Source organism: Papaver somniferum, chromosome 10 (assembly GCF_003573695.1).
Source record: "Papaver somniferum cultivar HN1 chromosome 10, ASM357369v1, whole genome shotgun sequence".
NCBI classification, from domain to species: domain Eukaryota; kingdom Viridiplantae; phylum Streptophyta; class Magnoliopsida; order Ranunculales; family Papaveraceae; genus Papaver; species Papaver somniferum.
In genome coordinates this window covers 41,958,679-42,030,767 of record NC_039367.1, presented here as the reverse complement: position 1 = coordinate 42,030,767, position 72,089 = coordinate 41,958,679, and the positions used below count along the sequence as shown (strand labels likewise).

The 72,089-nt window shown below is 36.4% G+C and overlaps 1 protein-coding gene across 2 annotated transcripts; it reads right to left on the bottom strand.

Annotated features, from left to right (window-relative positions):
• Nucleotides 1–47,891: 47,891 nt before the first annotated feature.
• LOC113319525 (electron transfer flavoprotein subunit beta, mitochondrial-like) lies at nucleotides 47,892–51,011 on the bottom strand. 2 transcript variants are annotated; one of them, XM_026567778.1, is made up of 5 exons: nucleotides 50,866–51,011; nucleotides 50,499–50,795; nucleotides 50,331–50,411; nucleotides 49,112–49,206; nucleotides 47,892–48,428 (listed from the first exon to the last, which is right to left on the bottom strand). In XM_026567778.1, the coding sequence occupies exons 1-5, from the start codon at nucleotides 50,932–50,934 to the stop codon at nucleotides 48,203–48,205; spliced, it is 768 nt and encodes a 255-aa protein (XP_026423563.1). In that variant the 5' UTR covers nucleotides 50,935–51,011; the 3' UTR covers nucleotides 47,892–48,202. The 2 variants fall into 2 exon arrangements, with proteins under 2 accessions (XP_026423563.1, XP_026423564.1); XM_026567779.1 differs by having other exon boundaries at nucleotides 50,511–50,795.
• Between the last annotated feature and the right edge of the window lie 21,078 nt (nucleotides 51,012–72,089).

The window sequence follows — 72,089 nt, the reverse complement described above, 5'->3', positions numbered from 1 at the left end:
TTTCTTTTTTCAAAAGATTAATTTTTTCTTTTGAAGGAATTTTCAAAAGATTAATATACTATGGTCATAACCCTAATTTTTAAATTTGCAATGGACACATAAATAGAATGTTGATAAACTGGAATAAATCTCACACAAACACGTGAAAATATCAGTTTCTTGTTTGGATCATGAATTTTTAAAGAAAGCATGCTGATTACGGATGCGACCATTGACCAAACGGTGTAATGGTTCGCACCCCTTTAACCGAATACATTTTTAAACCCCAAAAGATGTGAAAATTCTAACAGGTGTGTTGTGTGGGGACACATATTGCATCCATTGGATGTGTATATAAGCTTTACTCCTATCTGCTAATCATTCAACAAAAACAAAATCCTAAATATTTCTACATTTAAAAAAAAAAGTATATCACCAGTAATAGTAATGGAAATATTACCGGATTTAACTCCCGAGAAACTACACCTCCTCCCAAGTACAGAAAGTATTTTGGCAAGCAAATATGTATGCAAAAAGTGGAATTCTGTCTTTGCAGACAAAAGAATTGGACTCCTTTTCGTTTTCACTAAAAAGTGAGAGAAGAAAATGTTACGCAACTCTTCTACAGAGAACAAATTGAGGAGGAAGATTACTACACGATGATGGGAGATTTCAATCAGATGTTATTTGAAAACAATGGTACCTGGAATATTATCCAATCCTATGATGAAAACATGTCACACCCAATCGTTGGATCTTGTAATGGTCTGGTATGTTTTTATGTTTCACACCACGGAATACAAGATCTTATTTATGTTATGAATCCATCAACGGGTGAGCACCTCCATTTGCCACAAATATGCGATCCAACACCAACGCCACAAATTAGTTGGGATCCACGATACGTCGTAGGGGGTTTCAGCTACTGTGAACATACCAGTGAATACAAAGTAGTTCGAATTCAAGTGGGCGTCAAAGTGGACGTACACACACTAGGAGACAACAGGGGATGAAGGAACATCGGGGAGTTTCCTTTTACTTTTCGGTATTCAGGTGTGTATGCACATGGTTGTATTTTTTGGATAAATCATTATATTTATAACAATGATCAGATAATATCTTTCAATTTGGACAATGAGACATTCCAGTCATATTCGCCACCCCCACATCATATTTATGAGAATGGTGGTTTCAGTATTCCAAGACTTGGAATGGTCTTGTCTGGAGTTCGCCTTTTATTTTACAACATTCACGATATTTATGATATCCGGGATGATTTTTGGGCACCCATTTCCGATAATCATAATCATGCACGGGCACCCGGTGTAGAATGGAATTGGGTACTTAAGAGGAGAATTGTCTTGGAAGATCCTTTGAATCCATGGTGGCCGCATTATATGCTGATAGCCTTGGGAAATAACTACGACATCCTATTGCAAAACAACCGCTGTTTAGCGCATTATAATGAACTCACCAGAACTTTGACAGAAATTGGGGAGACAGGGTGGCCGGTAAAGGTTAGAGTTATTCCTCACATGAGGAGCGCCGCCTCGTTGAGAAATTTTGGAGGACAATCGGAAACATGTACTGACGAAGTCCATGCCACAAACATATTCTGTGTGTAGTGTTTTTGTTTTGATCGGAGTAATATAGTTTGGTGTTTCATATATATATATATATTTAATAGTACTATTTCTCATCTTTGATTTTTTTTTTCTTATCTTGTCTGGACTAAAAGTTGTTTTTGAAATTTGAAGAATCGAACTTGGTCTTATTTTGGGTAATAATGGTTGGTGTTTTTATTTAATGGAGTTGATGCTCTTAAACATATTCCCGACGAGTTTAGAGGGGGACTTTCTTTTTATGGTGGTCAATTTGGTATAGAGGGAGGCATTTCTCTATTTTAGTTGTACTATGGTTATAAATTTTGCGAATCTACAGGGAGACACAAAAGTAAATCCGAGACAAGAAAAATGTAAAAAGAAGTGAGAATTTGAGATGCAAAAGGTATAACTGATTGATAGATAAATCAATGATGATATTCTTGAAAATGTAAACGAATGAAAAAAAAATTGTAACTGATGGGGATTTGATAAGTGGAAAAAAATGTTGATTACGTGACGGCATTATTTTGATAGACGAATTATAGATTTGAAACTGGTGTTTGACACCAAAACACAAAACCATAAATGGGCAAAACAAATTAGAGACATGTAACACATCATTTTAATTTCCAGAATTGTGTTATTACGTCTTTTTTATTAATAAATAACTAAGAAATACAAGAAATACCGATCAATAATAAACCTATTTTGGCAATCTAGTCTCTTTTTGAATCATGAACTTCAAAATGCCATGTCCTAGTAGTCGTTAATATCACGAAAAAATTGATCTTGAAGCCGATCAACTCGCTCTTGAAGTATATTCACCTGTTGTTGGAGACCAAAAAAATCACGATCAAAGGGACAACAACATCTACTCTCCCCATGCACCAATTCCACACAATGATCATCGACAACAAATGCATTAATCTCACGCAAACGCCAATAAGTTGCATGCTTCCTCATGCAGATTATGAACACCCCGAGTCTAGGCTAAAGAACTCGTACATCGTAGTTTGAGATGTTAAAATCGTCTTTTAGGGTTCTTCTTAATGAATTGTACTCAACAGTTTTAGGACCCATAGCAATAAATTGGTAGCAATATTTTGTGCAGTTCATTCTGATCGAAAAGGAAGAGCGATTCGCAGGAGAAGAAAAATTTCTTGTGTTGACAATTAGATATGGTGGCCGAATTTTTATTTATTTATTAAGTTATGTATGTTCAGAAACTACATCCGATTAAAAAGGAAATTAGATAAAGATCAAATATTCATTCTATATACATATCTCATTATCTATTTTCTACCATATTTATAGTGATATGGAAACTGAAATATTTGATGTACTTGTAAGGAGGTAAGGAATACCAAACACCTAATTTGCTTAACATAAAAATGTAGGGGCTAAAAGAGAGATACATAAATTAAGGTACCATTAGCCCGTATTTGTAGTGGTAAATACACTTTTGTATTTTAGGGATAGTTCCTGTTTTCTATTATCAATCAATGTCGTTGTATTAAGATGTTGTTGTGATGTGTATTCTAATTCCAGGAGGTAAGCATTACTGAATTGGTGCATAAGTAGTTGTAATGAGAATCGCAGCTAGTTTCTGCTATTATGCGTAATTTTTCAAAGTAGTCATTCGTATTCAAAACTTGTGCTTTCTATGTATCCAGTTCTTTACTCATAGATTGAGTTTGACAATGCAACCAACAGCTCCAAAACCATTCAATCATATACAAGAAAACAATCATTAAACAAGAAAATTAATCCTAAATCCGAAAGTCATTAAGCAAGTCCAACACCATTCAGTCATTAACATCAAAACATTCATTAACATTGAAAAAACTTGAAAATTAATCCTAAATCCGAAACGTAGATTCCAAAAAACAAAACAAGATTCAGTCGTCCACAATATCTTGTTAGACCCCTCTTAATTCCAATTTTTCCCTGTACTTTGCCGATACCTATTTCTTCAAAATACCAACTTGTGTAACCATTTGTACTCTGTACGTATCATCATTTCCATTAAAGCAACTTAACCCAAAAAATCCACCAGTTATAAGAAAATTGGAATTGATAGAGTCGACTCTTACCTGTTTCCGGCCATCACTCGGAGTCGTAATCCGACCTTTCCCTCTCCGATCCCATATCAGTTTCAGAATCAGTCACTATGTTGAGTATGACCTCATTTTCATGTGATGTTCGTGATAGGTACGCCTGATACTTATCCTCTACACTGACTTCATTCACAGAGTGGTCTGTATAATCCTTATATCTTCCAGCATAAATTGATGCTCTTCAAGCCCTAATCCTTCTCATTAAAAACACACCTTCTCTCCTTTCCCTTTTCTGCAACAACTGCAAAAATTCTTCTGGGTATTCATCATCTTTTACTTTCTCTATGCTTCTCTTCTTTGTCTCTTCATTTTCTTCCTCACATACTGATTTTGCATGATCAAACTCATTCCACAACAGTTCCATATCATCGTCTTGGTTATTGTTATGCAAACCTACTTCTTCCTCTTCTCTCATATTCCTCGCCTCTTCTTTCTTCTTCTTTTTATTCAATCTTATTGCTTTCGATATATGGTACTCTGCTTTCTCTAATTGCTCCAAATTCATTTCACATACTGCTAATTTGAACCTCATCATCACTTCCTTTCTCTTCAAGCACTCCTCCTTATCAACTTCTTCCGTTGTCATTGGGGTCTTTCCTATTGATGGTTTGGAACCACTCCCTTTTTCTGTGTTATTCGGAGCCATTGTTATCTCTGAACCTTTTTTCTTCTTCTCCTCTCTTGGCTTTTTTATCTCTCTGGAAAATAATGAATATAATTCCTAATTCCTCTCACATTTATTATCTTTTTTTTTTCTTCTGAGACCTATTCCCAAGAGACGCATGCAGCGGTTGAATTCAAAGACACCCTACTAAAATGTCATGTCTTTTCAGACCTGCTTCATGACGTAATGGTTATCCTTTAGATTTTGTTCCCTTTTAAATAAAAATACATTTATAGGTTTAAGCTATAACCGCTTATAATATAACGTGCAAATATGCGTTACTTTCCTGCTCATTAAGGACGCGACCATTCGAATAATGCCTGCTCATAAAGGATGCGATCATTCGCCAACAGGAGTATTGGATGTCTATATAAGCTTTACTCGTACCTGCTTGAAGCATTCTACAATATTAAGAAAATCCTAAAAGCTTGTAAAATTTTTTTTTGATAATCTTTCATGAGTATAATAGTGATGGATATGTTGCCGGAATTAACTACCAAGATACTACAGCACCTCCAAACTGCAGAAAGCATTTTAGCAAGCAAATGTGTTTCCAAAGAGTGGAATACTATCCTCGAGGACAAAAGAATTGGACTCCTTTTTGGTGTCACACCGAGAATAGAGAAAGAAGTTACTCAACTCTTTTATAGAGAGGAAGATTTCAGCCCGATCGCAACAGCCAACAATCACGACGCCCAGAATGATGGAACCCACGAAGATTTGACTAAGTTGCACCCAATAGTTGGATCTTGCAATGGTTGATAGGTGTCTAAAACATCTAAATTTATTATCTATTGTTTATGCTTTCTTTGCGAGTTTCTTGTAAATTATGTATCTTATGTGTGCTTTTGAGTTATTTAGGTACTTTGGAGTCATCTGGAGCAAAAGAAGGAGAAATCGTCCATTTGGAGCGTAAAAGTCAAAGGCGCCATTTCATATGCAGCTGTTATGTGAGAGTCTGAGCAAGATTAAGGCTGTATCTGAATGGGTTTGAGTTTGAGAACTGAAGTAAAGGCCAAGTCTGATGGAGTCGTGGCTGCAGTGGATAGGAACATGTGCTTGGCAGAATGAAGAATTGTGGATGTTACTGCAATGGTTGTGATGCAGTCTTGGTGCTGACTGGTGTACAAGAATGGAAGCTTGAGTTGTGTTAGATGAATGCTAGGGAAATAATGTGCAGTTCTGTGTTGGCTGTGAACTTGGCCTGAGAAATAGATTCTGCAACCAAAGCTGTAGAAAACAGTGCGAAAAGTGTGCGAGAATGGCGAGCTGGTGGTACTAGACAGGGATGCCGGATCTTGGAAGTTAAAGTATGGATCATAATATTTCAGTGAATCGTGAAGGGGTATGAGTCGAATGCAAGAGTTGGCGGCTGGATATATGAGTCGAATCCAAGAGTTGGTTTAGATGGTTCATTTGTGATGTATGGCTCTGAATTGTGAGTGTATGAACTGCAGAGAAGGATAGTGAGTTGCTGGGAGTTATGATAGTCGGATACAGGTTCAAGTGGTCGGAGATAGTTTCCCGGTTACGGTGACCGGAAACCGGCGATGACGTCAGCAATCCGCCGACCCAGTTTTGCACCCAGAATTTCCAGAGGAGGTGTTTTAACTCATGGGCTCGGTGGACCACGTGGAGATGGGTTTTGAGAAGACTTGACCTACTTTTGGAAAGAGTATCCTTTTGGGAATTGAAGAAACATATAAATAGAAAAATCTTTCTCTAAACCTGGAGATCTGGAGGAGGGAGACTTCTACTTGCTTTCTAGGGTTTCACATGATAGATTCTTCTAAACTCTTTGTGATGATTTCCAGAAACCCAAGTAGTTGATTTATTTTGTTATTGGTTAAAGATGTAGTTGGATTTTTCAACCAAGTTATGATTTTTATGAATTAGTTTTCTCTCAATATTATCGTTTGATTTCTACTGCATATAATAATTGCATGATTGATGTATTGCAATATGATTGAATGTTTGTTTGGTTGAGTCTAGAATTGATTGAAGTCACATCCATATCTATAGCTAATTTAGGGTTCATCATCGAGCGATAACCTTGAATACGAGTAGCATGATATGATTACGGTTTGTAGTGATACACTCTTGTAATCATATGTAGAAATTGACCTTTGTCCGAATTGTCATGCGCAATGTATGACAATTGCATTGATTAGCCTATTTCTTAAACTTAATGCTCCTAGGAATTGAACTTAATTAGCGCAAGGCGTTAGGTTATTCTTTAGGTAGAATTCACATACGCAGCTCTAATGTGTGTGTTGATGACTTAGGAAATTTACGGAGTATTCTTGCAATAAGGTATTCTTTGGCTTTTGATGATAACGAGATTAAATACGAATTCTGATCATACATTCAAAACTTGTTTCCCAATGAAGATGAAACCTTTATCCAATATTGTCTCATCCTTGATTTGCGTGCTTTATTGTTTTGTTTGCTTTTATTTTACTTTTAGTTTATATAAAAATCAGAAAACCCCCATTGTTTTATATAGGAAACCATAACATATTGAAAACCTAGTCCTCTCTGTGGGAACGATCCTTTCTTACCCTTGCTATATTATTTATTTTGAGTTGTGAGAAAGTAATTTATTTTTGACGCATACGACTGCGATCAAATTTTGGCGCCGCTGCCGGGGAGGCAGCGGTTGTCATTTGTTTTTGGTTTCTTATTTTTGTTTTTAGTCTTGTTTTGTATTTTGTTTTTGTTTTTATTTTCTGTTTTTCAACCTTGTTTTGAGAACTCTTGTTTCAGGTACCAATTACTATGGACGGAGCATATTGGAACAATGGGTACGGTTATCAACCTCAACAATATTATGACAACTATCAACCTTGCGGGGAATACAATCAAAATCAATCCTTTGGTTATGGTCAATATTCCACGTACCCTTTGAGTTATTCGCATACATACCAACCTTCTTACGATAGGTATGTAGTGAGCAACCACGAGGAGGGGAGACTAGTTGTACTCCTATTCATATTTCTTCGAGTTTGGTAGATGAGATGCAACAATTTATGGTCAACATGGAGTCAGTTTGTAGACAACCAAGCATGGAACCAGTTTCATCGACCAAATATGCTCATAGTATGTTTGGCCCAATTTCTGATCGTAGTTATGATGATTCACCCATTAAAAGGGAAGATAATTGTCCTAACAATACTGAAGTAAGTGATTCTACTTTTTCCTTGTCGAACAAGCTTTCCCAACAAGTGGAACACTATTTTCAAAATTTGGATGGATCACTCCAAGAGATTCAAAAAGGTGTTTCCATTTTAAGACAAGGCATTGAAGAATACAAAGAGGACATGCAAAATTCTGCGAAAGACCAATCTTTGGGAAGTGGTAGCGAATCCTATGTTAACTATGATAGTGATGATGACTATGAAAACACATTGCTTGAACCAATTTATGGTGACATTCCCCACAGGTGTACAACGAAATCTTTTTGGGATCAAGATGAAGACGAAGAGGATTATGATGACACTAGTATAACTTACTCAAGCCTTGATCTTTATAATGATCAAGAACCTATTCAAAAGGTAGAGCTTGAGGATGATGCAAGGAGTGTTCTAAAGAAATTCCTTATGGACAATATTGTATCCGCAAAAGAGTATGTGCCTTACAACAAAGAGGAGTGTGTTGAGAATGTGACCGTTATGACCAATATTATGGAAGACCCAATTGAGCTTGCAAAGGATTGTAATGAAGATGTTGATGTCGAGACTTTGGTTAAGGCAGAAACGGACGAAGAATGGTTGCAAGGTTTGATAGAGGACCATAATATAAAAGAGGTGAATAATTCACTTGAGTTTTTCAAGGGTGAAGAAGATTCTATAATACAAGAGATTGTGCAAGGTTTGTCTAACCCGTTGCCTATTGTTTCTTCTCATTTACCTCTTATTGGTTTGAATGTATGTGCTTCGAGAATATTGTTGAATGACTTTGTTTCTCGATTTCCGCCATTAGAGATACTTGATTCTCAAACTATGCAGGTTTTGGAACAAGAAACCATGGAAGTACCCGACTTCTATATTTTTTATACACTTCCAAGTGTGGACAAGAATAAGTGTGGGGGAAACTTTTATTGGTTGATAGCTTCACTTATGCTTTATATTACTAATATTTGTGTGAAGCTAGTGTTTGCAAAACAGGTGCTATGGGTGGATCCCCAACTTTTCCGGTTATTGGTGTATGGATAATTCGTCTTGCAAGTCGGGCTGACGACTTTAAACCAAGCGCTAAATGGGAGGCAACCCACTGGTTTTGTGTATCTATCTCTATCTTTTTATTTTTCGAGTCTTTTATCTTTATTTTCTTATTTTGGATATTTGCATATTAAAACTCCAACTTTTAGAGATTTTTGAACAATTTAGAATAAACACTAGCCTTTCTAAGTAGATGGAATTTTTTCTTGACGATGAGGTATATATATTGGCTGAGTTGAGATTAGATGCCAACTAAATAGCTTGTTTAGTGTTTATCCTCTATTGTTCAGAAATAGCTATGAGTTGGAGTACGAGTTTTTTTATCATGCATTTTATTTTCTTATTGTGTATTTATATCATGTTATGCATTTCCCCTTTACTTTCTTTGGACGATTCAATTTACATTGAAGACAATGTAAAGTTTAAGTGTGGGGGAGTGTTCTCATATAGAGTTTTTAGCCTTGTTAGTTTTGCCTTGTGTTTATAAAAAAAAAGTAGAAAAACTAAAAACAAAAGAAGAGAAAGTCTAGCAACTTGTGCCTTATACTAATGGAAACATCGTGGTTGTAGGAGTTGAGGAACCCATTAGTAGAGTCTATTCATATGAAAACGAACAAAATATAAAAATAAATAATATGTTAGTTGTCACCATATCTCGGAGTCGTCACCATATCACGTTCTATTTTTATTTTTCCATATTTATCTATTGTTTCTCTAGGTGAATTGGTGGGGCACGAACATCGAATTGTTATCACTACTAGGATGAAATAGAGTGATTGAGTTACTAAAAAAAAAAGAGAGACCGACCAATTGACCAAAAGGAATAAATATGACACTTGGATAAAGCAATATGTGTGTGTTCTCTCTGTCTCCGTCGCCTAACCAAGCGTGGAGTGCAGGATCCAAGGGAAGTATCATGTAATCTGCTGACAAGAAACATGCGCTTGGATCCACAAGATCCAATCATGATGTCAATGAAAAACAAAAAAAAATATTGAAAAAAGGAAAAGAAAAAAAAATTTATTGTGTTGAATAAAATCGATCATTGGTTCTCTTGTATATGCCAGTGAATTGATCTAGAATTAAGTTTGTCGACCGTTGGTTCCCTTGTATATGCCAGCTGTGTTGATATTAGTATTCGGACCAGTAGCTCAATCCAATAGGATTATTTTCGCAGTGACCTTCAGACAGATATGGGAAACACCATTCACCTTAGTCAACAGTTCGCCACCATCTACTTTCTATATCCATCTTCTTAATTTTTACATGTGATTGTGGTTGATTAGATTTCGAGTATTGTGGTTGTGTTCAACTTTCTGGTAAAGCTATATTACTAATTTATGAATGAATTGGATTCGAAAGTGGGTACTTCCTCTTGTAATCATTGATTGTATGCCATCGAATAAAAAATGTTTAGTGCCATAAATTTCTCATAGGTAGCTGGATTTTGGGAATAAAGGTTTTGTAGGTAGACCTCTTGTAAACCTTCACGAGACTATAACTCGTCCACTAGGGACACCTAGGGTTCAAAGGCCTGTTATTCATGCTACGAGTAATCGTATCCTCGACGAGATGGAGTTGTATATATGATTTGGAATTACTTTTGTTTGATTTGCTCGAGGACTAGCAAAGTATAAGTGTGGGGGAATCTGATAGGTGTCTAAAACATCTAAATTTATTATCTATTCTTTATGCTTTCTTTGCGAGTTTCTTGTAAATTATGTATCTTATGTGTGCTTTTGAGTTATTTAGGTACTTTAGAGTCATCTGGAGCAAAAGAAGGAGAAATCGTCCATTTGGAGCGTAATAGTCAAAGGCGCAATTTCATGTGCAGCTGTTATGTGAGAGTCTGAGCAAGATTAAGGCTGTAGTTGAATGGGTATGAGTTTGAGAACTGAAGTAAAGGCCAAGTCTGATGGAGTCGGGGCTGCAGTGGATAGGAACATGTGCTTGGCAGAATGAAGAATTGTGGATCTTACTGCAATGGTTGTGATGCAGTCTTGGTGTTGACTGGTGTGCAAGAATGGAAGCCTGAGTTGTGTTAGATGAATTTTAGGGAAATAATGTGCAATTATGTGTTGGATGTGAACTTGGCCTGAGAAATAGATTCTGCAACCAAAGCTGCAAAAAACAGTGCGAAAAGTGTGCGAGAATGGCGAGCTGGTGGTACTAGCCAGGGATGCCGGATCTTGGAAGTTAAAGTATGGATCACAATATTTCAGTGAATCGTGAAGGGGGTATAAGTCGAATGCAAGAGTTGGCGGCTGGATATATGAGTCGAATCCAAGAGTTGGTTTAGATGGTTCATTTGTGATGTATGGCTATGAATTGTGAGTGTATGAACTGCAGAGAAGGATAGTGAATTGCTGGGAGTTACGATAGTCGGATACATGTTCAAGTGGTCGGATATAGTTTCCCGGTGACGGTGACCCGAAACCGGCGATGACGTCAGCTATCCGGCGACGACGTCAGCAATCCGCCGACCGAGTTTTGCACCCAGAATTTCCAGAGGAGATGTTTTAACTCATGGGCTCGGTGGACCACGTGGAGATGGTTTTTGAGAAGACTTGACCTACTTTTGGAAAGAGTATCCTTTTGGGAATTGAAGAAACATATAAATAGAAAAATCTTTCTCTAAACCTGGAGATCTGGAGGAGAGAGACGTCTACTTGCTTTCTAGGGTTTCAGATGATAGATTCTTCTAAACTCTTTGTGATGATTTCCAAAAACCCAAGTAGTTGATTTATTTTGTTATTGGTTAAAGATGTAGTTGGATTTTGCAACCAAGTTATGATTTTTATGAATTAGTTTTCTCTCAATATTATCGTTTGATTTCTACTGCATATAATAATTGCATGATTGATGTATTACAATATGATTGAATGTTTGTTTGGTTGAGTCTAGAATTGATTGAACTCACATCCATATCTATAGCTAATTTAGGGTTCATCATCGAGCGATAACCTTGAATACGAGTAGCATGATATGATTACGGTTTGTAGTGATACACTCTTGTAATCATATGTAGAAATTGACCTTTGTCCGAATTGTCATGCGCAATGTATGACAATTGCATTGATTAGCCTATTTCTTAAACTTAATGCTCCTAGGAATTGAACTTAATTAGCGCAAGGCGTTAGGTTATTCTTTAGGTAGAATTCACATACGCAGCTCTAATGTGTGTGTTGATGACTTAGGAAATTTACGGAGTATTCTTGCAATAAGGTATTCTTTGGCTTTTGATGATAACGAGATTAAATACGAATTCTGATCATACATTCAAAACTTGTTTCCCAATGAAGATGAAACCTTTATCCAATATTGTCTCATCCTTGATTTGCGTGCTTTATTGTTTTGTTTGCTTTTATTTTACTTTTAGTTTATATAAAAATCAGAAAACCCCCATTGTTTTATATAGGAAACCATAACATATTGAAAACCTAGTCCTCTCTGTGGGAACGATCCTTTCTTACCCTTGCTATATTATTTATTTTGAGTTGTGAGAAAGTAATTTATTTTTGACGCATACGACTGTGATCAATGGTCTGGTATGTTTTTATGTTTCACACCACGACATACAAAATCCTATATATGTTATGAATCCAAAAACTGGTGAACACCTACATCTGCCACAACTATGCATCCCAATTGCACGAGATCAAGTACTTTCGTGGTATCCACGAAACAATGTAATTGGGGGTTTCGGCTACTGTCAACGTACCAATGAGTACAAGGTTGTTCGAATTCACATGGATGGTAAAGTTCAAATACACACTATAGGAGACAAGAAGGGATGGAGGAACATAGCATAGGAGATTCCTTATACTTTTCGGAGTTCAGGTGTGTACGCACATGGTTGTATTTTTTGGACGGATTGTTGTCAGTGGGATGGTGGCATAGTTTCTTTCAATTTGGAAACTGAGACATTTCATCAACATTCGCGACCCCCGCATCATATTCCTGGGAGTGAATTCCCATCACATGGGATGATTATGTTCGAAGTTCGTCTTTTATTTTACTACATCCATGACGCCTATGATGAGGGGATTAATCAGCCCCGAAGATTTATGGGCACCCATTTCCAAAAAAAATATTCATACATGGGCACCTGGCGGGGAATGGAATTGGAATCATAAGAAAAGCATTTTCTTGGAAAAGGATGAGGATGAAGGGTGGTCAACCTATTACCCGATAGCTTTTGGAAAAAACAAGGACCTCCTATTGTGGCAGAATGGGCGTTTATTGCGTTACAATGCACTCACCGGAACTTGGACGAAAATTTGGGGGACACTATTGTGGGAAACAAGCAGGGTTGCAATTATTCCTCATATGAGGAGCGCTGACTCGTTGAAGAATTTTGGTGGACAATCGGAAACATGTACTCATGATATCCATGCCACTAACACATTCCTTGGGTTATCTATGTAGCTTTTTTTTCTTGTAGTTGTGTTGTTTTTTTTTATTTTTTGGTATTTGGATTTTTTTCTGTGTACAATTTATTCCTTGGGTTATCTATGTAGCTTTTTTTTCTCTTGTAGTTGTGTTTTTTTTTTGGTGTTTTATTATTTTCTATGTTGAAATGTACAATTTAATTAGTTTGGGTCATTGTTTAACTAGCCCACCTTTGGTTTTTTCCTTTTCTTTCCGTTACACCTATGGTCCAGCCGTCCGGGCCACCCCAACTGACCTAGGTAATTAGTCGAAAAGTAGAAAAATTATTTGGGTATTTCCTAAGGGATCATGATTTATTTTAGTTTGTTATGTTCGGAATGTATATTAGATTAAAAAGGCAATTAGAAAAACATGAAAATATTCATTCCATATCTCATTATATTGCTATAATATCTCATTTTTTAGTAATATGGAAATTGAAATATTCGGTGTAAATACCAAAGAATGGTGATTTTAAGATGGAAAACCTAAAAAAATTAGTCCTTCATATATATATATAAGCTTTACTCGTATCTGCTTGTAGCATTCAACAATAACAAAATCCTAAAATCTTGTAAATTTTTTTTTGATAATCTTTCATCAGTATAATAGTGATGGATATGTTGCTGGAATTAACTACCGAGATACTTCAGCGCATCCAAACTGCAGAAAGCGTTTTAGCAAGCAAATGTGAATGCAAAGAATGGAATACTATCCTTGGGGACAAAAGAATTGGATTACTTTTTGGTGTCACACCAATAGTGGGGAACGATAAAGTTACCCAACTCTTTTATAGAGAGGAAGATTTCAGCCGGATCGTAACAGCCAACAATCACGACGCCCGGAATGATGGAACCCATGTTGATTGGACTATGTTGCACCCAATAGTTGGATCTTGCAATGGTCTGGTATGTTTTTATGTTTCACACCACGGCATACAAGATCCTGCATATATTATGAATCCAGAAAGTGGTGAGCACCTCCATCTCCCAGAACTATGCATACCAATTGCACCGGATCCAGTACTTTCGTGGTATCCACGATACAACTTAATAGGGGGTTTCGGCTACTGTCAACATACCAATGAGTACAAGGTAGTTCGAATTCACATGGATGGTAAAGTTCAAATACACACTCTAGGATACAAGAGGGGATGGAGGAACATAGCCAAGGAGATTCCTTATACTTTTCGGAGTTCAGGTGTGTATGCACATGGTTGTATTTTTTGGAAGGATTGCTGTCAGCAGGATATTGGCATAATATCTTTCAATTTGAACACTGAGACGTTCCATAAACATTTGCCACCCCCGCATCATATTCCCGGGAGTGAATTTTGGATAAATACGTACCCATCACTTGGGATGGTCATGTTCGGAGTTCGCATTTTATTTTACTACATCCATGAGGGGATTGATCGGCCCCAGATAGATTTCTGGGCTCCCATTTCCGATGAAAATATTCATACATGGGCACCTGACGTGAAATGGAATTGGAATTATAAGATAAGCATTTACTTTGAAGATGATGAATGGCCGACTTATAACCCGATAGCCTTTGTAAATAACAAGGACCTCTTATTTTGGAAGAATATGCGTTTATTGCGTTACAATACACTCACCAGAACTTGGACGGAAATTTGGGGGGCACTACGGTGGGAAACAAGGGTTGAAATTATTCCTCACATGAGGAGCGTTGTCTCGTTGAAGAATTTTGGTGGACAATCAGAAACGTGTACTCATGATGTCCATGCCGCTAACACATTCCTTGGCTTATCTATGTAGCTTTTTTTCTTGTAGTTGTGATTTTTTTTTTTTTGGTATTAGGATTTTTTTCTATGTTGAAATGTACAATTTATTACTTGGGTCATCACTTTTTTTTCTTGTATTAAACAAAAGGCCACACAGGGCAACTTCATTAGAAAAATAATCAATCGTCACACAGGAAAATGGTTGGTATCCTAGCGACAAGCTGGGCACCAACACCTTTTTGAATCGCTACACCAAGCCTATAAAAAATAAAATTGTTTATTCTAGTAGTAACATCATGACTAGCAAGATAATTCCTTCTTTTTTTTTGGCGTTTGGATTTTTTCTATATATATAGTGTTGCCGCTAAATGTTGGGTCATTGTTTAACTAGCCAAAGTTTGTTTTTTCCTTTTTTTGCTTTACACCTATGGTCAAGCCGGCCGACCCACCCCAAACGACCTAGGCAATTAGTTGAAAAGTAGAAAAATTATTTGGGTATTTCCTAAGAGATCGCGTATATTAAATTAAAAAGGAAATTAGATAAATATGAAAATATTCATTCCATATCTCATGAGATTGCATATATTATTTGTTATTTTCGTAATATATATTAGATTAAAAAGGAAATTAGATAAACATGAAAATATTCGTTCCATACTACAATATTCGGTGTAAATACCAAAGAATAGGTGTTTTAAGATAATGGTGGAAAACCTAAAAAATTAGGGTTTTCCTTACAAATATATATAAATTCCACCAAGCATAAAAAAAAATTTGACATAGAGTATTTAGAGGAAAATGAGTTCTGCTAAGAGGGATTGTAGAGATGAAACTGAAGAGAGGATCCAAAAATGTCCTCGACTGATGGTTGGTCCTCGTAAATTGAGGATTATCATTACTGTGGACGGAGTAATTATTGTTCCTGGTGTTCCTCTCGACGCTGTAATTAGTTTTGTTGTCAGTAGTGTTGACACTGATGATGTTCCTATTTATGCTGATGTTATTCATGGTGTTCCTCTGGACGCTGTAATCAGTAGTATTGAGAATGCCGATGTTCCTGCTTATGCTGATGTTCCTACTGTGAATAATGATGCTCCTGCTTCTATTATTGATGAAGATCCCGATGTTCCGGACATGGAATAGGATCCAAAAGTAAACAAGCATGATCTTAACAAGCATGTGGAGCCTGATGAAGCATAAAATGCCAAATCTGAGGATGACAAGCCGCCCAAGCCTGCTGGTTGGAGTGATCAAGTTCACCTCAGCATTGCGAGAAGAACTGTTTGAAGATGGGGATGGTTCATTTGATATGTTTTTTTTTATGATAGGGTTTGATTTATGGATTTCTTTTTGTGGACGCTTTGAAAGTTGTTTTCATTTCTTGTTTCGTTTGCTAATTTTGTCATTTATAAGAAGGTGATGTTTAAGAATTCTTTTATTATTTAGGTATTGGAATCATGAAATAAATCAGATAATTATTTAAGAGTTCACAGACTTTACAGAATGCAATATACTCTTGCAAATTTATTTATATATGAGGTGTGCATTCTTTAGGAAAAATAAATATAATTAGCTGAAATAACGGAGGAAATGTAGAAACATACAGTTGTCCCCCCCTGTAAACAATAAGAATCAATTTATCACTTTAGGTCTGATCTTATTATCTCCTTGCCAATACTTTTAACAAAAATACGAGTTTGAACAAGTAAAGTGCTATTGAAAGTAAAGTACTGCTATACGACGATGTTAATAATAATGATCTTTGCGTGGATTTGGATGAGAATGAGGAACCAAACTAATCTGACAAAGAACCTGACTCATCTAACAAGTTCTTTGCTTTTTAAAACATGGTTTTTGATGTGTGAACTTTTAGTTTACGTATTTTTTAAGTACTGCACTAGATGCATGCTTCTTACGCTGATAGATAGGTTGAAATTTATGTGATGAATGATTCACGCTGAATTTTTATGTTTTCTGGAAATGATGAACATGAAAATGGATGAGTTTAGTTTATTTATCCTTAGTAGCTTACTGTATGATTAGAATAATACGTTTCCTACATAGGTGCCACTAATAATTCATACGTTTCCTCCCTAAACCAAGAATAATACAGGAGACAACCCAGCTTAAAAAATTTTTAAAAAATATTATTCGAAATAGGAAAGTAATTTTTTTCTATGGCCTCTTCTCGAGTTGGTTAGAGATAGGAAACTAAATTTCGAAAATTTTGGGAAACAATTTTATCATAACTGTCTACGATATATTCTCTCATAAAATAAGGAAACTAATCATATTGGTTACACATCAAAAATTTGGAAATAAAAAAAGAAAAACACCAAAAATCTTTTGTTTGGCGGGTGATGAAAATGAATTTTACTGGGCGGGATGATTTCAAAAGGAAAATCAATTCCCGCCTGATAGTTTGGTTGAATACCAAAAAGAAAAAGAAAGATGAGTTCGATCTACTTTTTTCAGTTTTTATTACTCGATTCATTCTCTCTATGAAATCATAATTCTGCTATTGTCTCTAATCTTTACAAGGAACCTACCTCGTCAGACTCGATCTTTGTTGTTGGTATTATTTCTACAACCCATTATCGAATGAATATTAAATTGATGTTAGATTTTTTATTCGATCTCATGGAATCAGATGTTAGATCTTATAGGTTTACTAGTTAAAGCATGATTAGGTTTTTTATTCTATTACTTCTTATAGGTTTACTAGTTAAAGCATGATTAGGGTTTTTATTCTATTTTTACTATCTCTAATCTTTACACAAAACCTACCTCTTCAGACTCGATCTCTGTACTCGATCTTTGTTGTTGGTATTATTTCTACACCCAATTATTGAATGAGTCTCTGTTACTTGGCGAGCCTGTAACGTCTGCATTTTAAGTTGCCAGTTTTAATGATACCATGTTGCTGGTTGGATAATTTGACTATTATCTTCAAGCTAAAAATGGATAATCATTATGTGGTGCTTTAGTAATCTTGGCTTTGTAACAAAAAGTTATATAAGACCGCTTAACCGGTACCTTTCGCTTCGTGTATAAAACAATATTCATGAGGATATTTTGTGTGTTGCATTGATGTTTTAGCCTCAAGTTACATGCATCAATGAGTTCATGTTTGTTTTCTTTTCATATAATAGAAAATATGTGTAACACATGTTGCCTATCCTGTTAGGTTTAGCTAATATTTTCCAAAATAAGTTCAAATTCCTAACTGAGATGCACATACCTACACAGATTTTGTCATGGGAGAAGATGATGATTACAACGTGCCCCCATAGGAGGACCAATGGGATGATGAGGTGGATTCTGATGAAGAAGCGATGGAGTTGGATGAGAATCAATATGACATTGTACAATCAGATGGCGATGATGATGAAGATATGGTCCCCAATGATATATTTGAAGAATTAACAGGTAATGTTCGAAATCTTGCACTTACTTGTTTCTACTTAAACATCACATGGTTTCATATTTTGCCTCGATTATTTTGAGAGTCAGGCGATTCTGAAAATGAAGATGTCGAAGTGTTAGAAGAAAAAGAATTGGAAAATGCTCCAGAAGAAGAAAAGCATCCACAACAGGAAGACTCTACAGAAGAGATCAGAAAAGAGAGGGGAATGACAAGAATGTTGAAGCTGCATAAAGACTTCTCGAAAAAAGAAACCAAAAAAAGGGATATTGAATTTGACAAAATGTTCCGGCCTATTGGTGGATGTAGAATTGAATTAAGTAGTTACCTAGGCTATTTGGCCCGTGATATGGTTGGCATAAAACATTTATGTTGGAAGGAAGTCCTTGCAACAACAAGACAAAATATGTGGGAGAAAATTCTGGTATGCATATGCGGTTATCAATTCGTCGATTTTGTTTTCTAACTGTGAGTCAGTGATGAACATACATTAGTTGTTATTGCAGTTTCATTATGAGGTGCCCCATGATTATAAGTGAGCGGTCATGAAGCGTCTACCTGTTCAGCTGCGGGACTTCAGAAGGAAATTGTACAATAATCATGTAAAACCCTTCATGGAAAGACCAGACAAACTAAAAACTTTCCCCAAAAAGTACGAAACGGTAATGGACCAAGAAGACTGGGACGAATACCTTAAGTATGTACTAGAATCGCCTATATTTAAGGTATGGAATACACATTGCTTTTTCTAATTTGTTTTTCGTTCTTATTGTCTATCCCAGCATACTAATGAAATTATTTTTATTTCCTCTGCAAGAAAAATTCGGAGAAGGGAAAAGAGGCAATATCACAATCCAAGTTCCCACATCGGACGGGACGAGGAGGATACTCGGGATTAAAACTAAAATTAGTAAGTCTGTTGTCTTATTTATTATACACTGCATAGTAAAACCGGGCATATCAGATAATTTTGTTTTGTATGTCGTGTTGCGTGTCTCATATATGTAGAAACTTATAACGGTATAGGGATGTGTCCTCTTATACCAATCTGTAATTTTGTCACATTAGATGCTTTGGAGTAGGTTTTCTGTTTTACACAGTTAATATCTGTGCGGATGTAAATCCTTACTTGTTTCTGGTAACTACTAGGTCAAAGAGGGAAAGGTTGACGAACAAGATCTTGAAGACCGGTGCTTCATGTGGGCAAAAGCACGCGAAAACAAAAACGGAATCGTACCAGACAAATTTGTCAGGGAGAAGACAACTGAAGTTGTGAGAAAACAGAAACTTTACAGTCCTCATGTTTTTAACCAAAGTAAGTGCGCAAGGTTTATATCAGAATTTAACACATTATTTGAACAGGTAGAGAAGCGGAAGATGATTCAAGAGGGAACTCTAAAGGTTGGTCATAACGAGGATGCCCTAACAGTTGTGATCGGCCCGGATAAGGGTGGACGTGTCAAGGGGGCTGGCTTTGGAGTGACGACAACACTTTAATTTCCAAATGGAAGATAACCAACACACTCGAAAGAGAATGATGAACTGCATGAAAAGCTGAAAGCTAAGGAGAAAGAATTAGAGTCTACTAAAAATGCGTATCAGAGATTAACATATAACTTGTTATCTCAAGGTCACGACATTGCTAAAATTGTGGGAAACAGTATCAGCAAGTCTGGAGGAGAGGTAAGTGAACTGAGTTTTGATTAGATTGTTTAATATTTTTGAAAAACTGGCAGACAATATCTGATTTTTTCAAACAATGTGTTCAACTACAGTCACAGGATGCAGGACCTAGCAACGCCTCCAATCGATCTAAGAATAACATAATTCCAGAATAAGTTAAGAAACTTCCAAAAAAACATGGGAAATCCGGTCCGCAGAAGTCATCTGAAAGCATCAAAAGGTCTGCGAAGCGGTACTCTCCTTGTACTAAAATGCCGACCGTTTCTACTGAATCCCCGGTATCTTTAGTATCAAAAAAGAAGTCTCCGTCTCCTCCATCCACTGGGGAATCTCAGAATGTGGCATCTGAAAAAGTTATCGTTGATGTATGGTTTTCCAACACATTTAAATTTTTAATCTTCCATTCACTATCTCTCATGCGCCTTGTGTTTCTGCAGGGCATATGATGCAAACTTTGGTCTGGAGAAAAGGAAAACATTGTTGCCTTTGGTAGAGATTACTCTACAAAGAAGATACTCTATAAAATGAAGTCAGGAGTGACGCGTTCAGCTATATGCTATGGCGTCCGGGTTAGTTAAGTATTAAATGAAACCATCAAATTACCCTTTGGCAAACCTGGGTTAAAAACTTTAAAAGATTTTGGTGATGCTGAAATTAGTTGGCCATCAAATCAAAATCTTGGATCAAAAGGTTGGTTGCTTGGCTTGTTTGCTTTATTAACTCATTGGATATGTTTTTACACAAACCAGTTTTATATATGTATCTTGTTTGAGATAAGAGACGAATATGTTATAATCTATATGAATCACGGACGTTAGTGTCTATTTTAGAGAACCTTATAGAACGAGATATGTGTTTAGCTACTTGATTGTGAGTCAATTGTGCATTGTGCTTAAATGGTTTCACTGCAAAAAGAAGGTACAATTTTCATTTCAATTTTCTGATGCAGGTAAGTCAACCAAAACATTCTGAGGCTGTGAAATCAACGGCTCTACTCAACGGAAGCCCATCTCGTATCGCAATATCTGAAAAAGTTCCGAAGGTATGTGTTTTAAACCAGTTACACGATCTTAAGACCATATGAGTTTGAAATATGATATCAACTATATGAATCACGGATGCTAGGGTATATTTTGGAGAACCTTGTATATTTGTTACCTATTCAATTCATCAGTGTCTTCGCATTCACGGTGGAATTTGGTATATTTGTTACCCGAATATGGAATATTAGTCTATTGCTGCAGGTAACTCAAGAAAATTCGGGGAAACATACTCTGGATGTGACATCAAAAGCTACATTTAATCGGAGCAAATCTGAGATCACGAAAACTGCAGCAGTTCATCCGGTATCTGTTTTACTTTTACATGCATTTTAAATCTCAAATTTTCTTTGAAGTTTTCGCTTGAAGATGTTCATATGCCATATATTTACGCAGGGTAAAAGGTGCTACCTTTTTGACGAGTCTAAGGAGAATGTCCTTGCTAGAGGTAGGGATTTTATGTTAGCAGGAAAACAACAATTACATGGAAAGGATGGGGTGGAGGTTTATTGCCACAAAATCCTGATTGAGGAAGTAATAAAACCGAATTTATGTCTACCCGTACGATTTGATGGTATGGAAACATTAGGACAAACTCTTGGAAAAGCGATTCCTTGGCCAAAGTATGGTGTTAATCTTACCGAGCCTGCTAAGAAGGTTAGTTGCTTGGCTTGTTTGATTTGCAAGTCGAATATACATAAACCAGTCTATCAATTATATGAATCACCGATCCAAGTGTAAATTAGAGAACCTAGAAAAATAGAAATATGTGTAACTTTCGAAAGTAACTAATAACTTTTTTAATCTTATGCAGAACCCTACCAGTAATTCACAACCAACTACTTCTCTGCGGAAGTCTCCTGCACGTAGCAACCCTTCTGATGGATCTAAGAAGCAGTCTCCTAATCTTAGTAGAACTCTACTAGTAATCCGAACCAAATCCTTCAATATATCTAGAGAAGTCGTGCACATCTGCGGCAGAACCTCTGGCTAAGACATCTAATGGAGTATGTTTTTTTTTTATTTTTTGTTCTTCGTAAATCTATATTATTAATTCTAGCATCTTGTTTTTATATGATGTTCATATGTCGTATCTCCGTAGAAAGAAAAATACGACTTTTGGAATGGATCTAGGGGAAACGTCGTTGCTAGAGGCAGTATTTTACCTCCAGTGCCTAACCAGAAAATACATGGACAAGAGCTTCCTAAACACTGTTATGCTGCCAATATTCTGGAGGTCATAAATCCATCATTCGTGTTAAGGGAACCAAGTGGTGAGTTTAAGTTATTAGGGGAAGCTGGATATGGTTTTGTGGCATGGCCGAAAGATAATTTTTCCATCATGATGACAAGGTTAGTTTCTTAGCTCTTTTGCTTTGTTAATCAAGTATATAAATTGTTATACATAAATCGTGTATTCAGTTTGATTAAAGAATAAGTACGAGACAAAAATATATTAACACCTAAATGGAACATGAATGCCAATGTAAATTAGAAAATTGATATTTGGTTATGGATTTTATTATGGGCGTCAGCTGTGAAAAATGGCGCGGCCTTCAGTGAAGTTGGCTTTATTACATTATTGGAAAAATGACTTTTGTCTTTCTCTTGTTGAGAATTCACATGACAGACGAATTCGCCTTGGATTTAGAATATATATATATATACATTTAATCTCTTGCTGCAGGAAACTCCACAGCATGGAAAACCTCATAAGAAACCAGAACCAGTTTTAGATTTTGAGAAGAAATTGGACAGTGATAAACTGAATGAGGAGCACCTAGCAGTCAATCCACATTCACGGAGTCATGCATCCTCTGAGCTTTCTCAGAAGACTAAAAAGGCGCAGAGAAGGTTATATGCACCAACTGTGCAGAAGGTATACCAACTTTCAGATGGGCAACAGAGGAGGACAAGGTTTGGCGCGTCGAGAATGTCACAACCTGATCCATTGCATGCAGAGACACCACCATCAAAAAAGTTGAAGAAAAACTGATGATTTTTTGATAAATGCTCTTTAATATATTTTTTTGCGGATGCTTTGAAAGTTGTTTTCATTTCTTGTTTCGTTTGCTAATTTTGTCATTTAGAAGAAGGTGATGTTTAAGAATTCTTTTATTACTTAGGTATTGGAATCATGAAATAAATCAGATAATTCTTTACAAGTTCAGAGACTTTACAGAATGCAATATAATCTTGCAAATTTATTTATTTATTTATGAGGTGTGCATTCTTTAGGAAAAATAAATATAATTAGCTGAAATAACGGAGGAAATATAGAAACATACAGTTGTTGCCCCCTGTAAACAATAAGAATCTATTTATCACTTTAGGTCTGATCTTATTATCTCCTTGCCAATACTTTTAACAAAAATACGAGTTTGAACAAGTAAAGTGCTATTGAAAGGAAAGTACTGCTATACGACGATGTTAATGATAATGATCTTTGCGTGGATTTGGATGAGAATGAGGAACCAGACTAATCTGACAAAGAACCAGACTAATCTGACAAAGAACCCGACTCATCTAACAAGTTCTTCGCTTTTTTAAACAGGGTTTTTGATGTGTGAACTTTTAGTTTACGTATTTTTTAAGTACTGCACTAGATGCATGCTTCTTACGCTGATAGATAGGTTGACATTTATGTGATGAATGATTCACGCTGAATTTTTATGTTTTCTGGAAATGATGAACATGAAAATGGATGGGTTTAGTTTATTTATCTTTAGTAGCTTACTGTATGATTAGAATAATACGTTTCCTACAAAGGTGCCACTAATAATTCATACGTTTCCTCCCTAAACCAAGAATAGTACATGAGACAACCCAGCTTAAAATTTTTAAGGAAAATATTATTCGAAATAGGAAAGTAATTTTTTTCTATGGCCTCTTCTCGAGTTGGTTAGAGATAGGAAACTAAATTTCGAAAATTTTGGGAAACAATTTTATCATAACTGTCTATGATATATTCTCTCATAAAATAAGGAAACTAACCATATTGGTTACACATCAAAAATTTGGAAATAAAAAAAGAAAAACACCAAAAAAAATTTGTTTGGCGGGTGATGAAAATGAATTTTACTGGGCGGGATGATTTCAAAAGGAAAATCAATTCCCGCCTGATGGTTTGGTTAAATTCCAAAAAGAAAAAGAAAAATGAGTTTGATCTACTTTTTCAGTTTTTATTACTCGATTCATTCTCTCTATGAAATCATAATTCTTCTACTATCTCTAATCTTTACAAGGAACCTACCTCTTCAGACTCGATCTTTGTTGTTGGTATTATTTCTACAAACCATTATCGAATGAATATTAAATTGATGTTAGATTTTTTATTCGATCTCATGGAATCAGATGTTAGATCTTATAGGTTTACTAGTTAAAGCATGATTAGGGTTTTTATTCTATTACTTCTTACAGGTTTACTAGTTAAAGCATGATTAGGGTTTTTATTCTATTTTTACTATCTCTAATCTTTACGCGGAACCTACCTCTTCAGACTCGATCTTTGTTGTTGGTATTATTAACCCATTATCGATGAATATTAAATTTATGTTAGATTTTTTGTTCGATCTCATGGAATCAGATGTTAGATCTTATAGGTTTACTAGTTAAAGCATGATTAGGGTTTTTATTGGCTGTATCAAAGAAAAAGTTAATGACAATCACGGGTTGTACGAATATATGTGATTTTATTTTGTTACAACAATACTGTTTTAGGCTTAAGTTACATGCATTAACTATTATAAGATTTAGGTAAGGATCTTTCTTTCATGTTACAACAATACTGCGAAAATTAGGGAGTTTGCGAGATTAACATTTGTAAGGTTGCGAGAATGTCGCAAGCCATATCCGAAAATAAAGGACAGATTAGCTGTCATCCATTATGTAATTCCCTATAAATAGTCATTCAATTGTAAGGAAAGAGAGAGATCTTTTTTTGAGTGAGAAGCAAGTAAATAGGAGAGAGAAAATCTAGAGCAATGGTTATTCTTGATTCCTTTATCTTTTCTTGTAAGATTGTCCAAAGATTCATCAATAAAATTAAGATTGTTAATCCAAAAATGAGTTGAATGTTAATGAAATCTTGTGAGGGGTGTAGTGTAGGATTTCCTGCAACTACATATATAATACATTTAATCTCTTGCTGCAGGAAACTCCACAACATGGAAACCTCATAAGCAACCAGAACCAATTTTAGATTTTGAGAAGAAATTGCACAGTGATAAACTGAATGAGGAGCACCTAGCAGTCAATCCACATTCGGGGAGTCATGCATGGAGCCTCTGAAAAGCTTTCTCAGAAGACTAAAAAGGAGCAAAGAAGGTTATATGCACCAACTGTGCAGAAGGCATACCAACTTTCAGATGGGCAACAAAGGAAGACAAAGTTTGGCGCGTCGAGAATGTCACAACCTGATCCATTGCATGCAGAGACAACACCATCAAAAAAGCTGAAGAAAAACTGATGATTTTTTGATAAATACTCTTTAATATTTTTTTTTGCAAATTGTTAGACCAAAGCTCAACATTTTTTACTGTGTTATTAATAATAATATGAATTTTTGGCATATATGAATTTCAGATTTAACCACAATTTATAAAGTATAAGAGAATTTGGATAGTGCCAGGTGGATGGTTTAGATTAGGGTTGTCAATGGGTACCCATTACCCGGAACCGGAACCGGACCCAGTAGATTTGGGTCCGGTTCCGGGTCCTAAAGTTGAACCCATTAACAACTTAGGACCCGAAGGGTAATTACCCGTTTGGACCCGAATATAAACGGGTCCAAACGGGTAATACCCGATGGGTACCAGAGGTACCCCGATTATTTATTCTTTTACTCATGTTTTTAGTAAAATTACAAGTATTTTGTTAGTTTTCGCTTTGATTTTTTTTCATTTTTCATTTTTCATTTTTTTTCCTTACACTTAATCTTTATTTAGTACATTAATAGAGAAATAATAATAACTTTTTATAAAAATAATTTTTATCCAAACAAAAAGGAGAAAGATGTTAAGTTTTTGAGGTTTTTTGTATAGTTTTCTTAATACCCAATAAAAACCCGGTCCCGATGGGTACCCGGGTATTTAAACGGGTCCGGTTCTGGATCCATATATTTAGGAACCGGACCCGGAACCGTTTGGAACGGACCCGACCTTTATAAGTAGGGTACGGGTCTAGTGATACCCGGGAGGACCCGGACCCATTGACACCCCTAGTTTAGATGTGTCATATCTGAACGGCTTAGAGGCGTCACACGCGTAATACACACGCTTCGAGATTAATTGGCGTGGCTAAACATAACATAAAGACACATTAAGCAGATATAAATTGGCGTGGCTAAATATCATATAAAGCCACGCTATATGGCGTGTCTATAGGTTCTACGATGAACGGCTCCCAACGTTACATGTGGACGGTCAACGTTACATCTGAACGGTCAATATTGCATCATCTTAAACTAGATCCAATGGTTCCTAATACATCCACGTGGATGAAGGTAATTGTAAATTGGCGTGGCAAAATATCACATATAGCCACGCTATATGGCGTGTCTATAGGTTCTTCAATTAATGGCTCACAACGTTACATGTGGACGGTGTAGGATGCATATAATTTAACGGTCAATATTGCATCATCTAAAATGAGATCCAACGATTCCTAATACGGCCACGTGGATCAAGGTAATTGTAAATTGGCGTGGCTAAATATCACATATAGCCAATGTTAATGGGTGAAAACTATTTCTGTCGGTTTTGGTAATTTGGGGTGTGTGGATGAGAAATGAATCTAAACCCTAAACAAATGCACTGCACGGGAGTGCTTGTGATTCGAGAAATCAATATGTACAACTCTGGTCTAAACCAAGAAATGGCCGTTCCAAACTTGCTTCGGTCACAAAGTGAAGGATATGGGGTTGATCTTAGGGAGGGAAGCGAAGAAGGTGTTGAGATTGTGAAGGTGTTGGCCGTGCATGAGTTGTATCAGAAAGCTAAACTGGCTTGCAGAATGAAGGCCATCAGTTCTGGTGTTGGAATACGATTGTATCAACACTTGGCTTCTGTTGTCTCGTTCTGGAAATAGGGAGGAGAACCTATTTATACAAGTCATTGAGCCTTACCCACGTCTCTCGTGGGAAGTGGAGAAAGTGGAGTGATGGATTAGTGGAGTTGCGTGTGTTAGTGTCACACGATCACTCTTGCCCACTTCTCCCATCATCACTAACCGTCCATGTCTTCCTGACACGTTCTTGCGATGGCGCGTTGTGCGCTGCACGCTGTAAACCGCCAGACCAATACCCCAGTATGTATCCCCCAGTTTGTGACATGATTAATGTCTCGAGTGTATGGATCGTGGGACCCACAAAAATCATGTGATGCTAGGTTAAATAACTAAGTTATTTACGAAGTCGATATTTATGAAATACCGTGTGCATTTCTGTGCATGTAAAGCATCGAATATATTCAGCGTGTATGAAGCATCGCTGTTTTAAGGCTTAACGGAGTAAATCGCGGATTAAGCATAACATCACGTCCAACCATCTTCGAATGACCGTTTGGAGGTTGTATAGGTAATCCCTGACTTGGCAGATGACTCTGTGTGGAAGAGTGGTGGACGGTGATTGTGGTGATACCTCACGGGTCGCCTAACTCCTGTCTTAGGTTTTCCGTCCAGGCTGGTGAATTTGGACGGACGAGATGTCTTGCGACCCATATCTGCGACAGTCGGATTAGGGTTTAGGAGGTGCTCGAACACCAACCTTTAGCTTGGTCGAATCCAGGCATGGGACACGTTTTTGGCAGGGCCGATTGGGCATGCGTGTAGACGGCATGCTGGTGTAGCTGTCTGTACCTTACTGTCCCATAGAGATGTGATCTAAGCCACTCATTTTGTCTGGCAAAGAGGAGTGGTTGAGATCGATTTCTGACAGAAATCCCATGCCGCAAAGGAATTGAAGACTGCACTTCGTGCCTACTTCGGGGGCGCGTTTCGAGACGACTAACCATGGTCGGTCTTGTCCGACCAGTCATACGTGCAGTCGACAGTCCAGTGTACACGTCCGTACCTCACTGTCCTGTGAATATGTGATCTAAGCCACTCAATTTTTCCGGCAAACTTGAGTGGTCGAGATCGATTTTCTATTGAAAACGCGCGTCCATGCCTAGTTTGGGCGCACAAATAGAGACGACCAACCATACTTGGTCTTGACCGATTAGTCATGTATGTAGGCGGGACCACGGTGATTGTGTTGACATGCTCTGGGCCCTTTGAATCTACATCTACACCCTCCGTCTATACCTGCGAAGATGGATGGTTGAGACTGATTTGCGACACAGGTGATGTGCCGCAAACCCTAATTAGGGTTTCACGTCAACGCTGCTTTGGCTGGAAGAATTGGCAAGCCACGCTTCTCCTTTGGGGAGGCCGACCATGTGGGGCCCACGTTGGGTCGGTGGTGAACGCGCCAATACCTGCCTGGTGGCTATGGGGCCGATCTAAGCCATTCAATCATGCCGGTGAAATTGGATGGTCGTGATCAATTTGGGACCTTTAGTGGAATTTCCTGCGACCCTCAATTCTTCACGCTGACACAACTTCGGACAATCGTATATTGCAATATGGTCAGGTTAAGGAAGAGTCGGTCATGCAGGTAGGAAGAAGGTTCGCCGGTGTATACCACGGCGCTTGTTCGACCGACTTTAGGCTGATCCACGCCGGTGAAGTTGGACGGACGTGATGAACTTGAGACTTCCATAAGCGGCCTTTGTTTGTACGATTCCTCCAAGCTTCTCCATACCAGTATGGATATCCAACTTCAGGCTGGTGTCCGGTGGTAGTTTGGGAGGCATGGTAGGTATTCGGCCGACTAGAACATAAGTGGGCCCGCTGGTGATCATTAATGTAGTAGCCTGCTCCTGCTGAGGATCGTCTAGGCTGGTTAAATCGTGCGGCCAACTTGCGTGGTCATGATTATTTCTGAGACTGATATGGACAGTTCAGATTTAAATATGCTCAATCGGGTTAGTATAACACACCGAGAGATGTAGCATGTACGCGTATTTCGTGCATGCCTCACTATTAATAGTTGGAGATTCGTGTTACTCTGCTGAGAGTAACACTCAGTCGTCATGTCACACTAATAATGAGAGTTCTGCGGGAACAACATAGGAAATACAAGGCTGGTCATGCATTAATTGATAATGCTATAAATTCATAGGGTATATGGGATTTGTTGCTACATGCTCCATTCTAGGTGAATTAGTAAAGTGAAGGAAGTATTCATCACTCATTAATGGCTTTATCCTTTACAGGATGTCAGCGCATAATTTTGGCTTTTACAATTTTATCCTTAAATGAAAATCCACCATCAACAACCACGCTCTATGGGGCGTGTCTATAGGATATCCAATAAACGGCTCACAACGTTACATGTGGACAGTGAAGGATGCATATAATTGAACAATCAATATTGCATCATCTTAAATGAGATCCAACGATTCCTAATACGGCCACGTGGATCAAGGTAATTGTAAATTGGCGTAGCTAAATATCACATATAACCACGCTATATGGGGCGTGTCTATAGGATATCCAATGAACGGCTCACAACATTACATGTGGATGGTGAAGGATGCATATAATTCAATGGTCAATATTGCATCATCTTAAATGAGATCCAACGATTCCTAACACGGCCACGTGGATCAAGGTAATTGGAAATTGGCGTGGCTAAATATCACATATAGCCACGCTATATGGGGCGTGTCTATAGAATATCCAATGAATGGCTCAGAACGTTACATGTGGATGGTAATCAATGGTTCCTAATACAACCACGTGGATGAAGGTAAGTCAAATTGGCGTGGCTAAAACATAACATAAAACCACGTTAAATCTATATGGCGTCTCTATCGGATAACCAATGGCTACGCCAAAAAGCAATTTGAGTGTCTAAAATGAACCAAATAGCCACGCAAAAAAGAAATTTGCGTGTCTATAGTGAATCAAATAGCCATGTTAAAAGAAAATTTACGTGTCTATAGTGAACCAAATAGCCACGCCAAAACAATAAATCGTGTGTCTATAGAGTACTAGTACTTAAGTTTTTGGGACACTAAATAGCAACGCCTATATGGCTCTGGCGTGTCTATATCATGCAGAAATAGACACGCATGGAAGGCGTGGCTATAAGCTACCTAAAGCCATGCCATTTTACCTAAAACCACGCAAGCAGAAGCCACGCCAAGTCCAAACCAAAGTGGCGTGTCAAAACCCCTATGGACACGCCAATTTGGAGGGGCAAAAAGGTCTGTTTGTACTAGTGACAACTTGGTTAGCAACACATAACTATTTTTTTATAGTACTCGCATTCTTAATCCTTCTGATGTAGGATCGGATTCTCGCAACAATTGTGTCTCAGCGAAATTATCAATGGAATTGCACAATAGCGTCGCAGAACAGTTTCAGAAAACAATGTCAGCAAATATCATGGGAAAGATGTGATAGTCTTGCGAAAATTAGAAAGCTTGCGAAGTCAACATTTGTAAGGTTTGAGAGAATGTCGCAAACCATATCCGAAAATAAAGGATAGATTAGCTGTCATCCATTATGTATTTCCCTTATAAATAGTCATTCAAATTGTAAAGGAGAGAGAGATCTTTTTTGAGTGAGAGATAAGTAAATAGGAGAGAGAAAGTTGAGAGTAGAGATCATTCTTGATTTCTTTATTTTCCTTGTAAGAATATTCAGAAATTAATCAATAAAATTAAGAGTGTAAACCTAAAAATAGGCTGATCAACGATAAAATCATACGAGGGGTGAATTGTAGGATTTCCTGCAACTACATAATGGCGCTAGAAACAGGGACCATTGAAGATTGAAGACTATTCTAGAAAAAATCGAAGATTAACATTGAGATTGTGAAAATTTAAAGTAGTTGATTAAGAATTTTTCATAATTTCTGGAAACACTATTAGCATTGAAGAAATGGCTAGAAGAAGAAATACATCCGAACAACCAACTACTATTAGAAGAAGCAAAAGAATTGCTGGAAGAGAAAGAAGTGAAGCGGGAGAATCTACTAGAAGGAGAAATAATAGAGAAAATTTAATTCAGTCACCAATTCAACAAACACTAGTTCAAGAGAGGAATACAGATTATGACAGAGTGAGCGTACACACTTGGCGGTCAAATTCAGCAGAAGAAATAGAAGAAGAGCAACAAAATAGAAATTACAGACATGAAGAGAGAAATCAAGAAGCAGATGAAGGAATAATTCATGGAGATGAAGAAATTGGAGCGTTAGAAACATTTAGACGAAGAATACATGAGGAAAGAAGAGTTGAGGCGGAAGAGCGTGCAAATTTAACAAGACAAAATAACGAATTAAGAATGGAGAATATCAGATTGCAGAATAGAAGATCGAGAAGTATTACAAAATCATATTCCAGATAAACTGGAAGAGAAATGAGGCAAAATTCACCTACAATCAATGTTGGAAACAATATTCAGGAAGAAATGTCAAATCCTAATGAAGAATATCGCGAAAATAGAGAAAGAATTGATGATCGTTACATTCCACAAAATGAAACTTTTGATGATAGGAAAATTAGAGGAAATCAAGAGAAGGGGCAAATTCAGAGGCAAAGTAACCAAGATGGCGAAGGAAATCAAGAGGAAGGAAGAAGAATTTTACACGTGAGAGCAAATCAAAGAAATCAACAGACAATTGAAGAAGAAATTGAAAGACATAATGCTGAACAAGCACGTTTAATTTGCGAACGTGAAAAGTTGAGAGCGGAAATGGAAAAGCAAGAGCTTCAGAAGAAAATTCGCCAGAACAATCATGACAACCGATAAACAAGGCGTATACAAAACTGGAATAATGATAATCTCAATGAGGAGTATGATAGACTGAAGAGAATGGTTGAAAGACAGCGAATTGAGTTGATAAGAAATGAACAAAATTATGGAGGGGAAAATGAACGACATCATCACTTGCGAATTCAAGATAGGGATGAGGAAGAGAATCGCAGAAGAAGACGAGATGAGGATAATGAAGAAGAGATACAAAATTTCGCAAGAGAAGATAAACGTGAACGCAGAAGAAGAGAAGAAAAATTAAAGAGACCAATGGGTCAAGATTCAGGAGTAAATCAACAAATCTTGAAAGAATTATAAGAAATGAGAGGAATGCTAAATAACAGAGGAGAAGTAGGTAGAAGACAATTGGATGAAGCAATAGAAGAAGCTGCGAAAACTCCATTTACCAGAGAAGTACAATTAGGAGGAATACCACCGAAATGCAATTTGCCCGCATTAACCAGCATTTTCGATGGAACAACTTGTGCAATTCAACACATTAAAGCTTATGTGAGGTGCATGTTACAATGGGAAAATCATGATGCGGTATTGTGCAAATATTTCGCATCCAGCTTAACAGGAGAGGCGTTAAAATGGTTTGAAGGTATACCAAAGAACACAATAACCTCCTTCAATCATTTGCAGACCACATTCTTGGGAGCATATATAAGTAATAATTCCTCACGACCTGGTATAGAAGATGTGTTTGGATTAAAACAAAGGATTGGTGAAAGTTTGAAACACTTGACTAAAAGATGGAGAACCATGTGTAGCGAAATGGCTGGCCGTGTAGATGAGAGATATCTCATATTATCATTTATCAATGCTATGTTTGCAACAAACCTGTTGTATGTCCAAATTTTCAGAGTCAAGAATACATTACAATGACTGAATTGCGAGAACTTCAAGAAGAATACATTGCTTTGGAGGAAAGACAAAATGAAATGGAATCATATCCAGTTGCGAATACCAGCTCACAAGCAGCGAATGCAAGCTTATTACCCAAGCTAATAAATACAGTGGCGAATACTTCGCAAGTACAACAAGAAAAGGTGACAGGTAACAATCAGCAGAAGTTGGTAGCTATGGGAAGTCGAGATCAAGAAGAGTATGAAAGAGAAAAATTTCTACAGTCGTGGAGGAAATAACAAGATTCAAAGACTCGATCAACCGCAAGAAACTTATGGAGGTCAAAGACCAAACTTTAATAGAGGACAAGGAGGTCATAAGGGTATGGGAAGAAATCAAGATGCCACCTCTAAATGCAAGTGTGGAGAAGATATGGGAAGCTATAATCTTGATGGAAATATACCAACACCGTGGAACATGGGAACGGAACCACCTCCAAATCACAGAAGTCATGAATTTTGTTCTTATCATCATTTTCATGGGCATACCACAAACGATTGCAGAAATATAAAGAGGATTATTTTGAGAATGATAGATCAAGGAAATTAAACGACTTTCTGGTAGGGCATCCACAACCTCAACCATTACCACCACCACCAGAACATCACAAAGTGAATACAATGAAAAGAAAGAAACATTCTTCATAGAAGTGGTGCAAAAGCAAAAAATCTATTCTGTCACTCTATCGTACATTCATATAAGACAATTGAAGACTTTCATGATAATGTTTTAAGTCGAGTGTTCGCAAGAGATAATAATGGAAAAGAAATTATGAATATTGCGAAAATTTCGCACTAGAGGAATGGCAGAAACAGATAATTTCTTTTACCGCAGAAGAAGTTCCCGAAGGAGAAGAGATGCATGACAATCCATTGGTAATAAAATTAGAGATTAATCCAAAACCAAAAGAATGAGGATGATGAAGCTGAAGATTCATGGGCAATCAATAGAATCCTAGTCGATACTGGAAGCTCTGTGAACATCTTATTTTATCATACTTATAAAACCATGGGTGGAAGAGATGATGATCTTATACCATCAACATATAAGATATATGGTTTTAATGGTACTGCAACAAGCCTAAAGGGGAGGTTACTATGCAAATTCCATTGAAGGGAATATCTTCAGAAATCTCATTCTGTGTTGTTGATGTAGAATCACCCTACAATGCATTAATTGGTCGACCTTGGCTACATGGGATTCTGGGTGTAGCTTCAACTTTCCATCAATGCATCAAATTCCCTCACCCCAATGGTGTAGGAATCATAAAGGGAGATTGGGTTGAAGGAAAGAAATGTTACGAAACTGAGATAGAATCTTGCGAAGGAAGAGCAAAAGAAGGAAAACTGGCGACATAAAATCAAGGATGTACAAAGAAGTGAGAAGTTGATGGTGGATACAATCGAAAAGAAAGGAGAAGAGATGTTACAAAATCAATGCTAGCTCAGGGTAAAAAGGATGAACATACCACCAAGGAAGCAGTAGCAGAAAATCATAAAGAAGCAGAGGAGGGCAAAAGTAATAAAAGCAAGAAATGTATGAATGATTAAGTTGTTGCGATAATCTCGCAATAAGTAAAATTCTCAAAAATACATTTGATTGAACAACAAAATTGAGATTGCGAAATTCAGATACAATATTATGAATTGCGAGACTCTCGCAGAGATAATGAATTTTACAGAAAATAATCAGAAAAGAATGACAAAAGAGAAAGAGAACCTTTATGGCGTACACCCTAGTTCGCGAATAAAATTTCGCAAGAGGCAAATGTAAGACCTAAAGTACGTCATATTAGGGGGTACCTGTTACATGACTCAGGGAAAGGCTACACCACCGCCACCGGAACCTGAGTCATGGAGATTTGGGGTCAATAAAGCCCATCCGGGAGAGGCACCTTGGATTCTCAACTTAAGCATATGACTTAGGTTGGGCGACTAAGGTAATAAGACTCTCCCAAGGAGTGCAGATCTGATCAAGGCGCCGAGGTACACGGTTGAGTCAAGAGTGCCGAGGGCGTTTGAAGCGTCCTTGCCATTCTTGACAAGTCTTGGCTTATACTGCACTCGGCCCGAAGAAAACCCCACTTAGGGTGCAGTCTCGTAACCATAAGCCCTATAGGTAAAAGGGATAAGAGGCTGCGAAAACAACTGGTTGTTGTTAAGACTGGATGGGAGGAGCTAACCTTGTATGGTAGAAGTACGCCTCCTTGAAGGGGCAACCAGGGGGAAGATAAGGGCGGCACCCTCCATTAGGGAGCTGATAAGTGTCTTAAGACGCAAATGTCATGAGGCTTATTATTCGCAAGGATAATTAAGGCTTGTCATATTTGTGCAACATTCCTGAAGAGGCAATAATACAAAAGAAAAAGATAAGATGAGATCAATGGGTTTTCGCATGAAAGTGCGAAGACGTCCTGCGATTTCATCGCAAGACGGCAATGTCATGGGGCTTTATTTTCGCAAGAATATTTAGGCCTGTCATATTGTCGCAATATTCCTGAAGAGGCCATAATACAGAAGAAAAAGTTAAGGCAAGATAAATGGGTTATTGCATGAAAGTGCAAGGACGTCCTGCGATTTTGTCGCAATGACAAGAGGTGGCATAATAAGACCTTTAATTAGGAAGGAAAAATAAGACCACACAGGAATGATATTTTGAAAAGAAACAAAATTCACTTCGCAAGAACTTGCGAAATTGTATAATAAGAAAAAGTGTATGAAATCTCTCATTTGGATTCAAATAGCAGAGGCAAGTATGGGAATGTATGAAATTAGAAAATGCTATTTGTCTCCATATAAGAGATTTACTCAAAAATTTAAGAATTAATGATTATATTGATTAACTGTATTGCAAAGAAGAATTGTTTTAATTTACGCAGGCCAAAATGAAAGAAACACAAATATACAGAAAGAAGATATAAATACACAAGTGTTACAAAGAATCAAAGAAGAAATAAAGACTATCTCTTGGTTAATCCTTCATTATCTTCATCAGACTTATTTCCTTCTTCATCTGCGTCAGAATCCTCATCACCATCAGAACTTCCATCACTATCAGATTCTTCATCGTCAGCATCACTATCAGAGATAATCAAATTGGGAGTATTCTGTGGGATTTCCTCTAAAAGACAAGGGTAATCAGAATGTGGGATATTATGATCATCACAAACCATCTGGATGGTTTGACTGCGAAAATGCGTAGCATCATTCTTAAAATTTTCAATGGTGATTTTGATTTGATTCTTCAATCTAGAATACTTGTCGTTGCGAGAAGAAATATTTTTTGCGAGTTCCTCCTTTTCAGCTTCAAGTTCTTCAATCTTTTCACGATATCTATTTTCAGAATCTGCGAACAAAAGACAACCAATTATTAACTTGATGAAAATTTATAAGAAGCAAAAGATTAGTAAAGAAGAGAAATTAGCAACCTTCTCTGTCAGAAATCATGTCTCTAATCAAGGTTGTATGTTCAACTTGGAGACTAACATTTACGCCTAAATCTTTTCTAGCATCATCTAAAATTTTCGCAGCCCAGACAAATTCTTCCTCACTACTTATGAGAAGACGAGAACGAATTTGATTTTCCCTTTCGCAGAGTTCAATATTCTTGCGGTTAGCTTCATCTCGCTCAAGTTGAACTTCAAGGAGAGCCTCTTGGAATTTCGCCAGAGCCTTGGCACCTTGATCAGAGATACGATCTTTATCATCTATGAGACCGCTAATCTTGGTTCTCAACTCATTGGTTTTCTCTTTGGAATCAATAAGGAGACGTTTAAATCTGTTAGCTAAGCCTAAACTGGATCTATGATCAATTTCTAAGAGCCGAAATTGTGATCTAAGTTCATTTAGAGAAAGAGATGAAATTCTATCATTAGAAAATCTATTTAAGGAATTGTTAAGACGTTCAAGAAGGGTATCATTATCCAAGGCATTAGGAAATGAACGAAGAAGGGGTAGCTTCATCAGAAAGACCATAAATGTCTGCAAAAAGGATCATTTAAATAAGATAAAACAACAAGATGAATGAATAAAGAGAAAAGAGAAAAGTAATATACCGTAAAGCTGATTATTAGCTTGTTGAAGACTAGAAATTTTGTTCTTATAAGAGGTAGAATCAATTTTTAATTGTCTATTCTTCTCGCGAAGACCTTTAACTTCAACTTCCAATTCTTCATTCCTTTTGCGAAATTGAAGATTCTTCTTTTCAAGAATTTCGCGTCTTCTCTCTAGATCTGAGGCAACCGCAAAAGAAGCTTTTCCATCCTGCGAAAAGAAATAAAAAATATTAATATATAAAGAGATTTTGAGTTATAACAATGAAGAAGTAAAAGGATGAAAGTATACCAAACTATTGAGAGAATGCAAGAAGTCGGGAGTCACTGATCTAGAAACTCCGCGAAGAGAGATATCAACATCTAGTAAAGGGACATCACAGAGGGTAGCAAGAGATTTGCAGGTATTTGCGAACTGGCTATCTCCCATTACTTGTAGAGAATCAGAAAAGAGGCCAGAAAGCTTAGCCATAAAATATTCGGGAGGAGAATTTTCAGTTCCAGCGAGATCATCATTATCCTCATCATCCTTGTCACTTTCAGAATTCTCGTTAGGAAGAACATTTGAAGGAGAAGAATAACGCACTTTTCTTTTCTTTGGAGGAGGACCAGTTGATCTTTCTCTGCGAAGAGCACCTTTAACTTTATCGCCAATCTTCGCAGCATCAGCAGATTCTTCTACTTCAGCAATAATCTTCGCATACAGATAGAAGTAAGAAATGGGAGCATGGGAATGACAGTACTATTTAAAGTCATAAGAGAAAATTTCTTACCTCATCTTTATATGAGCGAAGAGCCAACAGAGTACTAGATTTCCCAGTCCTGTTATAACTATCTTTTAGTTTTTGGATCTGCGGAATATCGCAAGAGTTAGCGAACATAATAGTAAAAATCAATAAAGAAGTATAAAATGAGTTAAAGGGGAGAAATATACCCCCTTCTCCTTTTCGGGCCAGGAGAAAACCCAAGGTTGATATGCTGCGAGATTCGCAGGAAGGACGTTTGATCCAGCAATGTAAGGACCCTTTAGCATTAAAGGAAGCACGCACCATTTGTCATCTTTGGGTTGGCGAGGAGTTGTGTTTTTACCAGAATGCCAGTCAATATCTTGCATAAGAATTTTAGATTCATCAATATTATCTTTTCTTCTTAATCGAATACCCCAGCGAGTATTCTCTTTCGTCATGGAGATAAGTTCGTAATTTTCAAAGAAATTCGCCATTATATACTTCTCAGCAACTATTTCTAGGTTTGCGAATTTTGGATCCCTAAGTTCACTGGATTAAAGAGATCCTCTACCAGCACCACGATTAGCGAACTCTAGCATTAGACGGATACAATCCCCACTTAGTTGGAAAATGGCTCGCAAAAATCCCGGATGAGCGAGAATTTCATAAAATAAAGGAATGTCTGGGTTATAAAGAGGAAGAGGGAGACTTGCGAGAATTTGACCTAGCGAAATTATTATTGATTGATCATCACAATTTTGACTGGAGAAAAGCTTGACAGAAAGAATTGATTTGGCATTCACATCGGGAATAGGGGAGAGTGTAAGACCTTTATTAGCAAGATCTTTTTGGACATATTGAAGATTCTTCTCATATCTATGACCACTTGGAGCCATGACTGAATCAAGGATATGGGAATGTATGGAAAGTAAAAGAATTGAAGGAAGAAAAAATTACAGCAGCAGAATTTGCAGAAGAATGACAAAGTTGCAGAGATAAGAGAATAAAAATAGAAGAGAAAGTAAAAACAAAAACGGAAAGAGGGAGGGAGAAGATTATATAAAGAAAATTTACTTCTCGAAGAAATAAACACCATTAAGACGAAGAGACGTGGGCGGTTGAAAAGTACCGGTTACAGAAGACGTGTCAAGTGGAAGAGAGAGAATACGTGTGATAAATGTGGAATATGAAAAGATAAGGAGTTGCGACATTTCTCAAATCATTCTACTTTGCAGAGAAGATTTGAGAAGAGGCAAGATGTAGGATCATATTCTCGCAACAATTGTGTCACAGCGAAATTATCAATGGAATTGCACAATAGAGTCGCAGAACAGTTTCAGAAAACAATGTCAGCAAATATCATGGGAAAGATGTGATAGTCTTGCGAAAATTAGAAAGCTTGCGAAGTCAACATTTGTAAGGTTGCGAGAATGTCGCAAACCATATCCGAAAATAAAGGATAGATTAGCTGTCATCCATTATGTATTTCCCTTATAAATAGTCATTCGAATTGTAAAGGAGAGAGGGAGATCTTTTTTGAGTGAGAGATAAGTAATTAGGAGAGAGAAAGCTGAGAGTAGAGATCATTCTTGATTTATTTATTTTCCTTGTAAGAATATTCAGAAATTAATCAATAAAATTAAGAGTGTAAACCTAAAAATAGGCTGATCAACGATAAAATCATACGAGGAGTGTATTGTAGGATTTCCTGCAACTACATCTGTTGAACAAATGACCATTTATGTATCTTCTTTTTTTGATCTAGTTGTTCATTATTGCAGTATTGCCTCTATCTTTCAAAACTTCCACAACGTTATTAAAGAAAAATTACTTGCATTGGGATAATTCCCCAGCCCTAAGCTTAACGTCGTTAAGCTGTTTAACCCTCCACTCTTGCTTTTTAAGATTTTCGTGAGCTTCTATTTTCTTGTCAGGATATTTCTCTTTGTTAGCATTTTTAACCTTCAATGTTGTACGAATTATTTACATTCAGAGATCATGTGCCCTACAATCTCAAAATGATTTCAACAGATCGCCAAAACCCTTTTTCCCAAACAGTAACACAAAGTCAATATCAACAAGGACACTAGCAAAATGCCGATATTCATGGTTTAGGATTTTTCCATCAACTTTTACTAGTATTCATAGGGCTTAATTTACTAACTGAAATAAGGTTATTTTTTTCTCGTAGAATTCTACTCCCTCCGTTTCAGGAAAAGAGATATTTTTCCAATTTGCACAATTTTTAAGGCAGATATGTGAGAGAGTAACTTTTTAAATTATTTCCAAAACCACCCTCAATAAAAACCCTTAAAAAACCATTTAATTACCACAATTACCATTATTATCATTAGCACGAGGAAGGATAGTTTTGGATGTTCAACCTATTATAAATGAAAGTATCTCTTCTGTAGATACAAAATTTAAAAGGAAAATTAAATCTTTTCATGAAACGGAGGGAGTATATGAGATCAACAACTTCACCAAACCAAATCATGCGTAATTATTTGATTCTCGTAAAAAAAATCTACAACCAATCCTAAGTACGTAGAGGTTGTTATTAACGAACCATGCTCATTCTCTCCAAATTCCTCGTTTATCTTCATAATTCTATAGCTTGATCGTAAAGAAACATATACTCATAGGGTTTACTGACACTTTGATGTCAATCCCCGTTATTTTTTTTCCTTCCAAAAAAGATATTTTATTGATAAACCAAACAAGTTACAGAAGATTACAAAAGGTATTTTTCATAAAGTAACTTTCCTGCCAAAAATGGACCACATGTCGCAGGTAGTAAGGAAAGAAAACATACAAACTAAACTGATAGATTAATGTTTCAACTCACATTTGTAGTATGTATTGCCAGGGAACTCCATTCTGAGCATGTTAGGGGGTATAGCAGAAAATTTTAAGGTTTGTCCCTTGTCTAGGAATACTCCTTTCTTAGCAAAGATTTCTGCAGAGAAATTTACTTCTCTGTAGATATGATTAAAATGGATAGACTTTACTTTTTTGCAGATTAGTATCCATCTGTTCAAGACAAACCAGGGAAGGTTATTATTCATGAAAGCTTTTATGGATGCAGTAGAATCAGAATTTATAATCAGCTTATCTTTGGAGTTTATTACTGCCCACTCTAAGGCACTGATAGCCCCCAAGATTTCTGCCACAAAGTTTGTAGTAATACCCAGGCCTCTAGATTATGTTGTAAGAAAGTTTCCAGAGCTATCTCTAGCTAAAAATCCATAACCAGCAGATTCAGGATTTCCTCTTGAAGCTCCATCACAGCAGAGTAAGGTGGTTCCATCTTCAGGCAGAGAGAAGAAACATTCAGTGACTCTTGCAGATTTCACCTTCCTGCATTTTATATCAAAAGTTTTGAGTATTTGAATATCATGTGCAGAGTTAAACATATAGCCTTTAAGTCTAGCTTCACATTCATGTATCATCCTTGAATTTTTTTCCTTTGTGATGACTATATCAGGCTTCGGGTTCTCATAGAAGATTTTGTTCCTTGCAAACCATATTGTCACCATAATGTTGGATGCAACAATGTACCATAATTCTTGGACCACAGAACTACTCTTTTTACAGGCATCCATAATATCATCAAAGGATTTAGGGTTTTTAAAAGAAAATATTCCCCCTATCCAACTCCACAGATTTTCCCATACTTACAATCCCAGAACAGATGGTTCATTGGATCTTGTTCCATGTTGCACAAACAACATATGGATGCAATAGATATTCCCCTTTTCTTAGTCTTTTCATCTGTATTACAAGCACCTCTGCTTATCTTCCATACATTTCCTAAAGTTGAAGGATGAATACTTGATTTCCAGATTTTCTTAAACCACTTAAATTTTGGTTGTTTTTTTTTTCTAATAGCATTAACTGCACTTGAAATTGTGAAGTCCCCACTTTGATTACCAGTCCAAATAAGTTTGTTTGTTTTCAGTGAGAGAGGAGGAAGATCTTCTATATTGAAAAATGTGAGCATTTCCTTTGGTATAACCCAAGAATTATTCTGAATCAGATTGCTTACTTTCATATTACTATGTTGTTGTTCATTTTCAGGAAATTGACTGAGGATACTGGATTCTAGTATCCAGGGATCTTTCCATACAGAAATCTTATCCCCATTGCCAACTAACCATCTTGAATTATTCTCAAAATTATGTAGAATCCATCTAATACCAGGCCAAATAGAAGATTGCTTGTAGTAAGAAATCCAGTTGCCATTCTGATCTTGAAATTTAGCTAAAAAGAATTTTGCTCAGTCTTCTTCAGAATTAACAATTTTCCATAGTAGCTTCATCAAGAGAGCTTTATTAATGTCTTCCAATTTCCTAATACCCAAACCCCCTTCCTCCAAAGGTGAGCATACTTTATCCCAAGAAATGGTAATGTATTTTCTTTCTTCAGCATTTCCACTCCAAAGAAAATTTCTTAGTATTCTTTCATAAGCATCAATTAGTTTTCTAGGCCATTTGTAAATTGATATATTATACAAAGGGATACTACTGAGCACAAATTTTATAAGGGTAACTCTGGCCTGAAAATTTAAGCAGTATCCAATCCAACTAGCTAATCTTTTTTGGAGCATATTTTCAAAGGCCCGTAAATGTTCATCTTTAACTTTTCCTTGAACTAAGATCACACCTAGATATTTATCTGGGAAGGAAGATACTCTCATATTCATCAGTTCAGCAATCTGATATTGTCTTGAAGAAGTAGTACCATCTACAAAACATTTGCTCTTAGTAGCACTGACTAGTTGAGCTGAAGCATTTTGGTATTCTAGCAGTAAGTTTTTAAGATGTACAAGAGTTATTTTGCATCCATTACAAAATATGAATATGTCATCAGCAAAGAAGAGATGATAAGGATAAATACCTCTTCTTATGACCATAGGTAGAATTTTTCCTTCTTGAATGAATTGATAAATTTTCCTGCTGAGAATATCTGCTGCTAAGATGTATAGAATTGGAGATAAGGGGTCTCCTTGTTTAACTCCTCTACCCACACCAAAGTATCCAATAGGTCCACCATTGAGTAATATATAAATCTTAGTAGTTTGCAATAACACAAGAATTCAATGATAAAATTTATCAGAAAATCCATATTTCTTCATAGCAGATGTTAAGAAATTCCAGCTAAGAGTGTCATATGCTTGGGATATATCTAGTTTAAGTCCCAAATTTCCTCCTCTCCTCTTAATATTCATTTCATTCACCATATCAGATGTCAATAAGACTTGTTCATGGATGTTTCTCCCTTCGATGAAAGCACATTGCTGAGGGGAGATGATCTTTTGAATAATAATGTTCATTCTTAGGGTGATAATCTTAGTAAAGATTTTGAAGCAAAAATTTCTAAGGCCAATGGGTCTAAATTGACTAGCTTTCTTAGCACATGTTATTTTGGGAATAAGTACTAGAAAATTTGAATTAAGACCAGAAGGGATTATATGATTATACCAGCAATGTTGAATAGCTTTAACAAGGTCTTCATGAATGATTTCCCAAGCTTCTCTGTGGAATATTCATGTGTAGCCATCAAGGCCAGGGGAACCATCTTGATTAAGTTCAAAAACAGCTTTCTTGATTTCTTCTTCTGTAGGAGTTTTTTCTAGAAAGGTGTTATCTTCAGCAGTAACTACATGAGGAGCAACATCCAATATAGTCTCTGATATTTGAACGGTTTGAGATGAAAATTTGGAAGTGAAGTGATTTAAAAGTAAGTCAGTTATATCACTTTGATTTATAACCACAGAACCAACATCATTTACCAATTCTGTTATTGAATTTTTGGAATGTCTCAACTTGATAGTGGTACGGAAAAAGGAAGTACTAGCATCACCAAATTTGATCCAATTTACTCTGGCCTTTTGACTTAAGAAAGTATGTAGATTTTGGGCAGCTAAATCTCTTTCTCCTCTTGCAGTCACATACTTATTTAGAAGTTCTAAATTAGAAGGATCTTCATCAGATAAAATATTTGTTTCCATTAGTTTAACTTCAGCATGTTTCAATTTTTCTTGCACATTTCCAAAAATCTCCCAATTCCATTTTTTGAGTATGATCTTCAATCTTTTTAACTTATTTAAGAAAATGAAAATAGGATTTCCCATAATAGCTTCTTCCCATGAGTCTTTAACTACTTGTAAAAATTTGGATGAGTAATCCACATCTTCTGAAATTTGAATGGAGAATTTATTGGTTTGAGCAATTCTAGGTCAGAACCAATGAGTTAGCTGTGATCTGAGATACCCCTTGCAGAGACATGATATTTCCATCCATTATATAGATTTATCCAAAGAGTATTGAATAATGCTCTGTCAAGATTACGTAAGATCCTTTTCTTTCCACTTCTACCATTAGTCCAAGAGAATTGAACACCACTTTTAGGAGCATGAAGAAGACCACATTGTTCAATCCAATCATTGAAATCATTTAATGTTGTTGATAGAGGGCTTGAACCACCTTTTTTTTCATGAGCTGAAGTAATAGTGTTAAATTCACCAATCACTAACAGGGTTTATTGAGACTACTGATTTTGAGCAGATCAGACCAGAGCTCTCTTCTATTTATAGTAAGTACATCAGCATGGACTCCAGTAATCAGAACATTACCAACCTCTACTGTTATACATTGTCTTGAAGAAGTAATAAGAGAAGGGGTAGGAATAACATTATTCCAAAATAACCAATACCTGGGAGCTTGAGTCTATTTTTTGAGTTAAAATGAATTTTTAGTTCAGCAATCCAAACTAAATAAGGGTTAACTTGTTTGACTAGAGATTTTAGTTTGTTCTTGGCCTTATCCCTTTTAAGGCCTCTGATATTCCAATATATCAACTTCATTGAGGATTGTGTTGGGGTAAATTCCCCTTTTTATTCATAACTTTCTGCATTTCTTTGCTAGCTTTCCTAGTAAGGGGTGCTGGTTTAGAAGGTTTGGGTGGAGCCTTTTTATTTTCAGCAATAATGTTTTTTGTAATAATGGGAATTCTAGGGCTAAAGTTTTCCTTTCTTATAATGGTAACAGGAGGTGAAATAGTACTATTATGAAGTAAAGCAGAAGTACTAATTAACCTCTTTTATTTCACCATCTTCAGAATCACTTTAATCTTCAGTAATGATAGGAAAATCCATTTGAGAAGAAGTTATTGTAACTGAATGAGGAGTATCAGAACATTGAATTTATTTGATAGTTCCACTAGATCCAACACTACAATGAGTGGAGTCATGTAGTGAAGGAAATTCCACAGAAGATAATAAGTCTTTGTTGAACTCAGTATTGTTATCCTGAAGAATATGAAATCTTCCTGAAGATAAATCCTGTTGAACTGTTCTTGAATCATGTGAAAAAGACCTTAATTCACTTTCATTGCTGATGTTTTGATCAAATTGCTTGATAGCTGATTCATTTTCATTTCCAAAAATATCAAAACCAATTTGTTGAGGTTGCATCTTTTTTGGTTTCCATTGTTTCTTAATTTTTGTAACAAAACCATCATTAGGGGGAATTCCAGCATTTTCTTTCTTTTTATTCCTACACCCAGAAGCAAAATGGCCTAAATATTTGCAATAACTACAAAGCTTAGCAATATTAGGAAGCGCAGACTGTTCAAACTTTCCATATTTTGAGTTTACCCAAATTGTGCTTGGAATAGATTTAGATACATCACTATCTAGAAGAACACTTGCATAATATCCAACAGTTCTTTTTAAATTTATTTCATCCACTTTGATTGGTCTTCCAAGAGTTTTACCCATTTGCAAAAGAATGTTTTCTTTCCAGTATTCAATACTCAATCCAGGAAAAATTACCCCACACAAAGACTGAAGTTGTTTTTTGAGCAGCAGGATTAAAATTTGGTTCCCAAGCTCTAAGACTTAAGTTTTGATTTTCGGTCCATAGACCACTCCAAATATATTTCCTATCTTCTTCATTGTCAAGTTTAATAACAAAATAACCTTTACCCAGAGGAATAAGTTGGAAAATACCTTTAAGTTGCCATTGTTTTCTCAAGGAAGAAAGAACAATATCCATCTTGAGCTTGACTAAATCCAATCTGTCAATTAAGCTAACTCTTCATTCATCTAAACATTCATCAATGACCTCATCGGGAATAAACAGAGAAGGACAGGAGCCTCCGATACCATCTTCAGAAGTAATTGGAAAATCCATAGAAGGAACCCTAAAATCAAATTTCTCGGAAAAAAGTTGAGATTCAAAATTATCACCCAACGGATTACTCAAGGTTTCAGACATAATCTACAAATTAATGAATGAATCCAGCATATTGATTAACACCAATCATGAGAATTAAATGCTATGAATGATGAGAGAAATTCACAATTTTCGGAATCTGAAAAGAAAAAATGAATGAGTCACACGTCGATTCAGTCGCCCGATTTGCAGAGCCGAGTGTGAAATTTTTTCACCAAACCCCATTGTTCCATCAAAATACTACTTTTTTTTTAACATTTTCAACATTCAATTTTAACTCCAGAAAATCTAGTCTACTAATAAGAATGAATTCCCACTGATTTGTAGCAGCATTATACAACGCATCATGGATATCAATATATGGGTACTCACCTAATTGATCTCTTCTTAGTACTGGCAGAGTACATAGACCAATTTTTGCCGAAACATGGTCTATTTATAGCTTCTAAAACAGATGCTAATGATAAACTACCATCGTTTGACGAACTAGGGTTTGAAGGAGGTGGATTCGTCATCTTTGACCACCAAAAGATATGAGTTTTTTTTCTTTCCCTGAAACCCTAAGCCTCAAAAGGTGTTCACGTAAGACATTCCGAACTTATCAATGGTATGATCACCCAACGACCAGTAGTATATATATGTGAAAATGGTATCCACTATAATCATTTTACACATGGAATTCAGATAAGCATCCGAGAAGCTGGGTTGAGGCTTATTCTCGCTAAGAGCTTCTTCAATGATTGATGTGTGTGTTTCATATGTGGCATCATAATTAAGACATCCTCTTGAAATAAATTTAGGTTATAATTTCCTAAATATGAGGAGTAAAAAATAAACATCTCTGATCCATAAATTATAAATCTTTTTCATTGAGTATGTGTCGTTTGATGATTGATTAAAACCATTTCTATATTTATTGTTGCATTGATTTTATGGGAAATGTTAATTGAATGGGAAGACATTGTCTAAGTGAATGTCTAGTTTTAGAGATTGTGTATGACATCCTCTATCCAAAACTATGCCATCTCGTTTAATAAGCTAGGGTTGGAGAAGTTTTAAAAATATAAATGTCTATCCTACATGGATCTAGACATTTTCCTTCCCATATATTCCATTTGAGAAGTTCTAAAGCTCCTCTTATTATTCTCTGAAAATGCTCCTTTAGGTAATAAGAAACCAGAAGCATAATGAGTAGGGGTGCATGTATAAGCCAACATATTGCCTTGTAGTTACATGTTATACAAACTTCCTTTTCTCAACAAAAAAGGAAATCCTTAAATCTTTTTATTATTGCAATACAAAATTGCAAATCAAAAATTTGCTTCACTTTGACTTTAACTTTAAGTTTCCATAACCTTGTTTACACAACAACCTTATGGACATGACGGTACAGTTTTCATATGCAGTGATTTGACGACAACTAATTTACAAACAATGGGACAATCTCTAGGCATCATCATCTTACTAATTGCTAAGGTATGGGCCATGCTGATGGCGCCACGGACACGATAGTTACGCATTGCGCTAAATCCAATGTGGAACATTATGGAAACTTACTTCGATTCATAAACTCTGATACTGAACCAGCATGATATATGGCTGGAGCCTGGAACGGCTCTAGAAATCAAGTAAATAATGCTTCCAATTCTACAAAGTAATATCCAATACAGCTACAACAAAAGGCAAATGGACTAGCAAAACATGCAGCAAATGGAAATCAACTGACAACTTTGTAATATGGGGCCATATGATCCCATCCTTTTTAAATCAAATTGTATTAAAGGACTCGATAGGTATGACACACCCCATTAGAATCGTTCTGCTAGTCGAATAAATTCTTTTCATGCTTAAAAAAGACAAGTAAAAAATAACTTCAAACCAAACTTTTCTTTTTCCTCACAAATTATTAGTGATTGGTGGATTGAACTGGGAAATTTCTTCTTTCCCTGCATCGACCTTGTACGCGTTGCCAAACTCAGAGATGCATTGACCTTGTACGCGTTGACAAACTCAGAGATGGTGAACTAGGAGATTTGTATGTTAAGAAATAGTAAAACCCTCTGCAAACCCCCAATCACTATGACTAAGTTTCTTACTTCCAGTGATGCAAATTATAGCTTGACATTGTGTTTGCATCTCAATACATGAACAAACATACTTGTGCACTTAAACATGAGAGACAATTTGATGCAAACAACAGTAACATGATTAAAAGAAGCACAAACGTTGTAATTACGTTTTTTGCTTTAATAAACTATTGGACTTAGCAAAAAAAACCGTTGTCTGGTACTGGTAGGGGAGGCTTCATTCGCAATGAGTGGAGCTGACCCAAGCCAACACCCGTTATATTAGGAAACAGAAGCTTAACATTTGATGACATATTTACAGACTTCGTATCCACTTTGATGGTTCCTTCTTTTTTTTTATCTAATTAGAGTGTTCAGTTTGCTAATGAGGAGGATTGTCGGGCGTACTACGAGAGAAAAAAAAAAGGGATGACTAAACGACATGAGCTTCGTTCTTTAGTTTGTTGATGAGCTCATCCACAGAGGAAACAATCACACCACCTTTTCTCTTGGGAGGCTCCGTGACTTGAACAAGTTCTAAATCAGATTTGATTTCCACATTCAGCTCAGCAGGAGTGACCTTCTTTATAACTTTTGATTTAGCTTTCATAATGTTAGGGAGCGTAGCATATCTTGGTTGGTTCAACCTTAAATCCGTGCTGCATGAATGAAATAAAAACAGGAAAAAGAGAACAGATATTGAGAAGAGAACGGAAAAAAATAAAAAATAATTCAAACATGGCCTTTCTTTTCATTGTGGTCCATATATAATGGACCGAAAGTGTCAAACCCTTAAAATTTAGCCATATGCATGTATGGCTACGCAGCAAACATATGACTGTTACTCTTAGATGACGTAGAACTTGGTCCCAAATACCACTATCATCTCTAAAAACTAAATTTGCTACAGCCACCAGGCACCAGTGAGTCTGTTTGATGAGATTGTGTCTTAAAGGTGCGTAAGATTTCAGCTCAAGATTGTTAACCTGCTTTACAAATTAGATGAATACCACAAGGTAATAGTCAGATTTAAGCCATGACCTATCATCATTCAGCTTAGTTTCTTTATAGAAAATTAAAATTTCTATTCCAACCGTATGAAAAGCTACTAGGGGTTGGAAACAGTCTGCATATCTGTAGGCTTGTGTCTTATGGAAGACCCTTTCTGTCATGTATATGCTACACCTGCCAGAACGATGATACTAAGCGAAAGCTAAAACAAACCTTTAACTCTATGATGTTCCCCGATAGAGCTTGACATATGTTCACTGTGGTATTAGATCATGTTGAGAAATAAGTATTTGATTATGAGTGTTAAGAAGGTAAATATTGAAATACTTACGTGATAACTGCTGGGAGATCCAGGCACAAAGTTTCAAGACCACCATCAACCTCCCTGTCAACTCTAGCTACTTGTTTCTCTTTGTCCACTACAACCTACTTGGAAACAGCAAAAGGCATAAAGAAGTAACCAAATAAAGTGAGAGAAGTGCAGAAAGGCACCTGAAATATATATATATATATATATATATATATATATATATATATATATATATATATATATATATATATATATATAAACCCTAAAGAGATAAAACACTAGTAAGATTGATGTTATAATGTTAGTCAAAATATTAACCCGGCAAGGCGGCAACTGCCATGGATAAGAGAGGACGAAAGATACCATCCTGAAGGAATCAACTTAAAGGAGAAGACTGTAATTGTAGAAGTAGGGACATAATTTACAAAATGTACCATATCTTTTAAGGACAAGTGATCAAAACATCAGTAAGGGCAGTGATTCATGGTCAAGAGGAAATAAATCATTTACATTTAGCAACTTAATACAGAATTTGTGTGCATAGTAAAGAACCAAAACCAGAGCTTTCACTGTACCAACTCAAGGAAATAACCACATTGAAAAGAAATGGCAAAGGCAACAATAAAAATCCAACATAAGGTGTTGACAAACATCCAAATAACTACCAAAATTACTTATACAAGAGGAAATAAAAATAAAACAAATGCACTTCCGTTTTTTTAAGGTTCTATCCATCATATCGTTCTTCTTGGTTAGTTTTGTTTATTGTTCTAGCCTATTCAAGTTCTTTTAATTATTGCTTGAAAATTGGGGGTACTAGGTTGTATTTAACGAAGTTTAGTTCTGCTAGATTAGCCCTATTGTAATCAAAAGACTCTCTCAAAGTGCTCTTTATCTCTTAGCATTGATAGAATCTGTTCTGTAAATAAATGACCACACAATATTCATCACCCATCAGTATCTAAGGCATTTAATAAGCCTAACTAAGTTATAGCTACCAAAGAAGCATCACATATCATAAGGTTGACGGAATTATACAATGATATTGATCCATATGATACGTTTTGACATGTGACCATATCCAAACATTTCCCACACTAATTCGGACTTCGTCACCATTCAAAGATAGTTCCATGAAGAATAAACTAAAGTCTGTAACCATCTTGTATTTCCATTAACCGTATACAGAGCAGATCATATGAATATTGCAAGTGACCTAAAGTGTTATTATGAGAAAAACCTTGGAAGCAAATGTTCCTTGGGGCCACTTAAGCAATCCAGCCACCATCTGTCCTGTTTGATTGCAGTCATCATCAATAGCCTGCACAAAAAACCAATTACCAAGAATGAGCAAAAAAAAAAAAAGCCCTAATTTTCAAAAATCCCTAATTTCAGAATTTCATGATACCTTTCGACTAACCTGTTTCCCAAGAATAAGCAAACCAGGTTTCTCAATATCAATTAAAGCTTTAAGAATCTTTGCAACAGAGAGAGGATACAGTGTAGAAGTAGTATCAACATGAATAGCTCTATCAGCACCCATAGCAAGTCCAGTTCTAAGTGTATCAACACACTGATTTGAACCCATACTAACAGCAATTACTTCTGATGCTAATCCTGATTCTTTTATCCTCAATGCTTCTTCTAAAGCAATTTCACAAAATGGGTTCATTGACATCTTTATGTTATTCATTTCAACACCAGTCTGCAATATAGGATTCAGTTGTCAGATACAATTTAAGAGACAAATCGACAAACTGGGTTTCAAATTTTACCTTGTCTGATTTAACTCTGATCTTTACTGCATAATCAATTACTCGTTTAACAGCTACCATGATCTTCATTTCCCTTGTTTTTCCGTGTTTTTTATTCCTTCGGTGGCAGAAATATGAGGGAAGGGAAATGAAGAATAAGTAGGCAGGTGGTACTTTTTTTTTGTTTTTTAATTTAATACGAAAAGAGGATAAACAAGATCCTCCGGCTGCGAGAGTTACATTTCTGACGAGGACTGGGCATCCGAATCCAACGAGAGTTTGTTGGGTCCACAATTACTCGACATCTTTCTCCTTTTAAAACACTACGAGTCCCACGCAACGTAGTTACTATCGGATAACGGTGTGTCTCGGCGTACTGAGATGATCTCGATTTTAAATATCGGTGCAATATCGGTTCTAAATTTTTATTTTCAATTTTTATTATTTCACACAAAATTAGACAAGATAAAAATGCATCAATTTTAGAAAAACAAAACAAATTCATTCAAAACATATAAATGTTGCATCATTTGGCTTCGGCCCGCTCTTCTCCATCTCCAAAAACATTTCTAGAGCTTTCTCACCATGTCCATGAATCACATATCCCATTATGATAGAATTCCAAGACACAACATTCCTCTCTTCCGTTCCATCAAAGACTTCTCTTGCTAGTTCCATTGCACCACATTTCGAATACATTGTCAAAATAGTAGTTGACGATAAGATATCAGGTTTAATCCTTTCATTCTCTATTATATAGGAGTGAGCCTCTTTCGAGTTGACCCAATTCGTAATCGTCGTTAGGACACTCACAAGAATTGCCTCATTTGGCTCAACATCCGTTCCTTATGCTACCATCATCCTATCGAACAATCTAAGACACTCTTCGTAACTTTTGTTTCTTATATGAAGTGCCAAAATGATATTCCAAGTAACTACATTTCTCTTTGACATCCGATCAAAAAGATTAAAAGCAGCCGAATCACTACCCAATTTTGCATACCCATCAATCATAGAATTCCAACTAACAACATCACTAATCGACATCCTATCAAGGATCTCTTCAGCAGATGTCATATATCCAACTCCAGTGTAACCAGCAATCATCGAATTCCAACTAAATATATCCCTTTCCGGCACTTCATCAAACAGTCTTCAAGCAACACTAACTTCACCTTTCTTCACATACCCAACAATCATTGAATTCCAAGTTACTATGTCCGAGTGATCAAAACTTGCATCATCAAACAACTTACGTGCGTCATTAATCCTCTAAATCTGATCCCCGATACCGGAAAACCAGTTTGTATCGTTTCGTGTATATCGGTCGATATTATCGGCCAAATATCATATCGCGATATTGTTGTTTCCGTTTCGCTCTACACCGGTACCGATAATATCGCCGATATTCGGTTGGTATGGACTACATTGACTACATTGGTCCCACGTTCAACTGGGAGAAAATCCATCTCACCATTCATCATTGAACAAAATCCATCCTTACAAATTTTACACTCTTGTTTTTATTAAAAAAAAACAAAAAAAAAAATCCCATGAGAAGAAAAGAAAGAAAAAATTGTCAGAAATATTTATGCGGAAATAAGATGATCATACATATCTGATCATCGTGCATTTGATCATGATAAATGAATGATCCAATGAAGAATGCCAGAATTCCACCCGCTTTCATGATTAATAAAACAATATGAAGTAAGAATAATTATTATAGAAAGTGAGATGTTACAGACTAATGCTCGCTCTTAGAGGAGAGAGATGGATTCGTAGACTTTCCATCCTCACTAAAATTTCTTCTTTCAAAACCTCTTTGACCAGTCAAATACTGCCTTAACCACTTTTTTATCCCAAAAACCGCTCTCCTTGCCTTTGAAATCTCATAGCCTCTCTACTTCTTTAATCTTTCTTCTTGATTTCTTTGAGGTTTTGTTTTAGATCTAGTAGTTTTCAGTCAACTTAGTCTTTATAAGTTTATTTAATTTTCCTAGGAGGATTTTTTTGATTGTTTTCAGCTGGTTGTTTTGCTTTTAGTGGATTTTGTTAGAGCACTGCTCGGTCGAACTCGCAAGCGTTGTTATCTCAAGCTTGTTTGTCAAGTTTAGTTTCCAAAACTATAAGTCTTGATTTATAGTCTACTTATAGCGAAGTCTCGGACTAGGATAGTAAGTATAGTTGAGCTCTAGACTCTACGACGTTCATCATGCAAAGACGAAGAACTACTCAAGGAACTGGTGGAACTTCATCGACAAAAAGGTATGTGGAGACTTGAACTTATCTATCACTCAAAAGGCTATCTATTATATCTCCTATCTTGAGATAAAAGTCGTGTTGCTATATAGACTTCGATTATACACATTTTCTATTTCGAGCCGAGTTTATCTCGCTTATTTATTTCTCGAAATATGTGTTGGTAAGCTTTCGCTTTGGCCAAGTTCATATTTATTCGTGACGAAAGTCATGTTGAATATTTCAATAACTTGAAAATCGCTTTGATGAAAAATAGTTTGTGAATAACAACTATATAACATTCTCTAAGAAAGTTTCAATGACTCGAGTGAATCAAAAACGATTTTTCTTCGGTTGTGTCTTGTATACTTCTATGAGATCTAAGCAATTGAACAACTCTCTAACTAGTTCATTTGTGTCATTTGAACTAGTTATGGTGAAGATGAATAAGGTTGATATGAAAGTGGTCATATGGCTAACCATTGGTTAACTATTGTTGAACCAACTAGGTGTACACATTTAGGTACGGTTACTCAAACCTAAATAAAGTTACATTTCATTTGTGTATAACAACCTAAGTTCGATCTAACGGTTGAAAGATATTAGCTTGAATCTAATCAGGTTTTCATCTAACGGTGAATATTGAATACTTTGTTACCAAGGTAACTAAGATTGCAAACCATGTTTTAAAATCTATATAAAGGAGAACTCTAGCAACTGGGAAACCTAATTGCCACATCTCTTGTGTGATACTAGTTATGTAAGATAGAGTTGATTCTCCTTTAACCTTAGGTTTCTCTTGGGACCGTGTAGGTTAACGACTTGAAGACTTCATTGGGATTGTGAAGTCGGACCCAACTATTTTCTCTGTAGTTGCGTGATCTAATCTTGCTGTTTCTATCGTGATTGAGTACAATCGTAAGATTGACTTGAGATTTATATCTCCGATAGGAAAGATGGAAAAGTAGTCACAAACACATTCGTCTCATCGTTTGTGATTCCACAATATCTTGTTTCGCTAGTCGATTAAGATTATTGTGAGGTGATTGATATTTCTAGGCTGTTCTTCGGGAATATAAGTCTGGTATATCAATTGGTTCCTGTTCACCTTGATTTATCAAAAGACAGAACAAAACTCGTACGTATTTCTGCGGGAGACAGATTTATCTATTCCAATAGACTTTTCTGTGTGAGACAGATTTGTTTATTAAAGTCTTCGACTTTGGGTCATAGCAACTCTTAGTTGTGGGTGGGATCAACTAAGGGAATCAAGTGCGTAGTATCCTGCTGGGATCAGAGACGTAAGGAGCACAACTGTACCTTGGATCAGTGTGAGATTGATTGGGGTTTGACTACAGTCCAGACCGAAGTTAGTTTGTAGTAGGCTAGTGTCTGTAGCGGCTTAATATAGTGTGTGTTCAATCTGGACTAGTTCCCGGGGTTTTTCTGCATTTGCGGTTTCCTCGTTAACAAAACTTCTGGTGTTTGTGTTATTTTTTTCCGCATTATATTTTGTTATATAATTGAAATATCACAGGTTGTGCGTTGAATCGATCGAATGGTAAATCCAACCTTTGGTTGTTGATTGAAATTGATTGATTTTTGAACATTGGTCTTTGGTACCGTTCAAGTTATCTCTCTTAGATTGAATCGAGCTCGCAAATTATTGTTTGTTTGATTGCGGATTGAATTAAGAGATTGAGATATAACTCTTTAATATACTTTTCTTAAGATTGAGTCTTACTGTCTAGTTGATTCTCTTGAATGTATATTGGAGTTAGTCCATACATATTGCTAAGCGAAATATTGGGTGTGGTTGTTAGACCCCGCTTTTTCAATTGTATCAGAGCAGGCAAACACGTTTAAGACCTCATAAGTCTGTGTGTAGCGATCTGACTATATGGATAGAAGTGCTATCTCAATAAATGCACCACCAGATCCAGGGATTTCAGAATTCTCTTCCATGACTGATTTAACAGAATTTGTAGAAGAAACTCTATCTAAACCTCCACCAGGTTTAAAATCTCTTGAAGTTTTTTCAGGAATTGAAAAGAAACTTGAAAGTCTATCTTCTGATGTTGATCTATATCTCCAAAATGAACAAGAAACTCTTGACATGCTAAATCAAGTTATGATGAATAATATTTATATTGAGGTTGATATTGATTTGTCAATCAGTGAGAGCAATGGTCCTCCTCTGAGTAATCCAATTAGTTATAACAAACTAAACATTTTACAAGAGGAGTTTGAATCTCAGTCATCTGAGTATATCACCTCAAAGCATGAATCGATTCATTGCTCAAATCCTGATACTGTGGTAGGCTCAGAAACCTACAATAAATACTGCAAGTGCACAACGTCTAACTAGTAGACAATGGCAAGTACAGGTCGTTCCCACGAGGAGTGTGAAATACTTCTACTAACTAATACCAAGAATCAACAAATCAATAAGGTGATGTTTAACGATTTTTCAGGAATTCGGGATAAAATCAGATAATAAATAATTGTTAACAATAAACGGAATGAGAGCGGGTTCTTAGGATTTTTGGTTTCCACCAAATAACTATGCAAACTCTACTAATCTTTAAAAATATATTCCATGCTTTTATTTCCAAATACTGTTTCTCCGCTATAGTTTTCTTCGCTTCATGGGTAGTGATTCTAAAGCGTTACCTATCAATCCTTGCATACCACGTCTAGGGATTTAACCGAAGCACGAAAAGCATAAATAATCAAGAAAATCACATAAACGATTAAACACCAAGCTTTGTGAAGAAAAACTATTAATCAATCAAATCATTATTAAGCATATATCAATATAGAGTTTTCACAATTAATTGATTTCTACCTAAACCCTAACATGACTCTAGTTAGGCATGGCTTTCTCAAAAGTCATAAACATATTAAAATCAAACGCTAATGAAAAATGAATTATCGAAAACAAAACTTCAAAACCCTTCTCTCCTTCCGGCACTATGGCCTTTGAAGATTTTCAGTTCTCCTTTTTATTTCTTTCTTCACGTCACAAAAGTATTATGAACAAATGAGAGCTTGCCACGTCATACATTCCAGCACCATCTTTTACTAAAAACAGATGCGATATTAGAATGTCGCCACCACAATTATAAGTGCATTTCCCATCAAGGTAAGAAATTACTCCCTGCATGTGTATGCATGAAAATATACTCTTTCCTTATTTGTGGGATAAGGTAGGTGCAAAAGATTCTTTCCAAATCTGATTCCTCTCTGTATTCCGGCCATCCAATCTCTTTCCAAAACCGGACCAACATCTAACTCAATCTGCTGCCTATCCAGCCCTCACCAGTTCCTGACCCTGCAATCAACTCCATTCGATAACCATCTCACACTGACTAAGCCAACAGTAGCAACGTCAACTCTTGAGCATCTTAGTTCCAGCCAACTCCGGTAGCAAACATCTCTCAGCTAATACCAATTTTCCTTCGCAACTGAGAAACCATTACTGGCAGCAACCACCAATTCTTCATCTCAGCACCTGCTTTTGATTTCATTGTGACATTTTCTCGAGCACCAGACTCACATCCCTTCTCGTGCAAAGCCCAACACCATGGCAGTTGATCACCAGTTCTTCCAAAACATCACTTATCATCTAAATTTCGGCTACAACAATGAACTCTATCTTCTTGTATTTCTGTTCACATGGCATACTTCAAGCCATGACCAGCAACACCTATATCATTTCTCGTCATCTAACTTCAGCTCCTTAAACCCGTCTTCTTCCTTGCTTTGTTGCTGCTATTAAACCCGTCACTTCTCTCAAGTTTCTGTAGCCTCAAATCCATGTTCGTCCGCGGATCCAAATTCGATCATCACTAGCTGCAACTGAGTTTCAGTCCACGTCCTCATTACTCCATAGTATTACTCCATGAATCACCACAAGCATCTTCAATTCAACATCGCCACCACTGCATGCAACTCTTAATGTATGCTCACCACAAACCCCAACCACAACACATTTCTTCTTCGCTGTTCAACATTGAGAAATTCGATTCAACTCCAACTTCAGATTGTATTTCATCTATTAGCTCACGACCACAGCTCCATATTATGTCCCTCGAGCAGAAATCCACCAGCCGAAACATCTTCATCCTTGTTCTTCATAACAATTAACGGAAGCAGCACCAGCTAATTCAGCTGGTTTTCCGGCTACTGCCTATTCGAACTATAGCACCACCAGCGCTTTTCCTTGATTACGATCATCTCCACCAACAATAAGAGATGGAGAGTTTAGCCACGTCCACTCTTTGCGTCTCAAAGTTCTTCTCAAAGTTCTAATTGGGTCCAGGACCTCCAGGTGCTTGGAACAAGTGCATTCTTTAGCCCACTACATGAGATGTCCGTGAAATATCTTCAGTGCCGCTGATATATAGAAATACCAGGCCGGCCACATAAATGTCTTTGGACGTCTTTGTCGTAAACTCCGTTCTACCTCCTGTTTTAACCATTTATTTACCGGATGATTGAATTCGCTTGTACTTTCTACAAAAGCACTAAAATATTATTGTTAATCAAAATATAAGTCCTAGCTAATATAAATGTGGGTATAAAATGTAGCATTTACGTGCTTATCATACTGCCTATCAAGATAATAGTACTGTCTTATGTTATGGAAAAACTAGGACGTCTCTTTTTACCAAAAGAGTTTCCCTTTGCAGTACTCAAAATGATATGCAGAAACTGCCTTCTTCACGTCGTAAATCAAGAAATAAGAAACACAAAATTACTTGGGCTTTCTTAGAGTTTCTTGGTAAACTTATAAAAACTGACTTTTGGGTTCGTCTCAACATTGTCAAACTCAAGAGTTGTTGGAAGGAAACTCCTTCTTGGTGTCACGGTGCGGAAGGGCGTGTCTTTGTGAATTTCCTGGTAGGGTTTTGTTGAGCCTTGCTCCAATCCTCCTTATGGCTTGTTCTACCACTATTTATAAAACACAAACAAGTCATTGTCACACACTTACAGTTCGCATACCTGAACCCATATCCCATGTGTGACTGTGTCATATTCCAAAACGAACTCAACCGGTTCGTGGTCCACCGCTTGATACTTAACAAGAGAAGGAACTCTCTTCGTTCACCTCGCCTCTTCTTTATCAGTGCATGAGCGAAAAAGGGGAAACTCAAACACTTCGTGAACTTCTGATTTCCATAACCTCATTTCTCAACCGTTTCGGGCGTTCTTGGTATATTTGTTATCACAACAAGAATTCACACCACAGCTTGATTCTTGTTTCTCTTTCCATTGCGATTCCGGAGTTCCACGATTTTCATCGGTTTGTGTACCAAGTAAGTCTCTCAATTTCACTTTGTGAATTAGTTCGTCACTATGAGTTCTAGGAAGAGACATAGCCGTGGTGAATGTTCGAATGCTCAAACTCGTGATAGAACCTTTTATGATCCAAGCTTGAGAATTAGGTTCGTGAACACTAAGGCTCGTGATTACTATGTGGAGTATAGTACTAAGAAGCCTATTATTGAAAAGATTTATAATCCCGTTGAACTTAGAGTAGATGGTCTCCCTAGGATTTTTGAGAATCATGAATGGGGAATTATTCATCGTCCCCTGGGTACTTCCTATATGGAACTGACAACCCAATTTTATGCAAACCTGCATGATCCTGATTATGTAAATTGCACCTTCAAGACCATTGTTGAAGGAAAAGTGTTTGTTGGGGATCGTCAAGTTATTGTTAATCTCTTGGACTTGACTCATATTGGTGACTTTCTCTTACCTCCTCCTGAGCACTTGAGACCCTCTCCAAATGTGCTCTCAAACTTCCTTCTTGCAAGGGATGTTTCCTGGAGTGATGGAAAGATTGATGTTCATGATGCTGCACTGTTCCTCAGAGCTGTTGGAAAATTACTGGTAGCTAACTTGATGCCCATCACAATTGACATACAACTATGGACCAAGCCTCTTGTTGAACTGGTTTATTATTTTGTTGAAGGGAGGAACATTGATTTATGTGGCCTCATTATTCGTCATATGATAAGTGTCAGACAGATTTCAAGGAAGATTCTTGGGTTTCTTTGTCTTATCTCAAGGATCTATAGTCAATTTGGCATTGTTGTTGTTAGGACCAATCTTGGAGGACCAAAGGTCTTAACCATGAACAATATTGCAAAAAATATCCAGAGCTCCCGCAACACCGAACTCTGAACTCTCTCGTCTCCAGCAAGAAGTTGAGATTTTGAAAGAGCAATTGGATTATGCAGAGACAACCCATCCTGAACTGACTGAGAAACTTTATGAAATTGCTAGGGATTATATTAAGTAACTAATCTTTGTACTTGTTGTTGATGGGTTACTTATGTTGACTATTATCTACTGTTATCTGTTTAAATTTCTTATGTCGAACTTAAATTATCTCTATGGTGATGTAATAACTTTAATGGCACTTTAGCCTTGAATGATCTTTTTCTTTCAATTAAACTGCTAAATGTGTCGAGTCCATAAGGAGTACAGATGAACAGGTTCAAAAGTTATCTCTATTGCATGTCGATATGAAAGTATTGATAAAAAATTAAATGAACTTTTGACAAACAAAAGATAATCCTATTATGTCATTATGCAAATATTGATGGAAGATAGGATGAGCTTTTTGTTTACAAAGATTAAGTCTATTATATGTCATTGTGCAAATGGTGATGAGAAATAGAATGAATCTTTGTTTATTCCGCAGTATTGATCTTCCCTGATCCATATTTCTTATGTGAATACTGTGCGGCTCCGTAAGTTCTCTTATCTGAGCAACAAGGTAGTTAATATCGCGTATCGGTATCGTATCGGCCAGGTCCGATACACCTATACAAAAGATAATATCGGTGATACATCATTTAACATATAATTTCAAATAATTATAAAACCATAATAAAAATAATAAGAATCATACACATATTTCAAATTTCCAAAATACAAGGTGGTTTATTATCCAGCGTTGTGATTGTTGTCCCATTATGCCGGTATTTTTTTTTTTATTATCCTTCATATTTATCTTTTATATTTCCCTGCCTTGCAATCGAAATATAGTTTCCATTATATCCTATCATATAGTCATTGATTTTATATTATAAATATATTAGGGATTTTTACCTTCTCTAATTGACATTGTACTTGTCTTAAAGACTAGATGCATGTTGATGAAAAATTTATTCATGAAACCGATATTATCGGTGTACAAGTAAAACCGATATATTGGTCTGTACCGGCCTGTACAACCGATAATATCGTTATGTCCTTGTATTGCCGATATTTTCGATATGGTATAGGTATTTTCCGATATCCAATAAAAACCTGTAATATCGGCCTGTACAACCGATATTGACTACCTTGGTGAGAAATTCCGATTAAATTAATCATAGGTTCTCTTGTGGTTAATTTAATTGAGATTTTTGGATAAAAATTCATGTTTCATGTGATTTGTTAATGTCCAAAGAAATCCTTCTTTTCTTGTGAAAGTAAGGTCACTCTTGTTGTTCTTTCAGGAATGACATTTTATGGGGGAGAGTTCTTAATTGAATTTGTGCTTAATTGCCAAATCTTTGTGGGGAGTGCGGCTGTGGAATATTATAGGGGTTATCTTGTATCTTTATAAACTCCTTGATGAATGTATTTAGTTTCGGCTATGTGATTGCATCTAAAAAGGTTGATATGTGCTTTCTTTTGGTCATGAAGTGTCTCTATGGAAATTTCATTAGGATCCCACTAGTTTTCGTACCTTTGCCAATTTTATTGACAAAAAGGGGGAGAATTAATGTGTAGTTCACACTACAAATACATATCATTTTCGGATCATTATGTAAGGGGGAGTGGTTTTTGTTGTGAGATGAAGTATTGACTAATGGGGAGTGATACATATCACCATAGTATTGTTGTCAAAGTTGTGATACAATTGAACTTTGATGTTGTGTAATAATACTATGACACTGTGTAACAATGATTGAGAGCTATTTTTTGCTCATTGTTATGGCTACGGATCTTCAACAACGATGATGCTGAATTGAATACCTTTGGAATCTGTTAGAGAATTGCTCGGTCGAACTCGCATGTGTTGCTATATCAAGCATATTTGTCAATGTTAGTGATCAAAACTATAAGTCTTGAATTCTAGCCTACATAGCTAAAGGTCTCGGACTAGGATAGAAAGCGTAGTTGAGCTCAAGAACTCCATGACAATCATCATACAAGAAGAAGGACTACTCAAGGAACTGGTGGATCTTCATCGACTAAAAGGTATGTGGAGACTTGAACTTATCTGTCACTCAAAAGTCTATCTATTCTATCTCCTACTCTTGAGACAAAAGTCGTTTTGATATATAGACTTTCATTATGCACATTTGCTATTTCAAGCCGAGTTTATCTCGCCTATCTATTTCTCGAAATATGTGTTGGTAAGCTTTCGCTTTAGCCGAATTCATCTTTACCTAGTGTCGAAAGTCATGTTATGTTTCAATCACTTTGAAAATTGTTCTGACGAAAAATGGTCTCTGAATAACAGCTATATCCGTCCTCTGAGAATGTTTCAATGATTGAAATGAGAGTTTAGATTACATAACCATTGGTAGTATATAAGCATTGTTGTGGAAACACATATATGTATAAGTCCTTATTCCTTGAACCAAAGTTTTCGAACTTTGTTGATCAAGAGAAATGTAAGTGGCGTGAGCCAAGTCCGTGAACTGGCGGAAGTTCTCGACCCGAGAATTTTTTCTGGAGTTTGTGAACTCCTTCCATGAGCTTAAGTCCGCGAAACCAGTCTGCGAACTTGAGAAGGTTATATCTAAAACCGGTTGTTCTTGAACTCATGTTTCTTTAAACTAAGGAATGCTTTTGCAAACCGTGGCTATAAAGTTCATGAACCGATTCGAGTGAATCAAACCGTTTTTGCTTCGATTGTGTCTTGTGTAGTTACATAAGATCTAAGATATTGAAAAACTCTCTAACTAGTTCATTTGAACTAGTTATGGTGAAGAAGAATATGGTTGATATGAAAGTAATCATATGGCTAACCATTTGGTTAACTATTGTTGAACCAACAAATGCTAAAGTTTGGGAACGGTTCGTAAACCCAAAATTGGACATTTGTGTGTAACAAGCTAAGTTTTCGATCCAACGGTTGAGAAATATTAGCTTGAATCTAATCAGGTTTTCATCTAACGATGAATATCGAATGCTTTGTTACCAAGCTAACACTGATTGCAAACCCTGATTTGAAAACTATATAAGGGAGAACTCTAGCAACCGGGAAACCTAATCCCCACACCTTACGTGTGATACTAGTTGCATAACCAGAGTCGATTGTCCTTTAACCTTTGGTTTCTTCTTCTAAACCAGGTTAACGACTTAAAGACTTCATTGGGATTGTGAAGCCAGACCGATACTACTTTTCTTGTAGTTTTGTGATCTGATTTTGCATCTTCTATCGTTACGAGTACGATTGTAATAATTGGCTCGAGATTTTATATCTATGATAGGCAAGATAGAAAAGTAATCACAAATACTTCGTCTCATCGTTTGTGATTCCACAATTTTTTTTTCGCTGCGTCGATTAATATTATTTTGAGGTGATCAATAATACTAGGCTGTTCTTCGGGAATATAAGACCGGTTTATTGATTGGTTCCTGTTCACCTTGATTTATCAAAAGACGGAAAAAAACTCGTAGGTATAATCGTAGGAGACGGATTTATCTATTACCGTAGACTTTTCTGTGTGATACAGATTTGTTTATTAAATTCATCGAATTTGGGTCGTAGCAACTCTTAGTTGTGGGTGAGATTAGCTAAGGGAATCAAGTACGTAGCATCCAGCTGGGATCAGAGGCGTAGAAGCATAATTGTACCTTGGATCAGTGTGAGATTGATTGGGGTTCAACTACAGTCCAGACCGAAGTTAATTTGGAGTAGGCTAGTGTATGTAGCGGATTAATATAATGTGTGTTCAATCTGGACTAGGTCACGGGGTTTTTCTGCATTTGCGGTTTCCTCGTTACAAAATTCTGGTGTCTGTGTTTGATAGACACATTTTTGTGTTTAATTTGATCTCAATATTATATATTGTTGGCAGTCGAGTTTGTACTAATTTTGGTGTTTTATGTGTTTGTAGGCACCTTTGGAAAATAAACATTTTTTGGAAAATTCGGCTCGAAAAGTTGGTAAAAGCCCCGGAGGACACGTGTTATTCGGATTCTCACCGTTGGATAAGGGGCACCTCAATTACTAAGGGGCACCCCAGGTCACCCCAAAAGGCATCTGCTATTCGCACTCCAACAACGGATAAGGGGCGACCACTGGATAAGGGGTGTCCTTCTTCTAAAATTCAAATTCCATTTTTGGCGGGAAAATTCCTTCTTCACTGGCTGATTTTTGATCGAAGTTTTGAACGTGTTCTAGGGAGATTCAATGGATGATTTTGGTAGGAAGTTGTGATATGGCCTAGCAAACACGTTGTGGGCTTTTGGTTCGATCAGAGTTAGCTAGAATCGGCTAGGAAATCCACGAGTTGCAAACAGGGAAAACACGTACAGGGAGAAGATATCCACGGGTTCTGGAAGAATTTGTACGTGTTTAGATGATGTGTAATGACTTGAACGACTTGTTGGAGCGTGACAAAGATAAACAGGGATAGTTTTCACGTAATTGACAGCTGCAGATACGTGATCGAGATAAAAAAAGGAAATAAAAATATATCGTTTACTGCCGAGTAATGGGAGAATATTTGGAGTGATTGAGCAAGATTTTATGAGGCTGTTGGGTATAAAAAGGATTCTCGAGAGTCATAGAAGGGGGATGGAGAGTTAGGGGTGAGAACAGAGTATATAAATTAGAGTTCCAGAGAGTTGTTGCTGCTACCATTAGAGAAGAACACGAAGAACAATAGACTGCAAGTAGCAGTCCTTTTCTAGTGTCTTAAAACCGTTTCGTTTTCTTCCAGAAAAAGACTGTTGCTTCTGCGACTGTTTTGTGCTATAATTTTGTAACAACTTCTTTGAAACATTTGTAACACCCGTAGACCATTGAAAATCTCTGTTTTATCTTATTTCTCCAATAAAAACACCATTTGAGCTATGAGTTATCTTTTTGAGTGTGTTTTCACCATGTGGATCTAGAACCCTTCACTGGGACGACGGGGAAGCTGTATTTCATCCTTGGGGTAATTTAATAAATTCCTTATTTACTTTTTGCATAAATTTTAAATGATTTATGATTTCTAATCATTTGTTATCTTGTTAGATAGTGTATGCTTAGTCTTAGATGCTTTAGATACACTATGCTTGTAATTTACAATTGATGTTTTACGAAATCTACTTTGGCAAAGAATAGAGTTATTGTTTCTTTTGATTTGAGCTATAAATGTCTAGGATTAATTTATGAACCCCATGAACATGAAAACCAGTGGAATCCCGAGTCCCGGTCTCTCTTCATCCTGTGACAAATTTTGTATATATATTTTTCCTTATTTTCTTTATTAAATCTTAAAACAAATTCTCAACAAATCTGAGTGAACGAATCATCTTACTACAACATCATAAAAAAACCACATCAAATTTTGGCGCCGCCGACGCGGATTTGTTTATAAATTTGTTTTTAGGTTTTGTTTTTATTATTTTTGTTCTTTTTTATGCGTTTTGGTATTTCTTATTTCCTTTCAGGTTTGGAGCTAAGCTAAAGAAAAAGAAAAAGTGTTGAAAAGAAAAGCGAAGCTAAAGAAGGAAACAAAGAAGGGATCCAAAAGAAGTAAAGAAGAAGATTTTGTATATAGTTAATTTATTTTTATTTTATTTTTAGAAACTGTATATAGGATTATTATTTTTGTGATTCTTATTTTTATTTTTGGACTTTTTAATTTTTGGACATTTTTTTTTGGACAGTTGGACATTATTTTTTTTTAAAACCCTACGGAAGGGTAGTTATAAATAAACTGCACAGAGAAGGACGACGATTACGATATCGCCTCAGCCCCTCGGGTTCGTACATGACATAGGAGTCGTGGCCCGAGTCGACTTCAACGGTTCATCCCCCGTCTGGAACGGGAGGTAAGAATTCTAAACACCCGCGAATCTCCTGTCAGCGGGTTTACTGGATGATTTTGTATGCATATATGTTGAGGAATCGAATACGGCTGTTTTAATTTCCTAGTAAAGGGAAAGGTCTGGCCATACAAGATAAGGGTTCGGATTTCATCACCGTTCTCTTCTTGCCCGCCTTAGGAAAACGAAACCAAACGCGAACCTAAGATTTAAAATTTGGAATAGAACGAGACCTATAGGGTAACGAGCTTAGTAGGAAAGTCATTCGATAAATATTGGTTACTATTTTAAGCATACTTTGAAGTTCATGATGGTTTCTGTGAGTTGAATGCGTGACTGCGCCGCCTTGTAATGCGGTGAGGCCTTGGGTATCAAAGCTCCACGCAGCTTCCCTCGCCTCTATTCAGCTTACTTTGACTCGGATTAATTCCAGAGGGGTTTGCTCAGATTGTAACGAATTCCTTTTCGAAAGAATAGAAGCTGGTCTAGAAACAATCTAAGTGGAACCATCATGCTTTTTGTTTGCTAGATAAATAGGCTTGTTGTGGTCGAGTCAGCCTTCTTTGTGTTTGTTTAGAATTCCCTTGCAGTTAGGATGTCGAACTGGTATTATAACAACCAATACAATGAGTATCTGAATGAGCAGCTTGGACATTATCCTTTTTATGACCATAGTGTGAATAGTGATTGGGAACGCGAAACTTTTGAAGGTTATGGGTTATACCATGGGGAGCCCAATTACTATCCACATGCGCACCGGTCATACGAGCAAGAAGACTATAGCACTAGTTCATCGTCTTTGGAGGATGCAATGAAACTATTGAAAATTAGTCCTTTTTATGATCCTTCTGATAATTCCTCTTTACTAGAGTCAACACGTAAATTAGCTGAGTCGACACGTAAATTAGCAGAAATGAATAACTTAGTTTTTGACGAAAGAGAACTTTCTATAGAGGAATCCCTCAAGCTGATGGCTGAGACGAATGAAAGACTTGCTCGGAATAATCTTACTTTCCAATATAGTGTTTCCAATAATACCCTTAAAAATGAGGATAATTATTTTCATAATTAAGATGACGAGGTTAGAATTGGTAACACTACTTTTTTTGATGAGGTTCGATCATTTTCATGTTATTATAATGATGATTATGATGAGGATAGTATCGATGAAGAACATGAAATATGTAGGCATAGTGATCAGGAATTTGTTACTCCAATTAAGCTTTACGATGATAATATTATTTCTAGTTCAAATCCAAATAATTTTTATAATTATTCACCTATTCAAAAGAATGAGGATTTGACTAGAGATACCCCCGTTTTAGATGATGTAGTATTTCCTGTCTACGAAGCCGATGATAGTTTTGAGGAACGAGTTTATTCTGAGAATATTGTTTTAGAGTCTAGAAATTTAGAAACATTAGACTTAGAAAAAGAAAATGAACTCGTAGAAATGAGTGAGGATGAACCCGACTTAGAAGAATCAATTGACCATTTTCGGGAATCCGATGACCTAGAAATTAGGGAAGTTGTGACTAGTCTTTCTAGAGACACAGAAAACTCTAAGTTTGGGGGTGATTATCATTCTCCGTGTGCTTTAACTCTTAAAAAGTTCCCTCGTGTAGGACTTGACATTTGTGCCTCAACCATCTTACAAGATTATCTTAGTATACTTTTTCCTGAACCTAATGATGTCCAAAAAGAAGTTCAGTCGTTAGAAACCCATCCTCTGGTTGATGTGGTTTGCCCAAGCTATGATACCCAGATTGACTTTGTTTTCCCACCAAATAGTTTTCTTCCAAATGTGGGAACGTTTATATTTCAAATTTGTCGAATATTAAGTTGTGAGACTAAACCTAAATGCTTTAGGAAATTAGAATCGACACATTTGCTTAAGAGTGACCACTACTCTCATTGTGGTCAATTTTGTAAGTCAAATCTTATTGACTTAGAGGATCCTCAGTTATTTAGGTTATTATTGTGCGCTTCTAAGATCATATTTGAGTTTTTCCAGACTCTAGGACCTAATGATTCGGATCCCACCTATGGAGAAACGCAACCAATGAAAATATTTTATTTAGACCCTTTCTTAGAACCTGAACCTGAACCACAATTAGATATAAATATCTTAATCAGAAAACTAGATAAGGGCATGCTATCCTTGTTCACTTTCTTGGGTTATTGTAGTTTCCTTTGGTCAGCTCTTTTTGGTTTTGAAGACCCACAGTTATTTTGGCTGTTACTTTTTGATTATATGAGGTGACTAATTCCTTCCGATGTCTGGCTGAAGACTTTAAACTTAGCACTTCTTTGGAGGTAACCCAATGTCATGTGACATGGTAATATCTTTCCTTAACTCTTTTGCTTCAAATGGTAACAGTTTCTCCTTGTTCATATGCTTTTAATTTTATCTTTAGATCATTGAGGACAATGTTAGATTTAAGTTTGGGGGTATGGGAGAAACTTTTTAGTTGCACTTTTGAAACTTCTAGCGTCACATGGTATCCGGTTAGCTAAGTTTACATATTGTTTCTCACCGAAAAGATAAAAATTGGAATGCTAGAGATAACAACTTATTGAGACATTAGAGAAAAAGACATTGAGATCCTTGAAATTCAGGAGAGAACTTGTTCCTTTTAGAGGGTAACCGTGATGGACCTAACCATCCATGATGGAAAGGCGAGTAGGTCAGGAGGAAATTCCAGAAAGACAAAGCAAACTCACAATATAGTCTTAGTTAATGGATTATTACGACTCTCTCTCAGTAGAAACTTATCATCATCAACAAGCGGAGCGACATCAAAATCTATGAAGAAAGTTGAAGACGTTTTAGGTTTAGAAGCAACAATAGAAAAGAATAATTCAAAAATCAAAGTTGAAGTTATAAGAGCAAATGATATAAGTTGTTAGAATCCATAATACCAAGACATCACAAGTTGCGAAGATCCAAGTTTTGAAAGTCCTTCTCTCATGGTCATGTAAATTGTTGTCTTGTAATTTTTGTTACCAAAAAATAAAAAATAAATAAAAAATAAAAAAAAAATATCGTTACATTTTGTTCAATAAGGCCCAAGGGAAGTAGAAATTTATAAGTCAAGGAAGAAATCGAAGAGAAGAGTTAATTGTCAAGGTTCTATGAGGTTCGATAGTTTATCATCAACAGTTGAAGACCGAAGAAGACGTTGTTTCTACTGAGCACTATGAGAGAGTCGAAGAAAGATACATTTGGTTGCTTTGTTAGTCTGCTTTAAATCTGGCACAAGATCTTTCTAGCACTGGTTTAACTCATCACACGTAATTAGTCCAGCTGTGTAGCAGATGTCCCTCTCATTTTTATCTCTCTCCTAATCTTATCCAGCTGTAAAGCAGCGGACGCATCTTACAATGTTTATCTAGTTGTGTAGCGGATATCTCTTTATCTAGCAGTGGTGCGGATGTGTCTCCCCTTTTCTTCAGTCAGCTTTAGAGTTGACACCTTTAATTTCTCTGGCATTCTAGTTACTTGGAGATAGGTTGAGAATATGTATGTCCTCATAGCTCTTTGGATACTTGTGACCAATTAGGAGTAAAGGTTTTGTGGGTACACCTCTGGTAAACCCTCCGGAGACAATACTCCGCCGCTAGGGCCTCCTAGCGGTTTAACGGCCTGATGCACGTGCTAAGTGTAGTCTTTTTATCTTTTCAAAAATAAATTTTGCTCGAGGACTAGCAAATAATAAGTTTGGGGGTATTTGATAGACACATTTTTGTGTTTAATTTGATCTCAATACTATATATTGTTGGCAGTCGAGTTTGTACTAATTTTGGTGTTTTATGTGTTTGTAGGCACCTTTGGAAAATAAACATTTTTTGGAAAATTCGGCTCGAAAAGTTGGTAAAAGCCCCGGAGGACACGTGTTATTCGGATTCTCACCGTTGGATAAGGGGCACCTCAATTACTAAGGGGCACCCCAGGTCACCCCAAAAGGCATCTGCTATTCGCACTCCAACAACGGATAAGGGGCGACCACTGGATAAGGGGTGTCCTTCTCCTAAAATTCAAATTTCATTTTTGGCGGGAAAATTTCCTTCTTCACTGGCAGATTTTTGATCGAAGTTTTGAACGTGTTCTAGGGAGATTCAATGGCTGATTTTTGGTAGGAAATTGTGATATGGCCTAGCAAACACGTTGTGGGCTTTTGGTTCGATCAGAATTAGCTAGAATCGGCTAGGCAATCCACGAGTTGCAAACAGGTAAAACACGTACAGGGAGAAGATATCCACGGGTTCTGGAAGAATTTGTACGTGTTTAGATGATGCGTAATGACTTGAACGACTTGTTGGAGCGTGACAAAGATAAACATGGATAGTTTTCACGTAATTGACAGCTGCAGATACGTGATCGAGATAAAAAAAGGAAAGAAAAATATATCGTTTACTGCCGAGTAATGGGAGAATATTTGGAGTGATTGAGCAAGATTTTATGAGGCTGTTGGGTATAAAAAGGATTCTCGAGAGTCATAGAAGGGGGATGGAGAGTTAGGGGTGAGAACATAGTATAGAAATTAGAGTTGCAGAGAGTTGTTGTTGCTGCCATTAGAGAAGAACACGAAGAACAATAGACTGCAAGTAGCAGTCGTTTTCTAGTGTCTTAAAACCGTTTTGTTTTCTTCCAGAAAAAGATTGTTGCTTCTGCGACTGTTTTGTGCTATAATTTTGTAACAGCTTCTTTGCAACATTTGTAACACCCGTAGACCATTGCAAATCTTTGTTTTATCTTATTTCTCCAATAAAAACACCATTTGAGCTATGAGTTATCTTTTTGAGTGTGTTTTCACCATGTGGAGCTAGAACCCTTCACTGGGACGACGGAGGAAGTTGTATTTCATCCTTGGGGTAATTTAATAAATTCCTTATTTACTTTTTGCATAAATTTAAATGATTTATGATTTCTATTAATCATTTGTTATCTTGTTAGATAGTGTATGCTTAGTCTTAGATGCTTTAGATACACTATGCTTGTAATTTACAATTGATGTTTTACGAAATCTACTTTGGCAAAGAATAGAGTTATTGTTTCTTTTGCTTTGAGCTATAAATGTCTAGGATTAATGTATAAACCCCATGAACATGAAAACCAGTGGAATCTCGAGTCCCGGTCTCTCTTCATCCTGTGACAAATTTTGTATATATATTTTTCCTTATTTTCTTTATTAAATCTTAAAACAAATTCTCAACAAATCTGAGTGAACGAATCATCTTACTACAACATCATAAAAAAATGTGTGTATATAAACTTGAGCAAGTTTTGTGTTTTTATTACTTGTTTGAGTACTTATAATGATCCATGTACCTTGCTTATTGTTCATTTCTACCTAACTTGATCTGTGTTTAAGGTTCTTAAAAGTTTAAGTTTGAAAACATTAGTTCGGGATGTTTGGACTTCATGGTACACATACCAAGTATGCATAACATCATTTAAAACCAAAATCCAGGGGTTTAAGTTCGCAAACCCCGTCTGCATACTGCTCCAGGATACGAAAATTCGTTTGCAAATCCGTATGCATACTTGACGTCGATATTCGGTAAACTTGTTTTGGTCGTAACTTCTTCGTCCGAACTCAGATTGATCTCATTCTTTTTGCACTCTCTTCAAAATGGAGATGAGAAACCTTGAATTTAGATGAGTTAAGATTGGTATTTGTCCTGTCTCTTGTTTTTGAGTATTTTGCTCCGTTTCGTTGCACTTGTTCCTCTTCTCTTGAACTTGGGCACTTGGATTCTTGGAGTATTACTCTTCTAAGATAAGTTGTAGATTTTACAAGAACCTTGTTGGTGAATCACAAAGAAGGAAGTTCAAGAATGGAAAGTAGTACGCAGTGCTATGGAATTCTTGAATGTTCACAATCATCCTTTGTGAACTATGGTGCATAGTCGTTATTGACTTTGTATGTTCTTATTTGTTAAGAAAATATTTTTATACGCCTTTGGTAGGTATTATTGGTGTAAATCCATGCGAAAAAGATTGATTCTACCCTATAAGGACAAATCATCTTGTATGTGCATTACGAGTTTGTCTTGTTGCCTAGGAAACTTCTTATGGGAATTTATTCTTATTTTTGAAGGATTACTAGAGTTTGGAATATCCATTATTTTGATTTCACATTGCTATGGCCAACGGTTTCATCTTCATGTTTTTAGATTTATTGGTTTAAATTCTAAACTTGTTTGGAAGATGATTTTTGCGGTATTAATCTTTATGGTTTTATATATTGAAATATTGTTATGGGATATGTGTGTTTGCGTCCGTGAACTATGGTTGTCCCATACCTTGTCAAAAGTAAAGTCTTTCGTATGTCGATATGCATGTATTGATAAAAGAATGAATAGACTTTTGACAAATACAAAAGTTAAGCCTATATTGTCAATTTTTGATGGAAGATAGGTTAAAATCTTTTGTTTGCAAGGATTATGTCTATTAAATGTCGTTATTCGAATAGTGATAGAAAATAGAATGAATCCTTGTGTATTCCGCAGTAGTTGATCTTCCCAGATTCATATTTTATGTATTACTGTGAGGCTCCGTAAAATGTCTTATGTTGAGCGTTGAACGACCAAGTTGATTATTTTCATGATTAGCTATGTTGGTGTTCCGTAAGGTACTTTATGTCGAGCATGTTCAATTAAATTAATCATCTTGTTTGGTTATTTAGTTGTTGCTCCGTAAGTTTTCTTATGTCGAGCACGACCAATTAAATTGATTACTTTTGTGATTAGTTTGATTGTGTATTTCGATTAAATTAATCATGGGTTCTCTTGTGGTTAGTTTAATTGAATATTTTGGATTCAAATTCATACTTGTATGTGATTTGTTATGTCCAAAGAAATCCTTCTTTTCCTTCGAAATTAAGGTCGCTCTTGTTGTTCTCTCGGGAATGACATTTAATGGGGGAGAGTTCTTT

Excerpts from the sequence above, each read along its gene's own strand:
- LOC113319525 (XM_026567778.1), bottom strand. The coding sequence starts at position 50,934 with ATGAAGATCATGGTAGCTGTTAAACGAGTAATTGATTATGCAGTAAAG. Across the intron at positions 49,207-50,330 it reads AAGGAACATTTGCTTCCAAG|GTTGTAGTGGACAAAGAGAA; the intron begins GTTTTTCTCATA and ends GTTTCCAAGTAG. Across the intron at positions 48,429-49,111 it reads GATCTCCCAGCAGTTATCAC|CACGGATTTAAGGTTGAACC; the intron begins GTAAGTATTTCA and ends TCATTCATGCAG.